Source organism: Hypanus sabinus, chromosome 17 (genome assembly GCF_030144855.1).
Source record: "Hypanus sabinus isolate sHypSab1 chromosome 17, sHypSab1.hap1, whole genome shotgun sequence".
NCBI lineage: Eukaryota > Metazoa > Chordata > Chondrichthyes > Myliobatiformes > Dasyatidae > Hypanus > Hypanus sabinus.
The window spans coordinates 17,632,085-17,704,173 of NC_082722.1; positions in this window are offsets into that span (position 1 = coordinate 17,632,085).

Here is a 72,089-nt window from a genome sequence, read left to right on the forward strand (position 1 = left end):
AATTGGAACATGAAGCCTGGAAATGGAACACGAAGCCTGGAATTGGAACACGAAGCCTGGAAATGGAACACGAAGCCTGGAATTGGAAAACAAAGCCTGGAACTGGAAAACGAAGCCTGGAATTGGAACACTGAGCCTGGAACTGGAACACGAAGCCTGGAATTGGAAAACAAAGCCTGGAACTGGAGCACAAAGACTGGAACTGGGACACGAAGCCTGGAATTGGAAAACGAAGCCTGGAATTAGAAAATGGAGCCTGGAACTGGAAAACGTAGCCTGGAACTGGAAAACAAAGCCTGGAACTGGAAAAAGAAGCCTGGAACTGGAAAACAAAGCCTGGAACTGGAAAACAAAGCCTGGAACTGGAAAATGAAGCCTGAAATTGGAACACGAAGCCTGGAATTGGAAACGAAGCCTAGAACGGGAAAACGAAGCCTGGAATTGGAAAATGAAGCCTGGAACTGGAAAATGTTGTCTGGAACTGGAACATGGAGCCTGGAACTGTAAAACAAAGCCTGGAACTGGAACGCATAGCCTGGAACTGGAAAACGAAGACTGGAACTGGAAAACGAAGCCTGGAATTGGAACACGAAGCCTGGAATTGGAACACGTAGCCTGGAATTGGAACACGTAGCCTAGAACTGGAAAATGAAGCCTGGAATTGGAACACATAGCCTGGAATTGGAACACGTAGCCTGAAAATGGAAAATGAAGCCTGGAATTGGAAAATGAAGCCTGGAATTGGAACACGAAGCCCGGAATTGGAAAACAAAGCCTGGAACTGGAAAACGAAGCCTGGAATTGGAACACAAAGCCTGGAATTGGAACACGTAGCCTGGAATTGGAACATGTAGCCTGGAACTGGAAAATGAAGCCTGGAACTGGAACACATAGCCTGGAATTGGAACACGTAGCCTGGAAATGGAACACGAAGCCTGGAAATGGAACACGAAGCCTGGAATTGGAAAACAAAGCCTGGAACTGGAAAACGAAGCCTGGAATTGGAACACTGAGCCTGGAACTGGAACACGAAGCCTGGAATTGGAAAACAAAGCCTGGAACTGGAGCACAAAGACTGGAACTGGGACACGAAGCCTGGAATTGGAAAACGAAGCCTGGAATTAGAAAATGGAGCCTGGAACTGGAAAACGTAGCCTGGAACTGGAAAACAAAGCCTGGAACTGGAAAAAGAAGCCTGGAACTGGAAAACAAAGCCTGGAACTGGAAAACAAAGCCTGGAACTGGAAAATGAAGCCTGAAATTGGAACACGAAGCCTGGAATTGGAAACGAAGCCTAGAACGGGAAAACGAAGCCTGGAATTGGAAAATGAAGCCTGGAATTGGAACACGTAGCCTGGAATTGGAACACGTAGCCTGGAACTGGAAAATGAAGCCTGGAACTGGAACACATAGCCTGGAATTGGAACACGTAGCCTGGAAATGGAACACGAAGCCTGGAAATGGAACACGAAGCCTGGAATTGGAAAACAAAGCCTGGAAATGGAACACGAAGCCTGGAATTGGAAAACAAAGCCTGGAACTGGAAAACGAAGCCTGGAATTGGAACACTGAGCCTGGAACTGGAACACGAAGCCTGGAATTCGAAAACAAAGCCTGGAACTGGAGCACAAAGACTGGAACTGGGACACGAAGCCTGGAATTGGAAAACGAAGCCTGGAATTAGAAAATGGAGCCTGGAACTGGAAAACGTAGCCTGGAACTGGAAAACAAAGCCTGGAACTGGAAAAAGAAGCCTGGAACTGGAAAACAAAGCCTGGAACTGGAAAACAAAGCCTGGAACTGGAAAATGAAGCCTGAAATTGGAACACGAAGCCTGGAATTGGAAACGAAGCCTAGAACGGGAAAACGAAGCCTGGAATTGGAAAATGAAGCCTGGAACTGGAAAATGTTGTCTGGAACTGGAACATGGAGCCTGGAACTGTAAAACAAAGCCTGGAACTGGAACGCATAGCCTGGAACTGGAACACGTAGCCTGGAACTGGAAAACAAAGCCTGGAACTGGAAAACAAAGCCTGGAACTGGAAAATGAAGCCTGAAATTGGAACACAAAGCCTGGAATTGGAAACAAAGCCTAGAACGGGAAAACGAAGCCTGGAATTGGAAAATGAAGCCTGGAACTGGAAAATGTTGTCTGGAACTGGAACATGGAGCCTGGAACTGTAAAACAAAGCCTGGAACTGGAACACGTAGCCTGGAACTGGAAAACGAAGACAGGAACTGGAAAACGAAGCCTGGAATTGGAAAACAAAGCCTGGAAATGGAACACGAAGCCTGGAACTGGAAAACGAAGACTGGAATTGGAAAATGAAGCCTGGAATTGGAACACGAAGCCTGGAATTGGAACACGTAGCCTGGAATTGGAACACGTAGCCTAGAACTGGAAAATGAAGCCTGGAATTGGAACACATAGCCTGGAATTGATACACGTAGCCTGGAAATGGAAAATGAAGCCTGGAATTGGAAAATGAAGCCTGGAATTGGAACACGAAGCCCGGAATTGGAAAACAAAGCCTGGAACTGGAAAACGAAGCCTGGAATTGGAACACAAAGCCTGTAATTGGAACACGCAGCCTGGAATTGGAACATGTAGCCTGGAACTGGAAAATGAAGCATGGAATTGGAACACATAGCCTGGAATTGGAACACGTAGCCTGGAAATGGAAAACAAAGCCTGGAACTGGAACACGTAGCCTGGAACTGGAAAACGAAGACTGGAACTGGAAAACGAAGCCTGGAATTGGAAAATGAAGCCTGGAAATGGAACACGAAGCCTGGAACTGGAAAACGAAGAGTGGAATTGGAAAATGAAGCCTGGAATTGGAACACGGAGCCTGGAATTGGAACACGTAGCCTGGAATTGGAACACGTAGCCTAGAACTGGAAAATGAAGCCTGGAATTGGAACACATAGCCTGGAATTGATACACGTAGCCTGGAAATGGAAAATGAAGCCTGGAATTGGAAAATGAAGCCTGGAATTGGAACACGAAGCCCGGAATTGGAAAACAAAGCCTGGAACTGGAAAACGAAGCCTGGAATTGGAACACAAAGCCTGTAATTGGAACACGTAGCCTGGAATTGGAACATGTAGCCTGGAACTGGAAAATGAAGCATGGAATTGGAACACATAGCCTGGAATTGGAACACGTAGCCTGGAAATGGAAAATGAAGCCTGGAATTGGAACACGTAGCCTGGAATTGGAACACGTAGCCTGGAACTGGAAAATGAAGCCTGGAACTGGAACACATAGCCTGGAATTGGAACACGTAGCCTGGAAATGGAAAATGAAGCCTGGAATTGGAACACGTAGCCTGGAACTGGAAAATGAAGCCTGGAATTGGAACATGAAGCCTGGAAATGGAACACGAAGCCTGGAATTGGAACACGAAGCCTGGAAATGGAACACGAAGCCTGGAATTGGAAAACAAAGCCTGGAACTGGAAAACGAAGCCTGGAATTGGAACACTGAGCCTGGAACTGGAACACGAAGCCTGGAATTGGAAAACAAAGCCTGGAACTGGAGCACAAAGACTGGAACTGGGACACGAAGCCTGGAATTGGAAAACGAAGCCTGGAATTAGAAAATGGAGCCTGGAACTGGAAAACGTAGCCTGGAACTGGAAAACAAAGCCTGGAACTGGAAAAAGAAGCCTGGAACTGGAAAACAAAGCCTGGAACTGGAAAACAAAGCCTGGAACTGGAAAATGAAGCCTGAAATTGGAACACGAAGCCTGGAATTGGAAACGAAGCCTAGAACGGGAAAACGAAGCCTGGAATTGGAAAATGAAGCCTGGAACTGGAAAATGTTGTCTGGAACTGGAACATGGAGCCTGGAACTGTAAAACAAAGCCTGGAACTGGAACGCATAGCCTGGAACTGGAAAACGAAGACTGGAACTGGAAAACGAAGCCTGGAATTGGAACACGAAGCCTGGAATTGGAACACGTAGCCTGGAATTGGAACACGTAGCCTAGAACTGGAAAATGAAGCCTGGAATTGGAACACATAGCCTGGAATTGGAACACGTAGCCTGAAAATGGAAAATGAAGCCTGGAATTGGAAAATGAAGCCTGGAATTGGAACACGAAGCCCGGAATTGGAAAACAAAGCCTGGAACTGGAAAACGAAGCCTGGAATTGGAACACAAAGCCTGGAATTGGAACACGTAGCCTGGAATTGGAACATGTAGCCTGGAACTGGAAAATGAAGCCTGGAATTGGAACACATAGCCTGGAACTGTAAAACAAAGCCTGGAACTGGAACGCGTAGCCTGGACCTGGAAAACGAAGACTGGAATTGGAAAACGAAGACTGGAACTGGAACACAAAGCCTAGAATTGGAACACGAAGCCTGGAATTGGAAAATGAAGCCTGGAATTGGAACACGAAGCCTGGAACTGGGACAAGTAGCCTGGAACTGGAAAATGAAGCCTGGAATTGGAACACGAAGCCTGGAATTGGAACACGTAGCCTGGAATTGGAACACGTAGCCTAGAACTGGAAAATGAAGCCTGGAATTAGAACACATAGCCTGGAATTGGAACACGTAACCTGGAAATGGAAAATGAAGCCTGGAATTCGAAAATGAAGCCTGGAATTGGAAAACGAAGACTGGAACTGGAACACAAAGCCTAGAATTGGAACACGAAGCCTGGAATTGGAAAATGAAGCCTGGAATTGGAACACGAAGCCTGGAAATGGAAAATGAAGCCTGGAATTGGAACACGTAGCCTGGAACTGGAAAATGAAGCCTGGAACTGGAACATGAAGCCTGGAAATGGAACACGAAGCCTGGAATTGGAAAACGAAGCCTGGAATTGGAAAACAAAGCCTGGAACTGGAGCACAAAGACTGGAACTGGGACACGAAGCCTGGAATTGGAAAACGAAGTCTGGAATTGGAAAACGTAGCCTGGAACTGGAAAACAAAGCCTGGAACTGGAAAACGAAGCCTGGAACTGGAAAACAAAGCCTGGAACTGGAAAACAAAGCCCGGAACTGGAAAATGAAGCCTGAAATTGGAACACGAAGCCTGGAATTGGAAACGAAGCCCAGAACGGGAAAACGAAGCCTGGAATTGGAAAATGAAGCCTGGAACTGGAAAATGTTGTCTGGAACTGGAACATTGGGCCTGAAACTGTAAAACAAAGCCTGGAACTGGAACGCATAGCCTGGAACTGGAAAACGAAGACTGGAACTGGAAAACGAAGCCTGGAATTGGAAAATGAAGCCTGGAATTGGAACACGAAGCCTGGAACTGGAAAACGAAGACTGGAACTGGAACACGAAGCCTAGAATTGGAACACGAAGCCTGGAATTGGAAAATGAAGCCTGGAACTGCAACACGAAGCCTGGAATTGAAACACAAAGCCTGGAACTGGAAAATGAAGCCAGGAATTGGAACACGAAGTCTGGAACTGGAAAACAAAGCCTGGAATTGGAACACAAAGCCTGGAATTGGAACACGAAGCCTGGAATTAGAAAATGGAGACTGGAACTGGAAAACGTAGCCTGGAACTGGAAAACAAAGCCTGGAACTGGAAAACAAAGCCTGGAACTGGAAAATGAAGCCTGAAATTGGAACACAAAGCCTGGAATTGGAAACAAAGCCTAGAACGGGAAAACGAAGCCTGGAATTGGAAAACGAAGCCTGGAATTAGAAAATGGAGCCTGGAACTGGAAAACGTAGCCTGGAACTGGAAAACAAAGCCTGGAACTGGAAAAAGAAGCCTGGAACTGGAAAACAAAGCCTGGAACTGGAAAACAAAGCCTGGAACTGGAAAATGAAGCCTGAAATTGGAACACGAAGCCTGGAATTGGAAACGAAGCCTAGAACGGGAAAACGAAGCCTGGAATTGGAAAATGAAGCCTGGAACTGGAAAATGTTGTCTGGAACTGGAACATGGAGCCTGGAACTGTAAAACAAAGCCTGGAACTGGAACGCATAGCCTGGAACTGGAAAACGAAGACTGGAACTGGAAAACGAAGCCTGGAATTGGAACACGAAGCCTGGAATTGGAACACGTAGCCTGGAATTGGAACACGTAGCCTAGAACTGGAAAATGAAGCCTGGAATTGGAACACATAGCCTGGAATTGGAACACGTAGCCTGGAAATGGAAAATGAAGCCTGGAATTGGAAAATGAAGCCTGGAATTGGAACACGAAGCCCGGAATTGGAAAACAAAGCCTGGAACTGGAAAACGAAGCCTGGAATTGGAACACAAAGCCTGGAATTGGAACACGTAGCCTGGAATTGGAACATGTAGCCTGGAACTGGAAAATGAAGCCTGGAATTGGAACACATAGCCTGGAACTGTAAAACAAAGCCTGGAACTGGAACGCGTAGCCTGGAACTGGAAAACGAAGACTGGAATTGGAAAACGAAGACTGGAACTGGAACACAAAGCCTTGAATTGGAACACGAAGCCTGGAATTGGAAAATGAAGCCTGGAATTGGAACACGAAGCCTGGAACTGGGACACGTAGCCTGGAACTGGAAAATGAAGCCTGGAATTGGAACACGAAGCCTGGAATTGGAACACGTAGCCTGGAATTGGAACACGTAGCCTAGAACTGGAAAATGTAGCCTGGAATTAGAACACATAGCCTGGAATTGGAACACGTAGCCTGGAAATGGAAAATGAAGCGTGGAATTCGAAAATGAAGCCTGGAATTGGAAAACGAAGACTGGAACTGGAACACAAAGCCTAGAATTGGAACACGAAGCCTGGAATTGGAAAATGAAGCCTGGAATTGGAACACGAAGCCTGGAAATGGAAAATGAAGCCTGGAATTGGAACACGTAGCCTGGAACTGGAAAATGAAGCCTGGAACTGGAACATGAAGCCTGGAAATGGAACACGAAGCCTGGAATTGGAAAACGAAGCCTGGAATTGGAAAACAAAGCCTGGAACTGGAGCACAAAGACTGGAACTGGGACACGAAGCCTGGAATTGGAAAACGAAGTCTGGAATTGGAAAACGTAGCCTGGAACTGGAAAACAAAGCCTGGAACTGGAAAACGAAGCCTGGAACTGGAAAACAAAGCCTGGAACTGGAAAACAAAGCCCGGAACTGGAAAATGAAGCCTGAAATTGGAACACGAAGCCTGGAATTGGAAACGAAGCCCAGAACGGGAAAACGAAGCCTGGAATTGGAAAATGAAGCCTGGAACTGGAAAATGTTGTCTGGAACTGGAACATTGGGCCTGAAACTGTAAAACAAAGCCTGGAACTGGAACGCATAGCCTGGAACTGGAAAACGAAGACTGGAACTGGAAAACGAAGCCTGGAATTGGAAAATGAAGCCTGGAATTGGAACACGAAGCCTGGAACTGGAAAACGAAGACAGGAACTGGAACACGAAGCCTAGAATTGGAACACGAAGCCTGGAATTGGAAAATGAAGCCTGGAACTGCAACACGAAGCCTGGAATTGAAACACAAAGCCTGGAACTGGAAAATGAAGCCAGGAATTGGAACACGAAGTCTGGAACTGGAAAACAAAGCCGGGAATTGGAACACGAAGCCTGGAATTGGAACACGAAGCCTGGAATTAGAAAATGGAGACTGGAACTGGAAAACGTAGCCTGGAACTGGAAAACAAAGCCTGGAACTGGAAAACAAAGCCTGGAACTGGAAAATGAAGCCTGAAATTGGAACACAAAGCCTGGAATTGGAAACAAAGCCTAGAACGGGAAAACGAAGCCTGGAATTGGAAAATGAAGCCTGGAACTGGAAAATGTTGTCTGGAACTGGAACATGGAGCCTGGAACTGTAAAGCAAAGCCTGGAACTGGAACACGTAGTCTGGAACTGGAAAACGAAGCCTGGAATTGGAAAATGAAGCCTGGAAATGGAACACGAAGCCTGGAACTGGAAAACGAAGACTGGAATTGGAAAATGAAGCCTGGAATTGGAACACGAAGCCTGGAATTGGAACACGTAGCCTGGAATTGGAACACGTAGCCTAGAACTGGAAAATGAAGCCTGGAATTGGAACACATAGCCTGGAATTGATACACGTAGCCTGGAAATGGAAAATGAAGCCTGGAATTGGAAAATGAAGCCTGGAATTGGAACACGAAGCCCGGAATTGGAAAACAAAGCCTGGAACTGGAAAACGAAGCCTGGAATTGGAACACAAAGCCTGTAATTGGAACACGTAGCCTGGAATTGGAACATGTAGCCTGGAACTGGAAAATGAAGCATGGAATTGGAACACATAGCCTGGAATTGGAACACGTAGCCTGGAAATGGAAAACAAAGCCTGGAACTGGAACACGTAGCCTGGAACTGGAAAACGAAGACTGGAACTGGAAAACGAAGCCTGGAATTGGAAAATGAAGCCTGGAAATGGAACACGAAGCCTGGAACTGGAAAACGAAGACTGGAATTGGAAAATGAAGCCTGGAATTGGAACACGAAGCCTGGAATTGGAACACGTAGCCTGGAATTGGAACATGTAGCCTAGAACTGGAAAATGAAGCCTGGAACTGGAAAATGAAGCATGGAATTGGAACACATAGCCTGGAATTGGAACACGTAGCCTGGAAATGGAAAACAAAGCCTGGAACTGGAACACGTAGCCTGGAACTGGAAAACGAAGACTGGAACTGGAAAACGAAGCCTGGAATTGGAAAATGAAGCCTGGAAATGGAACACGAAGCCTGGAACTGGAAAACGAAGACTGGAATTGGAAAATGAAGCCTGGAATTGGAACACGAAGCCTGGAATTGGAACACGTAGCCTGGAATTGGAACACGTAGCCTAGAACTGGAAAATGAAGCCTGGAATTGGAACACATAGCCTGGAATTGATACACGTAGCCTGGAAATGGAAAATGAAGCCTGGAAATGGAACACGAAGCCTGGAACTGGAACACGTAGCCTGGAACTGGAAAATGAAGCCTGGAATTGGAACACATAGCCTGGAATTGGAACACGTAGCCTGGAAATGGAAAATGAAGCCTGGAATTGGAACACATAGCCTGGAATTGGAACACGTAGCCTGGAACTGGAAAATGAAGCCTGGAACTGGAACACATAGCCTGGAATTGGAACACATAGCCTGGAAATGGAAAATGAAGCCTGGAATTGGAACACGTAGCCTGGAACTGGAAAATGAAGCCTGGAATTGGAAAATGATGCCTGGAAATGGAACACGAAGCCTGGAACTGGAAAACGAAGACTGGAACTGGAACACAAAGCCTAGAATTGGAACACGAAGCCTGGAATTGGAAACTGAAGCCTGGAATTGGAACACGAAGCCTGGAACTGGGACACGTAGCCTGGAACTGGAAAATGAAGCCTGGAATTGGAACACGAAGCCTGGAATTGGAACACGTAGCCTGGCTTTGGAACACGTAGCCTAGAACTGGAAAATGAAGCCTGGAATTAGAACACATAGCCTGGAATTGGAACACGTAGCCTGGAAATGGAAAATGAAGCCTGGAATTCGAAAATGAAGCCTGGAAATGGAAAACGAAGACTGGAACTGGAACACAAAGCCTATAATTGGAACACGAAGCCTGGAATTGGAACACGAAGCCTGGAACTGGGACACGTAGCCTGGAACTGGAAAATGAAGCCTGGAATTGGAACACGAAGCCTGGAATTGGAACACGTAGCCTGGAATTGGAACATGTAGCCTAGAACTGGAATATGAAGCCTTGAATTGGAACACATAGCCTGGAATTGGAACATGTAGCCTGGAAATGGAACACGAAGCCTGGAACTGGAAAACGAAGACTGGAACTGGAACACAAAGCCTAGAATTGGAACACGAAGCCTGGAATTGGAAAATGAAGCCTGGAATTGGAACACGAAGCCTGGAACTGGGACACGTAGCCTGGAACTGGAAAATGAAGCCTGGAATTGGAACACGAAGCCTGGAATTGGAACATGTAGCCTAGAACTGGAAAATGAAGCCTGGAATTGGAACACATAGCCTGGAATTGGAACACGTAGCCTGGAAATGGAAAATGAAGCCTGGAATTGGAAAATGAAGCCTGGAATTGGAACACGAAGCCCGGAATTGGAAAACAAAGCCTGGAACTGGAAAACGAAGCCTGGAATTGGAACACAAAGCCTGGAATTGGAACACGTAGCCTGGAATTGGAACATGTAGCCTGGAACTGGAAAATGAAGCCTGGAATTGGAACACATAGACTGGAATTGGAACACGTAGCCTGGAAATGGAAAATGAAGCCTGGAATTGGAACACGTACCCTGGAACTGGAACACGAAGCCTGGAATTGGAAAATGAAGCCTGGAATTGGAACACATAGCCTGGAATTGGAACACATAGCCTGGAACTGGAAAATGAAGCCTGGAACTGGAACACATAGCCTGGAATTGGAACACGTAGCCTGGAAATGGAAAATGAAGCCTGGAATTGGAACACGTAGCCTGGAACTGGAAAATGAAGCCTGGAACTGGAACACGTAGACTAGAATTGGAACATGTAGCCTGGAACTGGAAAATGAAGCCTGGAATTGGAACACATAGCCTGGAATTGGAACACGTAGCCTGGAAATGGAACACGAAGCCTGGAACTGGAACACATAGCCTGGAATTGGAACACGTAGCCTGGAAATGGAACACGAAGCCTGGAAATGGAACACGAAGCCTGGAATTGGAAAACAAAGCCTGGAACTGGAAAACGAAGCCTGGAATTGGAACACTGATCCTGGAACTGGAACACGAAGCCTGGAATTGGAAAACAAAGCCTGGAACTGGAGCACAAAGACTGGAACTGGGACACGAAGCCTGGAATTGGAAAACGAAGTCTGGAATTGGAACACGAAGCCTGGAATTAGAAAATGGAGCCTGGAACTGGAAAACGTAGCCTGGAACTGGAAAACAAAGCCTGGAACTGGAAAACGAAGCATGGAACTGGAAAACAAAGCCTGGAACTGGAAAACAAAGCCCGGAACTGGAAAATGAAGCCTGAAATTGGAACACGAAGCCTGGAATTGGAAACGAAGCCCAGAACGGGAAAACGAAGCCTGGAATTGGAAAATGAAGCCTGGAGCTGGAAAATGTTGTCTGGAACTGGAACATTGGGCCTGAAACTGTAAAACAAAGCCTGGAACTGGAACGCATAGCCTGGAACTGGAAAACGAAGACTGGAACTGGAAAACGAAGCCTGGAATTGGAAAATGAAGCCTGGAATTGGAACACGAAGCCTGGAACTGGAAAACGAAGACTGGAACTGGAACACGAAGCCTAGAATTGGAACACGAAGCCTGGAATTGGAAAATGAAGCCTGGAACTGCAACACGAAGCCTGGAATTGAAACACAGAGCCTGGAACTGGAAAATGAAGCCTGGAATTGGAACACGAAGTCTGGAACTGGAAAACGAAGCCTGGAATTGGAACACGAAGCCTGGAATTGGAACACGAAGCCTGGAATTAGAAAATGGAGACTGGAACTGGAAAACGTAGCCTGGAACTGGAAAACAAAGCCTGGAACTGGAAAACAAAGCCTGGAACTGGAAAATGAAGCCTGAAATTGGAACACAAAGCCTGGAATTGGAAACAAAGCCTAGAACGGGAAAACGAAGCCTGGAATTGGAAAATGAAGCCTGGAACTGGAAAATGTTGTCTGGAACTGGAACATGGAGCCTGGAACTGTAAAACAAAGCCTGGAACTGGAACGCATAGCCTGGAACTGGAAAACGAAGACTGGAACTGGAAAACGAAGCCTGGAATTGGAAAATTAAGCCTGGAATTGGAACACGAAGCCTGGAACTGGAAAACGAAGACTGGAACTGGAACACGAAGCCTAGAATTGGAACACGAAGCCTGGAATTGGAAAATGAAGCCTGGAACTGCAACACGAAGCCTGGAATTGAAACACAAAGCCTGGAACTGGAAAATGAAGCCTGGAATTGGAACACGAAGTCTGGAACTGGAAAACAAAGCCTGGAATTGGAACACGAAGCCTGGAATTGGAACACGAAGCCTGGAATTAGAAAATGGAGACTGGAACTGGAAAACGTAGCCTGGAACTGGAAAACAAAGCCTGGAACTGGAAAACAAAGCCTGGAACTGGAGAATGAAGCCTGAAATTGGAACACAAAGCCTGGAATTGGAAACAAAGCCTAGAACGGGAAAACGAAGCCTGGAATTGGAAAATGAAGCCTGGAACTGGAAAATGTTGTCTGGAACTGGAACATGGAGCCTGGAACTGTAAAACAAAGCCTGGAACTGGAACACGTAGCCTGGAACTGGAAAACGAAGACTGGAACTGGAAAACGAAGCCTGGAATTGGAAAATGAAGCCTGGAAATGGAACACGAAGCCTGGAACTGGAAAACGAAGACTGGAATTGGAAAATGAAGCCTGGAATTGGAACACGAAGCCTGGAATTGGAACACGTAGCCTGGAATTGGAACACGTAGCCTAGAACTGGAAAATGAAGCCTGGAATTGGAACACATAGCCTGGAATTGATACACGTAGCCTGGAAATGGAAAATGAAGCCTGGAATTGGAAAATGAAGCCTGGAATTGGAACACGAAGCCTGGAATTGGAACACGTAGCCTGGAATTGGAACACGTAGCCTAGAACTGGAAAATGAAGCCTGGAATTGGAACACATTGCCTGGAATTGATACACGTAGCCTGGAAATGGAAAATGAAGCCTGGAATTGGAAAATGAAGCCTGGAATTGGAACACGAAGCCTGGAATTGGAAAACAAAGCCTGGAACTGGAAAACGAAGCCTGGAATTGGAACACAAAGCCTGTAATTGGAACACGTAGCCTGGAATTGGAACATGTAGCCTGGAACTGGAAAATGAAGCCTGGAATTGGAACACATAGCCTGGAATTGGAACACGTAGCCTGGAAATGGAAAATGAAGCCTGGAATTGGAACACGTAGCCTGGAACTGGAACACGTAGCCTGGAACTGGAAAATGAAGCCTGGAATTGGAACACATAGCCTGGAATTGGAACACGTAGCCTGGAAATGGAAAATGAAGCCTGGAATTGGAACACATAGCCTGGAATTGGAACACGTAGCCTGGAACTGGAAAATGAAGCCTGGAACTGGAACACATAGCCTGGAATTGGAACACGGAGCCTGGAAATGGAAAATGAAGCCTGGAATTGGAACACGTAGCCTGGAACTGGAAAATGAAACCTGGAACTGGAACATGAAGCCTGGAAATGGAACACGAAGCCTGGAATTGGAACACGAAGCCTGGAAATGGAACACGAAGCCTGGAATTGGAACACGAAGCCTGGAAATGGAACACGAAGCCTGGAATTGGAAAACAAAGCCTGGAACTGGAAAACGAAGCCTGGAATTGGAACACTGAGCCTGGAACTGGAACACGAAGCCTGGAATTGGAAAACAAAGCCTGGAACTGGAGCACAAAGACTGGAACTGGGACACGAAGCCTGGAATTGGAAAACGAAGTCTGGAATTGGAACACGAAACCTGGAATTAGAAAATGGAGCCTGGAACTGGAAAACGTAGCCTGGAACTGGAAAACAAAGCCTGGAACTGGAAAAAGAAGCCTGGAACTGGAAAACAAAGCCTGGAACTGGAAAACAAAGCCTGGAACTGGAAAATGAAGCCTGAAATTGGAACATGAAGCCTGGAATTGGAAACGAAGCCTAGAACGGGAAAACGAAGCCTGGAATTGGAAAATGAAGCCTGGAACTGGAAAATGTTATCTGGAACTGGAACATGGAGCCTGGAACTGTAAAACAAAGCCTGGAACTGGAACGCATAGCCTGGAACTGGAAAACGAAGACTGGAACTGGAAAACGAAGCCTGGAATTGGAACACGAAGCCTGGAACTGGGACACGTAGCCTGGAACTGGAAAATGAAGCCTGGAATTGGAACACGAAGCCTGGAATTGGAACACGTAGCCTGGAATTGGAACACGTAGCCTAGAACTGGAAAATGAAGCCTGGAATTGGAACACATAGCCTGGAATTGGAACACGTAGCCTGGAAATGGAAAATGAAGCCTGGAATTGGAAAATGAAGCCTGGAATTGGAACACGAAGCCCGGAATTGGAAAACAAAGCCTGGAACTGGAAAACGAAGCCTGGAATTGGAACACAAAGCCTGGAATTGGAACACGTAGCCTGGAATTGGAACATGTAGCCTGGAACTGGAAAATGAAGCCTGGAATTGGAACACATAGCCTGGAACTGTAAAACAAAGCCTGGAACTGGAACGCGTAGCCTGGAACTGGAAAACGAAGACTGGAACTGGAATTCAAAGCCTGGAATTGGAAAATGAAGCCTGGAAATGGAACACGAAGCCTGGAACTGGAAAACGAAGACTGGAACTGGAACACAAAGCCTAGAATTGGAACACGAAGCCTAGAACTGGAAAATGAAGCCTGGAATTGGAACACGAAGCCTGGAACTGGGACACGTAGCCTGGAACTGGAAAATGAAGCCTGGAATTGGAACACGAAGCCTGGAATTGGAACACGAAGCCTGGAACTGGGACACGTAGCCTGGAACTGGAAAATGAAGCCTGGAATTGGAACACTAAGCCTGGAATTGGAACACGTAGCCTGGAATTGGAACATGTAGCCTAGAACTGGAATATGAAGCCTTGAATTGGAACACATAGCCTGGAATTGGAACATGTAGCCTGGAAATGGAACACGAAGCCTGGAACTGGAAAACGAAGACTGGAACTGGAACACAAAGCCTAGAATTGGAACACGAAGCCTGGAATTGGAAAATGAAGCCTGGAATTGGAACACGAAGCCTGGAACTGGGACACGTAGCCTGGAACTGGAAAATGAAGCCTGGAATTGGAACACGAAGCCTGGAATTGGAACATGTAGCCTAGAACTGGAAAATGAAGCCTGGAATTGGAACACATAGCCTGGAATTGGAACACGTAGCCTGGAAATGGAAAATGAAGCCTGGAATTGGAAAATGAAGCCTGGAATTGGAACACGAAGCCCGGAATTGGAAAACAAAGCCTGGAACTGGAAAATGAAGCCTGGAATTGGAACACAAAGCCTGGAATTGGAACACGTAGCCTGGAATTGGAACATGTAGCCTGGAACTGGAAAATGAAGCCTGGAATTGGAACACATAGACTGGAATTGGAACACGTAGCCTGGAAATGGAAAATGAAGCCTGGAATTGGAACACGTACCCTGGAACTGGAACACGAAGCCTGGAATTGGAAAATGAAGCCTGGAATTGGAACACATAGCCTGGAATTGGAACACATAGCCTGGAACTGGAAAATGAAGCCTGGAACTGGAACACATAGCCTGGAATTGGAACACGTAGCCTGGAAATGGAAAATGAAGCCTGGAATTGGAACACGTAGCCTGGAACTGGAAAATGAAGCCTGGAACTGGAACACGTAGACTAGAATTGGAACATGTAGCCTGGAACTGGAAAATGAAGCCTGGAATTGGAACACATAGCCTGGAATTTGAACACGTAGCCTGGAAATGGAAAATGAAGCCTGGAATTGGAACACGTACCCTGGAACTGGAACACGAAGCCTGGAATTGGAAAATGAAGCCTGGAATTGGAACACATAGCCTGGAATTGGAACACATAGCCTGGAACTGGAAAATGAAGCCTGGAACTGGAACACATAGCCTGGAATTGGAACACGTAGCCTGGAAATGGAACACGAAGCCTGGAAATGGAACACGAAGCCTGGAATTGGAAAACAAAGCCTGGAACTGGAAAACGAAGCCTGGAATTGGAACACTGATCCTGGAACTGGAACACGAAGCCTGGAATTGGAAAACAAAGCCTGGAACTGGAGCACAAAGACTGGAACTGGGACACGAAGCCTGGAATTGGAAAACGAAGTCTGGAATTGGAACACGAAGCCTGGAATTAGAAAATGGAGCCTGGAACTGGAAAACGTAGCCTGGAACTGGAAAACAAAGCCTGGAACTGGAAAACGAAGCATGGAACTGGAAAACAAAGCCTGGAACTGGAAAACAAAGCCCGGAACTGGAAAATGAAGCCTGAAATTGGAACACGAAGCCTGGAATTGGAAACGAAGCCCAGAACGGGAAAACGAAGCCTGGAATTGGAAAATGAAGCCTGGAGCTGGAAAATGTTGTCTGGAACTGGAACATTGGGCCTGAAACTGTAAAACAAAGCCTGGAACTGGAACGCATAGCCTGGAACTGGAAAACGAAGACTGGAACTGGAAAACGAAGCCTGGAATTGGAAAATGAAGCCTGGAATTGGAACACGAAGCCTGGAACTGGAAAACGAAGACTGGAACTGGAACACGAAGCCTAGAATTGGAACACGAAGCCTGGAATTGGAAAATGAAGCCTGGAACTGCAACACGAAGCCTGGAATTGAAACACAGAGCCTGGAACTGGAAAATGAAGCCTGGAATTGGAACACGAAGTCTGGAACTGGAAAACGAAGCCTGGAATTGGAACACGAAGCCTGGAATTGGAACACGAAGCCTGGAATTAGAAAATGGAGACTGGAACTGGAAAACGTAGCCTGGAACTGGAAAACAAAGCCTGGAACTGGAAAACAAAGCCTGGAACTGGAAAATGAAGCCTGAAATTGGAACACAAAGCCTGGAATTGGAAACAAAGCCTAGAACGGGAAAACGAAGCCTGGAATTGGAAAATGAAGCCTGGAACTGGAAAATGTTGTCTGGAACTGGAACATGGAGCCTGGAACTGTAAAACAAAGCCTGGAACTGGAACGCATAGCCTGGAACTGGAAAACGAAGACTGGAACTGGAAAACGAAGCCTGGAATTGGAAAATGAAGCCTGGAATTGGAACACGAAGCCTGGAACTTGAAAACGAAGACTGGAACTGGAACACGAAGCCTAGAATTGGAACACGAAGCCTGGAATTGGAAAATGAAGCCTGGAACTGCAACACGAAGCCTGGAATTGAAACACAGAGCCTGGAACTGGAAAATGAAGCCTGGAATTGGAACACGAAGTCTGGAACTGGAAAACGAAGCCTGGAATTGGAACACGAAGCCTGGAATTGGAACACGAAGCCTGGAATTAGAAAATGGAGACTGGAACTGGAAAACGTAGCCTGGAACTGGAAAACAAAGCCTGGAACTGGAAAACAAAGCCTGGAACTGGAAAATGAAGCCTGAAATTGGAACACAAAGCCTGGAATTGGAAACAAAGCCTAGAACGGGAAAACGAAGCCTGGAATTGGAAAATGAAGCCTGGAACTGGAAAATGTTGTCTGGAACTGGAACATGGAGCCTGGAACTGTAAAACAAAGCCTGGAACTGGAACACGTAGCCTGGAACTGGAAAACGAAGACTGGAACTGGAAAACGAAGCCTGGAATTGGAAAATGAAGCCTGGAAATGGAACACGAAGCCTGGAACTGGAAAACGAAGACTGGAATTGGAAAATGAAGCCTGGAATTGGAACACGAAGCCTGGAATTGGAACACGTAGCCTGGAATTGGAACACGTAGCCTAGAACTGGAAAATGAAGCCTGGAATTGGAACACATAGCCTGGAATTGATACACGTAGCCTGGAAATGGAAAATGAAGCCTGGAATTGGAAAATGAAGCCTGGAATTGGAACACGAAGCCTGGAATTGGAACACGTAGCCTGGAATTGGAACACGTAGCCTAGAACTGGAAAATGAAGCCTGGAATTGGAACACATTGCCTGGAATTGATACACGTAGCCTGGAAATGGAAAATGAAGCCTGGAATTGGAAAATGAAGCCTGGAATTGGAACACGAAGCCTGGAATTGGAAAACAAAGCCTGGAACTGGAAAACGAAGCCTGGAATTGGAACACAAAGCCTGTAATTGGAACACGTAGCCTGGAATTGGAACATGTAGCCTGGAACTGGAAAATGAAGCCTGGAATTGGAACACATAGCCTGGAATTGGAACACGTAGCCTGGAAATGGAAAATGAAGACTGGAATTGGAACACGTAGCCTGGAACTGGAACACGTAGCCTGGAACTGGAAAATGAAGCCTGGAATTGGAACACATAGCCTGGAATTGGAACACGTAGCCTGGAAATGGAAAATGAAGCCTGGAATTGGAACACATAGCCTGGAATTGGAACACGTAGCCTGGAACTGGAAAATGAAGCCTGGAACTGGAACACATAGCCTGGAATTGGAACACGGAGCCTGGAAATGGAAAATGAAGCCTGGAATTGGAACACGTAGCCTGGAACTGGAAAATGAAACCTGGAACTGGAACATGAAGCCTGGAAATGGAACACGAAGCCTGGAATTGGAACACGAAGCCTGGAAATGGAACACGAAGCCTGGAATTGGAACACGAAGCCTGGAAATGGAACACGAAGCCTGGAATTGGAAAACAAAGCCTGGAACTGGAAAACGAAGCCTGGAATTGGAACACTGAGCCTGGAACTGGAACACGAAGCCTGGAATTGGAAAACAAAGCCTGGAACTGGAGCACAAAGACTGGAACTGGGACACGAAGCCTGGAATTGGAAAACGAAGTCTGGAATTGGAACACGAAACCTGGAATTAGAAAATGGAGCCTGGAACTGGAAAACGTAGCCTGGAACTGGAAAACAAAGCCTGGAACTGGAAAAAGAAGCCTGGAACTGGAAAACAAAGCCTGGAACTGGAAAACAAAGCCTGGAACTGGAAAATGAAGCCTGAAATTGGAACATGAAGCCTGGAATTGGAAACGAAGCCTAGAACGGGAAAACGAAGCCTGGAATTGGAAAATGAAGCCTGGAACTGGAAAATGTTATCTGGAACTGGAACATGGAGCCTGGAACTGTAAAACAAAGCCTGGAACTGGAACGCATAGCCTGGAACTGGAAAACGAAGACTGGAACTGGAAAACGAAGCCTGGAATTGGAACACGAAGCCTGGAACTGGGACACGTAGCCTGGAACTGGAAAATGAAGCCTGGAATTGGAACACGAAGCCTGGAATTGGAACACGTAGCCTGGAATTGGAACACGTAGCCTAGAACTGGAAAATGAAGCCTGGAATTGGAACACATAGCCTGGAATTGGAACACGTAGCCTGGAAATGGAAAATGAAGCCTGGAATTGGAAAATGAAGCCTGGAATTGGAACACGAAGCCCGGAATTGGAAAACAAAGCCTGGAACTGGAAAACGAAGCCTGGAATTGGAACACAAAGCCTGGAATTGGAACACGTAGCCTGGAATTGGAACATGTAGCCTGGAACTGGAAAATGAAGCCTGGAATTGGAACACATAGCCTGGAACTGTAAAACAAAGCCTGGAACTGGAACGCGTAGCCTGGAACTGGAAAACGAAGACTGGAACTGGAATTCAAAGCCTGTAATTGGAAAATGAAGCCTGGAAATGGAACACGAAGCCTGGAACTGGAAAACGAAGACTGGAACTGGAACACAAAGCCTAGAATTGGAACACGAAGCCTGGAATTGGAAAATGAAGCCTGGAATTGGAACACGAAGCCTGGAACTGGGACACGTAGCCTGGAACTGGAAAATGAAGCCTGGAATTGGAACACGAAGCCTGGAATTGGAACACGTAGCCTGGAATTGGAACACGTAGCCTAGAACTGGAAAATGAAGCCTGGAATTAGAACACATAGCCTGGAATTGGAACACGTAGCCTGGAAATGGAAAATGAAGCCTGGAATTCGAAAATGAAGCCTGGAATTGGAAAACGAAGACTGGAACTGGAACACAAAGCCTAGAATTGGAACACGAAGCCTGGAATTGGAAAATGAAGCCTGGAATTGGAACACGAAGCCTGGAACTGGGACACGTAGCCTGGAACTGGAAAATGAAGCCTGGAATTGGAACACGAAGCCTGGAATTGGAACACGTAGCCTGGAATTGGAACATGTAGCCTAGAACTGGAATATGAAGCCTGGAATTGGAACACATAGCCTGGAATTGGAAAACGAAGTCTGGAATGGGAACACGAAGCCTGGAATTAGAAAATGGAGCCTGGAACTGGAAAACGTAGCCTGGAACTGGAAAACAAAGCCTGGAACTGGAAAAAGAAGCCTGGAACTGGAAAACAAAGCCTGGAACTGGAAAACAAAGCCTGGAACTGGAAAATGAAGCCTGAAATTGGAACACGAAGCCTGGAATTGGAAACGAAGCCTAGAACGGGAAAACGAAGCCTGGAATTGGAAAATGAAGCCTGGAACTGGAAAATGTTGTCTGGAACTGGAACATGGAGCCTGGAACTGTAAAACAAAGCCTGGAACTGGAACGCATAGCCTGGAACTGGAAAACGAAGACTGGAACTGGAAAACGAAGCCTGGAATTGGAACACGAAGCCTGGAATTGGAACACGTAGCCTGGAATTGGAACACGTAGCCTAGAACTGGAAAATGAAGCCTGGAATTGGAACACATAGCCTGGAATTGGAACACGTAGCCTGGAAATGGAAAATGAAGCCTGGAATTGGAAAATGAAGCCTGGAATTGGAACACGAAGCCCGGAATTGGAAAACAAAGCCTGGAACTGGAAAACGAAGCCTGGAATTGGAACACAAAGCCTGGAATTGGAACACGTAGCCTGGAATTGGAACATGTAGCCTGGAACTGGAAAATGAAGCCTGGAATTGGAACACATAGCCTGGAACTGTAAAACAAAGCCTGGAACTGGAACGCGTAGCCTGGAACTGGAAAACGAAGACTGGAACTGGAATTCAAAGCCTGGAATTGGAAAATGAAGCCTGGAAATGGAACACGAAGCCTGGAACTGGAAAACGAAGACTGGAACTGGAACACAAAGCCTAGAATTGGAACACGAAGCCTGGAATTGGAAAATGAAGCCTGGAATTGGAACACGAAGCCTGGAACTGGGACACGTAGCCTGGAACTGGAAAATAAAGCCTGGAATTGGAACACGAAGCCTGGAATTGGAACACGTAGCCTGGAATTGGAACACGTAGCCTAGAACTGGAAAATGAAGCCTGGAATTAGAACACATAGCCTGGAATTGGAACACGTAGCCTGGAATTGGAAAATGAAGCCTGGAACTGCAACACGAAGCCTGGAATTGAAACACAGAGCCTGGAACTGGAAAATGAAGCCTGGAATTGGAACACGAAGTCTGGAACTGGAAAACGAAGCCTGGAATTGGAACACGAAGCCTGGAATTGGAACACGAAGCCTGGAATTAGAAAATGGAGACTGGAACTGGAAAACGTAGCCTGGAACTGGAAAACAAAGCCTGGAACTGGAAAACAAAGCCTGGAACTGGAAAATGAAGCCTGAAATTGGAACACAAAGCCTGGAATTGGAAACAAAGCCTAGAACGGGAAAACGAAGCCTGGAATTGGAAAATGAAGCCTGGAACTGGAAAATGTTGTCTGGAACTGGAACATGGAGCCTGGAACTGTAAAACAAAGCCTGGAACTGGAACGCATAGCCTGGAACTGGAAAACGAAGACTGGAACTGGAAAACGAAGCCTGGAATTGGAAAATTAAGCCTAGAATTGGAACACGAAGCCTGGAACTGGAAAACGAAGACTGGAACTGGAACACGAAGCCTAGAATTGGAACACAAAGCCTGGAATTGGAAAATGAAGCCTGGAACTGCAACACGAAGCCTGGAATTGAAACACAAAGCCTGGAACTGGAAAATGAAGCCTGGAATTGGAACACGAAGTCTGGAACTGGAAAACAAAGCCTGGAATTGGAACACGAAGCCTGGAATTGGAACACGAAGCCTGGAATTAGAAAATGGAGACTGGAACTGGAAAACGTAGCCTGGAACTGGAAAACAAAGCCTGGAACTGGAAAACAAAGCCTGGAACTGGAAAATGAAGCCTGAAATTGGAACACAAAGCCTGGAATTGGAAACAAAGCCTAGAACGGGAAAACGAAGCCTGGAATTGGAAAATGAAGCCTGGAACTGGAAAATGTTGTCTGGAACTGGAACATGGAGCCTGGAACTGTAAAACAAAGCCTGGAACTGGAACACGTAGCCTGGAACTGGAAAACGAAGACTGGAACTGGAAAACGAAGCCTGGAATTGGAAAATGAAGCCTGGAAATGGAACACGAAGCCTGGAACTGGAAAACGAAGACTGGAATTGGAAAATGAAGCCTGGAATTGGAACACGAAGCCTGGAATTGGAACACGTAGCCTGGAATTGGAACACGTAGCCTAGAACTGGAAAATGAAGCCTGGAATTGGAACACATAGCCTGGAATTGATACACGTAGCCTGGAAATGGAAAATGAAGCCTGGAATTGGAAAATGAAGCCTGGAATTGGAACACGAAGCCTGGAATTGGAACACGTAGCCTGGAATTGGAACACGTAGCCTAGAACTGGAAAATGAAGCCTGGAATTGGAACACATTGCCTGGAATTGATACACGTAGCCTGGAAATGGAAAATGAAGCCTGGAATTGGAAAATGAAGCCTGGAATTGGAACACGAAGCCTGGAATTGGAAAACAAAGCCTGGAACTGGAAAACGAAGCCTGGAATTGGAACACAAAGCCTGTAATTGGAACACGTAGCCTGGAATTGGAACATGTAGCCTGGAACTGGAAAATGAAGCCTGGAATTGGAACACATAGCCTGGAATTGGAACACGTAGCCTGGAACTGGAAAATGAAGCCTGGAATTGGAACACATAGCCTGGAATTGGAACACGTAGCCTGGAAATGGAAAATGAAGCCTGGAATTGGAACACATAGCCTGGAATTGGAACACGTAGCCTGGAACTGGAAAATGAAGCCTGGAACTGGAACACATAGCCTGGAATTGGAACACGGAGCCTGGAAATGGAAAATGAAGCCTGGAATTGGAACACGTAGCCTGGAACTGGAAAATGAAACCTGGAACTGGAACATGAAGCCTGGAAATGGAACACGAAGCCTGGAATTGGAACACGAAGCCTGGAAATGGAACACGAAGCCTGGAATTGGAACACGAAGCCTGGAAATGGAACACGAAGCCTGGAATTGGAAAACAAAGCCTGGAACTGGAAAACGAAGCCTGGAATTGGAACACTGAGCCTGGAACTGGAACACGAAGCCTGGAATTGGAAAACAAAGCCTGGAACTGGAGCACAAAGACTGGAACTGGGACACGAAGCCTGGAATTGGAAAACGAAGTCTGGAATTGGAACACGAAACCTGGAATTAGAAAATGGAGCCTGGAACTGGAAAACGTAGCCTGGAACTGGAAAACAAAGCCTGGAACTGGAAAAAGAAGCCTGGAACTGGAAAACAAAGCCTGGAACTGGAAAACAAAGCCTGGAACTGGAAAATGAAGCCTGAAATTGGAACATGAAGCCTGGAATTGGAAACGAAGCCTAGAACGGGAAAACGAAGCCTGGAATTGGAAAATGAAGCCTGGAACTGGAAAATGTTATCTGGAACTGGAACATGGAGCCTGGAACTGTAAAACAAAGCCTGGAACTGGAACGCATAGCCTGGAACTGGAAAACGAAGACTGGAACTGGAAAACGAAGCCTGGAATTGGAACACGAAGCCTGGAACTGGGACACGTAGCCTGGAACTGGAAAATGAAGCCTGGAATTGGAACACGAAGCCTGGAATTGGAACACGTAGCCTGGAATTGGAACACGTAGCCTAGAACTGGAAAATGAAGCCTGGAATTGGAACACATAGCCTGGAATTGGAACACGTAGCCTGGAAATGGAAAATGAAGCCTGGAATTGGAAAATGAAGCCTGGAATTGGAACACGAAGCCCGGAATTGGAAAACAAAGCCTGGAACTGGAAAACGAAGCCTGGAATTGGAACACAAAGCCTGGAATTGGAACACGTAGCCTGGAATTGGAACATGTAGCCTGGAACTGGAAAATGAAGCCTGGAATTGGAACACATAGCCTGGAACTGTAAAACAAAGCCTGGAACTGGAACGCGTAGCCTGGAACTGGAAAACGAAGACTGGAACTGGAATTCAAAGCCTGTAATTGGAAAATGAAGCCTGGAAATGGAACACGAAGCCTGGAACTGGAAAACGAAGACTGGAACTGGAACACAAAGCCTAGAATTGGAACACGAAGCCTGGAATTGGAAAATGAAGCCTGGAATTGGAACACGAAGCCTGGAACTGGGACACGTAGCCTGGAACTGGAAAATGAAGCCTGGAATTGGAACACGAAGCCTGGAATTGGAACACGTAGCCTGGAATTGGAACACGTAGCCTAGAACTGGAAAATGAAGCCTGGAATTAGAACACATAGCCTGGAATTGGAACACGTAGCCTGGAAATGGAAAATGAAGCCTGGAATTCGAAAATGAAGCCTGGAATTGGAAAACGAAGACTGGAACTGGAACACAAAGCCTAGAATTGGAACACGAAGCCTGGAATTGGAAAATGAAGCCTGGAATTGGAACACGAAGCCTGGAACTGGGACACGTAGCCTGGAACTGGAAAATGAAGCCTGGAATTGGAACACGAAGCCTGGAATTGGAACACGTAGCCTGGAATTGGAACATGTAGCCTAGAACTGGAATATGAAGCCTGGAATTGGAACACATAGCCTGGAATTGGAAAACGAAGTCTGGAATGGGAACACGAAGCCTGGAATTAGAAAATGGAGCCTGGAACTGGAAAACGTAGCCTGGAACTGGAAAACAAAGCCTGGAACTGGAAAAAGAAGCCTGGAACTGGAAAACAAAGCCTGGAACTGGAAAACAAAGCCTGGAACTGGAAAATGAAGCCTGAAATTGGAACACGAAGCCTGGAATTGGAAACGAAGCCTAGAACGGGAAAACGAAGCCTGGAATTGGAAAATGAAGCCTGGAACTGGAAAATGTTGTCTGGAACTGGAACATGGAGCCTGGAACTGTAAAACAAAGCCTGGAACTGGAACGCATAGCCTGGAACTGGAAAACGAAGACTGGAACTGGAAAACGAAGCCTGGAATTGGAACACGAAGCCTGGAATTGGAACACGTAGCCTGGAATTGGAACACGTAGCCTAGAACTGGAAAATGAAGCCTGGAATTGGAACACATAGCCTGGAATTGGAACACGTAGCCTGGAAATGGAAAATGAAGCCTGGAATTGGAAAATGAAGCCTGGAATTGGAACACGAAGCCCGGAATTGGAAAACAAAGCCTGGAACTGGAAAACGAAGCCTGGAATTGGAACACAAAGCCTGGAATTGGAACACGTAGCCTGGAATTGGAACATGTAGCCTGGAACTGGAAAATGAAGCCTGGAATTGGAACACATAGCCTGGAACTGTAAAACAAAGCCTGGAACTGGAACGCGTAGCCTGGAACTGGAAAACGAAGACTGGAACTGGAATTCAAAGCCTGGAATTGGAAAATGAAGCCTGGAAATGGAACACGAAGCCTGGAACTGGAAAACGAAGACTGGAACTGGAACACAAAGCCTAGAATTGGAACACGAAGCCTGGAATTGGAAAATGAAGCCTGGAATTGGAACACGAAGCATGGAACTGGGACACGTAGCCTGGAACTGGAAAATAAAGCCTGGAATTGGAACACGAAGCCTGGAATTGGAACACGTAGCCTGGAATTGGAACACGTAGCCTAGAACTGGAAAATGAAGCCTGGAATTAGAACACATAGCCTGGAATTGGAACACGTAGCCTGGAAATGGAAAATGAAGCCTGGAATTCGAAAATGAAGCCTGGAATTGGAAAACGAAGACTGGAACTGGAACACAAAGCCTAGAATTGGAACACGAAGCCTGGAATTGGAAAATGAAGCCTGGAATTGGAACACGAAGCCTGGAACTGGGACACGTAGCCTGGAACTGGAAAATGAAGCGTGGAATTGGAACACGAAGCCTGGAATTGGAACACGTAGCCTGGAATTGGAACATGTAGCCTAGAACTGGAATATGAAGCCTGGAATTGGAACACATAGCCTGGAATTGGAACACGTAGCCTGGAAATGGAACACGAAGCTTGGAACTGGAAAACGAAGACTGGAACTGGAACACAAAGCCTAGAATTGGAACATGAAGCCTGGAATTGGAAAATGAAGCCTGGAATTGCAACACGAAGCCTGGAACTGGGACACGTAGCCTGGAACCGGAAAATGAAGCCTGGAATTGGAACACGAAGCCTGGAATTGGAACACGTAGCCTGGAATTGGAACATGTAGCCTAGAACTGGAAAATGAAGCCTGGAATTGGAACACATAGCCTGGAATTGGAACACGTAGCCTGGAAATGGAAAATGAAGCCTGGAATTGGAAAATGAAGCCTGGAATTGGAACACGAAGCCCGGAATTGGAAAACAAAGCCTGGAACTGGAAAACGAAGCCTGGAATTGGAACACAAAGCCTGGAATTGGAACACGTAGCCTGGAATTGGAACATGTAGCCTGGAACTGGAAAATGAAGCCTGGAATTGGAACACATAGCCTGGAATTGGAACACGTAGCCTGGAAATGGAAAATGAAGCCTGGAATTCGAAAAATAAGCCTGGAAATGGAACACGAAGCCTGGAATTGGAAAACAAAGCCTGGAACTGGAAAACGAAGCCTGGAATTGGAACACATAGCCTGGAACTGGAACACAAAGCCTGGAATTGGAAAACAAAGCCTGGAACTGGAGCACAAAGACTGGAACTGGTACACGAAGCCTGGAATTGGAAAACGAAGTCTGGAATTGGAACACGAAGCCTGGAATTAGAAAATGGAGCCTGGAACTGGAAAACGTAGCCTGGAACTGGAAAACAAAGCCTGGAACTGGAAAACGAAGCCTGGAACTGGAAAACAACGCCTGGAACTGGAAAACAAAGCCTGGAACTGGAAAATGAAGCCTGAAATTGGAACACGAAGCTTGGAATTGGAAACGAAGGCTAGAACGGGAAAACGAAGCCTGGAATTGGAAAATGAAGCCTGGAACTGGAAAATGTTTTCTAGAACTGGAACATGGAGCCTGGAACTGTAAAACAAAGCCTGGAACTGGAACGCATAGCCTGGAACTGGAAAACGAAGCCTGGAACTGGAACGCGTAGCCTGGAACTGGAAAACGAAGACTGGAACTGGAATTCAAAGCCTGGAATTGGAAAATGAAGCCTGGAAATGGAACACGAAGCCTGGAACTGGAAAACGAAGACTGGAACTGGAACACAAAGCCTAGAATTGGAACACGAAGCCTGGAATTGGAAAATGAAGCCTGGAATTGGAACACGAAGCCTGGAACTGGGACACGTAGCCTGGAACTGGAAAATGAAGCGTGGAATTGGAACACGAAGCCTGGAATTGGAACACGTAGCCTGGAATTGGAACACGTAGCCTAGAACTGGAAAATGAAGCCTGGAATTAGAACACATAGCCTGGAATTGGAACACGTAGCCTGGAAATGGAAAATGAAGCCTGGAATTCGAAAATGAAGCCTGGAATTGGAAAACGAAGACTGGAACTGGAACACAAAGCCTAGAATTGGAACACGAAGCCTGGAATTGGAAAATGAAGCCTGGAATTGTAACACGAAGCCTGGAACTGGGACACGTAGCCTGGAACTGGAAAATGAAGCCTGGAATTGGAACACGAAGCCTGGAATTGGAACACGTAGCCTGGAATTGGAACACGTAGCCTAGAACTGGAATATGAAGCCTGGAATTGGAACACATAGCCTGGAATTGGAACACGTAGCCTGGAAATGGAAAATGAAGCCTGGAATTCGAAAATGAAGCCTGGAAATGGAACACGAAGCCTGGAATTGGAAAACAAAGCCTGGTACTGGAAAACGAAGCCTGGAATTGGAACACTGAGCCTGGAACTGGAACACAAAGCCTGGAATTGGAAAACAAAGCCTGGAACTGGAGCACAAAGACTGGAACTGGTACACGAAGCCTGGAATTGGAAAACGAAGTCTGGAATTGGAACACGAAGCCTGGAATTAGAAAATGGAGCCTGGAACTGGAAAACGTAGCCTGGAACTGGAAAACAAAGCCTGGAACTGGAAAACGAAGCCTGGAACTGGAAAACAAAGCCTGGAACTGGAAAACAAAGCCTGGAACTGGAATTCAAAGCCTGGAATTGGAAAATGAAGCCTGGAAATGGAACACGAAGCCTGGAACTGGAAAACGAAGACTGGAACTGGAAAATGAAGCCTGAAATTGGAACACGAAGCTTGGAATTGGAAACGAAGCCTAGAACGGGAAAGCGAAGCCTGGAATTGGAAAATGAAGCCTGGAACTGGAAAATGTTGTCTAGAACTGGAGCATGGAGCCTGGAACTGTAAAACAAAGCCTGGAACTGGAACGCATAGCTTGGAACTGGAAAACGAAGACTGGAACTGGAATTCAAAGCCTGGAATTGGAAAATGAAGCCTGGAAATGGAACACGAAGCCTGGAACTGGAAAACGAAGACTGGAACTGGAACACAAAGCCTAGAATTGGAACACGAAGCCTGGAATTGGAAAATGAAGCCTGGAATTGGAACACGAAGCCTGGAACTGGGACACGTAGCCTGGAACTGGAAAATGAAGCCTGGAATTGGAACACGAAGCCTGGAATTGGAACACGTAGCCTGGAATTGGAACACGTAGCCTAGAACTGGAAAATGAAGCCTGGAATTAGAACACATAGCCTGGAATTGGAACACGTAGCCTGGAAATGGAAAATGAAGCCTGGAATTCGAAAATGAAGCCTGGAATTGGAAAACGAAGACTGGAACTGGAACACAAAGCCTAGAATTGGAACACGAAGCCTGGAATTGGAAAATGAAGCCTGGAATTGGAACACGAAGCCTGGAACTGGGACACGTAGCCTGGAACTGGAAAATGAAGCCTGGAATTGGAACACGAAGCCTGGAATTGGAACACGTAGTCTGGAATTGGAACATGTAGCCTAGAACTGGAATATGAAGCCTGGAATTGGAACACATAGCCTGGAATTGGAACACGTAGCCAGGAAATGGAACACGAAGCTTGGAACTGGAAAACGAAGACTGGAGCTGGAACACAAAGCCTAGAATTGGAACACGAAGCCTGGAATTGGAAAATGAAGCCTGGAATTGGAAAATGAAGCCTGGAATTGGAACACGAAGCCCGGAATTGGAAAACAAAGCCTGGAACTGGAAAACGAAGCCTGGAATTGGAACACAAAGCCTGGAATTGGAACACGTAGCCTGGAATTGGAACATGTAGCCTGGAACTGGAAAATGAAGCCTGGAATTGGAACACATAGCCTGGAATTGGAACACGTAGCCTGGAAATGGAAAATGAAGCCTGGAATTGGAACACGTACCCTGGAACTGGAACACGAAGACTGGAATTGGAAAATGAAGCCTGGAATTGGAACACAAAGCCTGGAATTGGAACACATAGCCTGGAACTGGAAAATGAAGCCAGGAACTGGAACACATAGCCTGGAATTGGAACACGTAGCCTGGAAATGGAAAATGAAGCCTGGAATTGGAACACTGAGCCTGGAACTGGAACACAAAGCCTGGAATTGGAAAACAAAGCCTGGAACTGGAGCACAAAGACTGGAACTGGTACACGAAGCCTGGAATTGGAAAACGAAGTCTGGAATTGGAACACGAAGCCTGGAATTAGAAAATGGAGCCTGGAACTGGAAAGCGTAGCCTGGAACTGGAAAACAAAGCCTGGAACTGGAAAACGAAGCCTGGAACTGGAAAACAAAGCCTGGAACTGGAAAACAAAGCCTGGAACTGGAAAATGAAGCCTGAAATTGGAACACGAAGCTTGGAATTGGAAACGAAGCCTAGAACGGGAAAACGAAGCCTGGAATTGGAAAATGAAGCCTGGAACTGGAAAATGTTGTCTAGAACTGGAACATGGAGCCTGGAACTGTAAAACAAAGCCTGGAACTGGAACGCATAGCCTGGAACTGGAAAACGAAGCCTGGAACTGGAACGCGTAGCCTGGAACTGGAAAACGAAGACTGGAACTGGAATTCAAAGCCTGGAATTGGAAAATGAAGCCTGGAAATGGAACACGAAGCCTGGAACTGGAAAACGAAGACTGGAACTGGAACACAAAGCCTAGAATTGGAACACGAAGCCTGGAATAGGAAAATGAAGCCTGGAATTGGAACACGAAGCCTGGAACTGGGACACGTAGCCTGGAACTGGAAAACAAAGCCTGGAACTGGAAAAAGAAGCCTGGAACTGGAAAACAAAGCCTGGAACTGGAAAACAAAGCCTGGAACTGGAAAATGAAGCCTGAAATTGGAACACGAAGCCTGGAATTGGAAACGAAGCCTAGAACGGGAAAACGAAGCCTGGAATTGGAAAATGAAGCCTGGAACTGGAAAATGTTGTCTGGAACTGGAACATGGAGCCTGGAACTGTAAAACAAAGCCTGGAACTGGAACGCATAGCCTGGAACTGGAAAACGAAGACTGGAACTGGAAAACGAAGCCTGGAATTGGAACATGAAGCCTGGAATTGGAACACGTAGCCTGGAATTGGAACACGTAGCCTAGAACTGGAAAATGAAGCCTGGAATTGGAACACATAGCCTGGAATTGGAACACGTAGCCTAGAAATGGAAAATGAAGCCTGGAATTGGAAAATGAAGCCTGGAATTGGAACACGAAGCCCGGAATTGGAAAACAAAGCCTGGAACTGGAAAACGAAGCCTGGAATTGGAACACAAAGCCTGGAATTGTAACACGTAGCCTGGAATTGGAACATGTAGCCTGGAACTGGAAAATGAAGCCTGGAATTGGAACACATAGCCTGGAACTGTAAAACAAAGCCTGGAACTGGAACGCGTAGCCTGGAACTGGAAAACGAAGACTGGAACTGGAATTCAAAGCCTGGAATTGGAAAATGAAGCCTGGAAATGGAACACGAAGCCTGGAACTGGAAAACGAAGACTGGAACTGGAACACAAAGCCTAGAATTGGAACACGAAGCCTGGAATTGGAAAATGAAGCCTGGAATTGGAACACGAAGCCTGGAACTGGGACACGTAGCCTAGAACTGGAAAATGAAGCCTGGAATTGGAACACGAAACCTGGAATTGGAACACGTAGCCTGGAATTGGAACATGTAGCCTAGAACTGGAATATGAAGCCTGGAATTGGAACACATAGCCTGGAATTGGAACACGTAGACTGGAAATGGAACACGAAGCTTGGAACTGGAAAACGAAGACTGGAACTGAAACACAAAGCCTAGAATTGGAACACGAAGCCTGGAATTGGAAAATGAAGCCTGGAATTGGAACACGAAGCCTGGAACTGGGACACGTAGCCTGGAACTGGAAAATGAAGCCTGGAATTGGAACACGAAGCCTGGAATTGGAATACGTAGCCTGGAATTGGAACATGTAGCCTAGAACTGGAAAATGAAGCCTGGAATTGGAACACATAGCCTGGAATTGGAACACGTAGCCTGGAAATGGAAAATGAAGCCTGGAATTGGAAAATGAAGCCTGGAATTGGAACACGAAGCCCGGAATTGGAAAACAAAGCCTGGAACTGGAAAACGAAGCCTGGAATTGGAACACAAAGCCTGGAATTGGAACACGTAGCCTGGAATTGGAACATGTAGCCTGGAACTGGAAAATGAAGCCTGGAATTGGAACACATAGCCTGGAATTGGAACACGTAGCCTGGAAATGTAAAATGAAGCCTGGAATTCGAAAATGAAGCCTGGAAATGGAACACGAAGCCTGGAATTGGAAAACAAAGCCTGGAACTGGAAAACGAAGCCTGGAATTGGAACACTGAGCCTGGAACTGGAACACAAAGCCTGGAATTGGAAAACAAAGCCTGGAACTGGAGCACAAAGACTGGAACTGGTACACGAAGCCTGGAATTGGAAAACGAAGTCTGGAATTGGAAAATGAAGCCTGGAATTGGAAAATGAAGCCTGGAACTGGAAAACGAAGACTGGAACTGGAACACAAAGCCTAGAATTGGAACACGAAGCCTGGAATTGGAAAATGAAGCCTGGAATTGGAACACGAAGCCTGGAACTGGGACACGTAGCCTAGAACTGGAAAATGAAGCCTGGAATTGGAACACGAAACCTGGAATTGGAACACGTAGCCTGGAATTGGAACATGTAGCCTAGAACTGGAATATGAAGCCTGGAATTGGAACACATAGCCTGGAATTGGAACACGTAGCCTGGAAATGGAACACGAAGCTTGGAACTGGAAAACGAAGACTGGAACTGGAACACAAAGCCTAGAATTGGAACACGAAGCCTGGAATTGGAAAATGAAGCCTGGAATTGGAACACGAAGCCTGGAACTGGGACACGTAGCCTGGAACTGGAAAATGAAGCCTGGAATTGGAACACGAAGCCTGGAATTGGAACACGTAGCCTGGAATTCGAACATGTAGCCTAGAACTGGAAAATGAAGCCTGGAATTGGAACACATAGCCTGGAATTGGAACACGTAGCCTGGAAATGGAAAATGAAGCCTGGAATTGGAAAATGAAGCCTGGAATTGGAACACGAAGCCCGGAATTGGAAAACAAAGCCTGGAACTGGAAAACGAAGCCTGGAATTGGAACACAAAGCCTGGAATTGGAACACGTAGCCTGGAATTGGAACATGTAGCCTGGAACTGGAAAATGAAGCCTGGAATTGGAACACATAGCCTGGAATTGGAACACGTAGCCTGGAAATGGAAAATGAAGCCTGGAATTCGAAAATGAAGCCTGGAAATGGAACACGAAGCCTGGAATTGGAAAACAAAGCCTGGAACTGGAAAACGAAGCCTGGAATTGGAACACTGAGCCTGGAACTGGAACACAAAGCCTGGAATTGGAAAACAAAGCCTGGAACTGGAGCACAAAGACTGGAACTGGTACACGAAGCCTGGAATTGGAAAACGAAGTCTGGAATTGGAACACGAAGCCTGGAATTAGAAAATGGAGCCTGGAACTGGAAAACGTAGCCTGGAACTGGAAAACAAAGCCTGGAACTGGAAAACGAAGACTGGAACTGGAACACAAAGCCTAGAATTGGAACACGAAGCCTGGAATTGGAAAATGAAGCCTGGAATTGGAACACGAAGCCTGGAACTGGGACACGTAGCCTGGAACTGGAAAATGAAGCCTGGAATTGGAACACGAAGCCTGGAATTGGAACACGTAGCCTGGAATTGGAACATGTAGCCTAGAACTGGAAAATGAAGCCTGGAATTGGAACACATAGCCTGGAATTGGAACACGTAGCCTGGAAATGGAAAATGAAGCCTGGAATTGGAAAATGAAGCCTGGAATTGGAACACGAAGCCCGGAATTGGAAAACAAAGCCTGGAACTGGAAAACGAAGCCTGGAATTGGAACACAAAGCCTGGAATTGGAACACGTAGCCTGGAATTGGAACATGTAGCCTGGAACTGGAAAATGAAGCCTGGAATTGGAACACATAGCCTGGAATTGGAACACGTAGCCTGGAAATGGAAAATGAAGCCTGGAATTCGAAAATGAAGCCTGGAAATGGAACACGAAGCCTGGAATTGGAAAACAAAGCCTGGAACTGGAAAACGAAGCCTGGAATTGGAACACTGAGCCTGGAACTGGAACACAAAGCCTGGAATTGGAAAACAAAGCCTGGAACTGGAGCACAAAGACTGGAACTGGTACACGAAGCCTGGAATTGGAAAACGAAGTCTGGAATTGGAACACGAAGCCTGGAATTAGAAAATGGAGCCTGGAACTGGAAAACGTAGCCTGGAACTGGAAAACAAAGCCTGGAACTGGAAAACGAAGCCTGGAACTGGAAAACAAAGCCTGGAACTGGAAAACAAAGCCTGGAACTGGAAAATGAAGCCTGAAATTGGAACACGAAGCTTGGAATTGGAAACGAAGCCTAGAACGGGAAAATGTTGTCTAGAACTGGAACATGGAGCCTGGAACTGTAAAACAAAGCCTGGAACTGGAACGCATAGCCTGGAACTGGAAAACGAAGCCTGGAACTGGAACGCGTAGCCTGGAACTGGAAAACGAAGACTGGAACTGGAATTCAAAGCCTGGAATTGGAAAATGAAGCCTGGAAATGGAACACGAAGCCTGGAACTGGAAAACGAAGACTGGAACTGGAACACAAAGCCTAGAATTGGAACACGAAGCCTGGAATTGGAAAATGAAGCCTGGAATTGGAACACGAAGCCTGGAACTGGGACACGTAGCCTGGAACTGGAAAATGAAGCCTGGAATTGGAACACGAAGCCTGGAATTGGAACACGTAGCCTGGAATTGGAACACGTAGCCTAGAACTGGAAAATGAAGCCTGGAATTAGAACACATAGCCTGGAATTGGAACACGTAGCCTGGAAATGGAAAATGAAGCCTGGAATTCGAAAATGAAGCCTGGAAATGGAACACGAAGCCTGGAATTGGAAAACAAAGCCTGGAACTGGAAAACGAAGCCTGGAATTGGAACACTGAGCCTGGAACTGGAACACAAAGCCTGGAATTGGAAAACAAAGCCTGGAACTGGAGCACAAAGACTGGAACTGGTACACGAAGCCTGGAATTGGAAAACGAAGTCTGGAATTGGAACACGAAGCCTGGAATTAGAAAATGGAGTCTGGAACTGGAAAACGTAGCCTGGAACTGGAAAACAAAGCCTGGAACTGGAACGCGTAGCCTGGAACTGGAAAACGAAGACTGGAACTGGAATTCAAAGCCTGGAATTGGAAAATGAAGCCTGGAAATGGAACACGAAGCCTGGAACTGGAAAACGAAGACTGGAACTGGAACACAAAGCCTAGAATTGGAACACGAAGCCTGGAATTGGAAAATGAAGCCTGGAATTGGAACACGAAACCTGGAATTGGAACACGTAGCCTGGAATTGGAACATGTAGCCTAGAACTGGAATATGAAGCCTGGAATTGGAACACATAGCCTGGAATTGGAACACGTAGCCTGGAAATGGAACACGAAGCTTGGAACTGGAAAACGAAGACTGGAACTGGAACACAAAGCCTAGAATTGGAACACGAAGCCTGGAATTGGAAAATGAAGCCTGGAACTGGAAAACAAAGCCTGGAACTGGAAAACAAAGCCTGGAACTGGAAAATGAAGCCTGAAATTGGAACACGAAGCCTGGAATTGGAAACGAAGCCCAGAACGGGAAAACGAAGCCTGGAATTGGAAAATGAAGCCTGGAACTGGAAAATGTTGTCTGGAACTGGAACATTGGGCCTGAAACTGTAAAACAAAGCCTGGAACTGGAACGCATAGCCTGGAACTGGAAAACGAAGACTGGAACTGGAAAACGAAGCCTGGAATTGGAAAATGAAGCCTGGAATTGGAACACGAAGCCTGGAACTGGAAAACGAAGACAGGAACTGGAACACGAAGCCTAGAATTGGAACACGAAGCCTGGAATTGGAAAATGAAGCCTGGAACTGCAACACGAAGCCTGGAATTGAAACACAAAGCCTGGAACTGGAAAATGAAGCCAGGAATTGGAACACGAAGTCTGGAACTGGAAAACAAAGCCGGGAATTGGAACACGAAGCCTGGAATTGGAACACGAAGCCTGGAATTAGAAAATGGAGACTGGAACTGGAAAACGTAGCCTGGAACTGGAAAACAAAGCCTGGAACTGGAAAACAAAGCCTGGAACTGGAAAACGAAGCCTGGAATTGGAAAATGAAGCCTGGAAATGGAACACGAAGCCTGGAACTGGAAAACGAAGACTGGAATTGGAAAATGAAGCCTGGAATTGGAACACGAAGCCTGGAATTGGAACACGTAGCCTGGAATTGGAACACGTAGCCTAGAACTGGAAAATGAAGCCTGGAATTGGAACACATAGCCTGGAATTGATACACGTAGCCTGGAAATGGAAAATGAAGCCTGGAATTGGAAAATGAAGCCTGGAATTGGAACACGAAGCCCGGAATTGGAAAACAAAGCCTGGAACTGGAAAACGAAGCCTGGAATTGGAACACAAAGCCTGTAATTGGAACACGTAGCCTGGAATTGGAACATGTAGCCTGGAACTGGAAAATGAAGCATGGAATTGGAACACATAGCCTGGAATTGGAACACGTAGCCTGGAAATGGAAAACAAAGCCTGGAACTGGAACACGTAGCCTGGAACTGGAAAACGAAGACTGGAACTGGAAAACGAAGCCTGGAATTGGAAAATGAAGCCTGGAAATGGAACACGAAGCCTGGAACTGGAAAACGAAGACTGGAATTGGAAAATGAAGCCTGGAATTGGAACACGAAGCCTGGAATTGGAACACGTAGCCTGGAATTGGAACATGTAGCCTAGAACTGGAAAATGAAGCCTGGAACTGGAAAATGAAGCATGGAATTGGAACACATAGCCTGGAATTGGAACACGTAGCCTGGAAATGGAAAACAAAGCCTGGAACTGGAACACGTAGCCTGGAACTGGAAAACGAAGACTGGAACTGGAAAACGAAGCCTGGAATTGGAAAATGAAGCCTGGAAATGGAACACGAAGCCTGGAACTGGAAAATGAAGCCAGGAATTGGAACACGAAGTCTGGAACTGGAAAACAAAGCCGGGAATTGGAACACGAAGCCTGGAATTGGAACACGAAGCCTGGAATTAGAAAATGGAGACTGGAACTGGAAAACGTAGCCTGGAACTGGAAAACAAAGCCTGGAACTGGAAAACAAAGCCTGGAACTGGAAAACGAAGCCTGGAATTGGAAAATGAAGCCTGGAAATGGAACACGAAGCCTGGAACTGGAAAACGAAGACTGGAATTGGAAAATGAAGCCTGGAATTGGAACACGAAGCCTGGAATTGGAACACGTAGCCTGGAAATGGAACACGTAGCCTAGAACTGGAAAATGAAGCCTGGAATTGGAACACATAGCCTGGAATTGATACACGTAGCCTGGAAATGGAAAATGAAGCCTGGAATTGGAAAATGAAGCCTGGAATTGGAACACGAAGCCCGGAATTGGAAAACAAAGCCTGGAACTGGAAAACGAAGCCTGGAATTGGAACACAAAGCCTGTAATTGGAACACGTAGCCTGGAATTGGAACATGTAGCCTGGAACTGGAAAATGAAGCATGGAATTGGAACACATAGCCTGGAATTGGAACACGTAGCCTGGAAATGGAAAACAAAGCCTGGAACTGGAACACGTAGCCTGGAACTGGAAAACGAAGACTGGAACTGGAAAACGAAGCCTGGAATTGGAAAATGAAGCCTGGAAATGGAACACGAAGCCTGGAACTGGAAAACGAAGACTGGAATTGGAAAATGAAGCCTGGAATTGGAACACGAAGCCTGGAATTGGAACACGTAGCCTGGAATTGGAACATGTAGCCTAGAACTGGAAAATGAAGCCTGGAACTGGAAAATGAAGCATGGAATTGGAACACATAGCCTGGAATTGGAACACGTAGCCTGGAAATGGAAAACAAAGCCTGGAACTGGAACACGTAGCCTGGAACTGGAAAACGAAGACTGGAACTGGAAAACGAAGCCTGGAATTGGAAAATGAAGCCTGGAAATGGAACACGAAGCCTGGAACTGGAAAACGAAGACTGGAATTGGAAAATGAAGCCTGGAATTGGAACACGAAGCCTGGAATTGGAACACGTAGCCTGGAATTGGAACACGTAGCCTAGAACTGGAAAATGAAGCCTGGAATTGGAACACATAGCCTGGAATTGATACACGTAGCCTGGAAATGGAAAATGAAGCCTGGAAATGGAACACGAAGCCTGGAACTGGAACACGTAGCCTGGAACTGGAAAATGAAGCCTGGAATTGGAACACATAGCCTGGAATTGGAACACGTAGCCTGGAAATGGAAAATGAAGCCTGGAATTGGAACACATAGCCTGGAATTGGAACACGTAGCCTGGAACTGGAAAATGAAGCCTGGAACTGGAACACATAGCCTGGAATTGGAACACATAGCCTGGAAATGGAAAATGAAGCCTGGAATTGGAACACGTAGCCTGGAACTGGAAAATGAAGCCTGGAATTGGAAAATGATGCCTGGAAATGGAACACGAAGCCTGGAACTGGAAAACGAAGACTGGAACTGGAACACAAAGCCTAGAATTGGAACACGAAGCCTGGAATTGGAAACTGAAGCCTGGAATTGGAACACGAAGCCTGGAACTGGGACACGTAGCCTGGAACTGGAAAATGAAGCCTGGAATTGGAACACGAAGCCTGGAATTGGAACACGTAGCCTGGAACTGGAACACGTAGCCTGGAACTGGAAAAGGAAGCCTGGAATTGGAACACATAGCCTGGAATTGGAACACGTAGCCTGGAAATGGAAAATGAAGCCTGGAATTGGAACACATAGCCTGGAATTGGAACACGTAGCCTGGAACTGGAAAATGAAGCCTGGAACTGGAACACATAGCCTGGAATTGGAACACATAGCCTGGAAATGGAAAATGAAGCCTGGAATTGGAACACGTAGCCTGGAACTGGAAAATGAAGCCTGGAATTGGAAAATGATGCCTGGAAATGGAACACGAAGCCTGGAACTGGAAAACGAAGACTGGAACTGGAACACAAAGCCTAGAATTGGAACACGAAGCCTGGAATTGGAAACTGAAGCCTGGAATTGGAACACGAAGCCTGGAACTGGGACACGTAGCCTGGAACTGGAAAATGAAGCCTGGAATTGGAACACGAAGCCTGGAATTGGAACACGTAGCCTGGCATTGGAACACGTAGCCTAGAACTGGAAAATGAAGCCTGGAATTAGAACACATAGCCTGGAATTGGAACACGTAGCCTGGAAATGGAAAATGAAGCCTGGAATTCGAAAATGAAGCCTGGAATTGGAAAACGAAGACTGGAACTGGAACACAATGCCTAGAATTGGAACACGAAGCCTGGAATTGGAACACGAAGCCTGGAACTGGGACACGTAGCCTGGAACTGGAAAATGAAGCCTGGAATTGGAACACGAAGCCTGGAATTGGAACACGTAGCATGGAATTGGAACATGTAGCCTAGAACTGGAATATGAAGCCTTGAATTGGAACACATAGCCTGGAATTGGAACATGTAGCCTGGAAATGGAACACGAAGCCTGGAACTGGAAAACGAAGACTGGAACTGGAACACAAAGCCTAGAATTGGAACACGAAGCCTGGAATTGGAAAATGAAGCCTGGAATTGGAACACGAAGCCTGGAACTGGGACACGTAGCCTGGAACTGGAAAATGAAGCCTGGAATTGGAACACGAAGCCTGGAATTGGAACATGTAGCCTAGAACTGGAAAATGAAGCCTGGAATTGGAACACATAGCCTGGAATTGGAACACGTAGCCTGGAAATGGAAAATGAAGCCTGGAATTGGAAAATGAAGCCTGGAATTGGAACACGAAGCCCGGAATTGGAAAACAAAGCCTGGAACTGGAAAACGAAGCCTGGAATTGGAACACAAAGCCTGGAATTGGAACACGTAGCCTGGAATTGGAACATGTAGCCTGGAACTGGAAAATGAAGCCTGGAATTGGAACACATAGACTGGAATTGGAACACGTAGCCTGGAAATGGAAAATGAAGCCTGGAATTGGAACACGTACCCTGGAACTGGAACACGAAGCCTGGAATTGGAAAATGAAGCCTGGAATTGGAACACATAGCCTGGAATTGGAACACATAGCCTGGAACTGGAAAATGAAGCCTGGAACTGGAACACATAGCCTGGAATTGGAACACGTAGCCTGGAAATGGAAAATGAAGCCTGGAATTGGAACACGTAGCCTGGAACTGGAAAATGAAGCCTGGAACTGGAACACGTAGACTAGAATTGGAACATGTAGCCTGGAACTGGAAAATGAAGCCTGGAATTGGAACACATAGCCTGGAATTGGAACACGTAGCCTGGAAATGGAAAATGAAGCCTGGAATTGGAACACGTACCCTGGAACTGGAACACGAAGCCTGGAATTGGAAAATGAAGCCTGGAATTGGAACACATAGCCTGGAATTGGAACACATAGCCTGGAACTGGAAAATGAAGCCTGGAACTGGAACACATAGCCTGGAATTGGAACACGTAGCCTGGAAATGGAACACGAAGCCTGGAAATGGAACACGAAGCCTGGAATTGGAAAACAAAGCCTGGAACTGGAAAACGAAGCCTGGAATTGGAACACTGATCCTGGAACTGGAACACGAAGCCTGGAATTGGAAAACAAAGCCTGGAACTGGAGCACAAAGACTGGAACTGGGACACGAAGCCTGGAATTGGAAAACGAAGTCTGGAATTGGAACATGAAGCCTGGAATTAGAAAATGGAGCCTGGAACTGGAAAACGTAGCCTGGAACTGGAAAACAAAGCCTGGAACTGGAAAACGAAGCATGGAACTGGAAAACAAAGCCTGGAACTGGAAAACAAAGCCCGGAACTGGAAAATGAAGCCTGAAATTGGAACACGAAGCCTGGAATTGGAAACGAAGCCCAGAACGGGAAAACGAAGCCTGGAATTGGAAAATGAAGCCTGGAACTGGAAAATGTTGTCTGGAACTGGAACATTGGGCCTGAAACTGTAAAACAAAGCCTGGAACTGGAACGCATAGCCTGGAACTGGAAAACGAAGACTGGAACTGGAAAACGAAGCCTGGAATTGGAAAATGAAGCCTGGAATTGGAACACGAAGCCTGGAACTGGAAAACGAAGACTGGAACTGGAACACGAAGCCTAGAATTGGAACACGAAGCCTGGAATTGGAAAATGAAGCCTGGAACTGCAACACGAAGCCTGGAATTGAAACACAGAGCCTGGAACTGGAAAATGAAGCCTGGAATTGGAACACGAAGTCTGGAACTGGAAAACGAAGCCTGGAATTGGAACACGAAGCCTGGAATTGGAACACGAAGCCTGGAATTAGAAAATGGAGACTGGAACTGGAAAACGTAGCCTGGAACTGGAAAACAAAGCCTGGAACTGGAAAACAAAGCCTGGAACTGGAAAATGAAGCCTGAAATTGGAACACAAAGCCTGGAATTGGAAACAAAGCCTAGAACGGGAAAACGAAGCCTGGAATTGGAAAATGAAGCCTGGAACTGGAAAATGTTGTCTGGAACTGGAACATGGAGCCTGGAACTGTAAAACAAAGCCTGGAACTGGAACGCATTGCCTGGAACTGGAAAACGAAGACTGGAACTGGAAAACGAAGCCTGGAATTGGAAAATTAAGCCTGGAATTGGAACACGAAGCCTGGAACTGGAAAACGAAGACTGGAACTGGAACACGAAGCCTAGAATTGGAACACGAAGCCTGGAATTGGAAAATGAAGCCTGGAACTGCAACACGAAGCCTGGAATTGAAACACAAAGCCTGGAACTGGAAAATGAAGCCTGGAATTGGAACACGAAGTCTGGAACTGGAAAACAAAGCCTGGAATTGGAACACGAAGCCTGGAATTGGAACACGAAGCCTGGAATTAGAAAATGGAGACTGGAACTGGAAAACGTAGCCTGGAACTGGAAAACAAAGCCTGGAACTGGAAAACAAAGCCTGGAACTGGAAAATGAAGCCTGAAATTGGAACACAAAGCCTGGAATTGGAAACAAAGCCTAGAACGGGAAAACGAAGCCTGGAATTGGAAAATGAAGCCTGGAAATGGAAAATGTTGTCTGGAACTGGAACATGGAGCCTGGAACTGTAAAACAAAGCCTGGAACTGGAACACGTAGCCTGGAACTGGAAAACGAAGACTGGAACTGGAAAACGAAGCCTGGAATTGGAAAATGAAGCCTGGAAATGGAACACGAAGCCTGGAACTGGAAAACGAAGACTGGAATTGGAAAATGAAGCCTGGAATTGGAACACGAAGCCTGGAATTGGAATACGTAGCCTGGAATTGGAACACGTAGCCTAGAACTGGAAAATGAAGCCTGGAATTGGAACACATAGCCTGGAATTGATACACGTAGCCTGGAAATGGAAAATGAAGCCTGGAATTGGAAAATGAAGCCTGGAATTGGAACACGAAGCCTGGAATTGGAACACGTAGCCTGGAATTGGAACACGTAGCCTAGAACTGGAAAATGAAGCCTGGAATTGGAACACATTGCCTGGAATTGATACACGTAGCCTGGAAATGGAAAATGAAGCCTGGAATTGGAAAATGAAGCCTGGAATTGGAACACGAAGCCTGGAATTGGAAAACAAAGCCTGGAACTGGAAAACGAAGCCTGGAATTGGAACACAAAGCCTGTAATTGGAACACGTAGCCTGGAATTGGAACATGTAGCCTGGAACTGGAAAATGAAGCCTGGAATTGGAACACATAGCCTGGAATTGGAACACGTAGCCTGGAAATGGAAAATGAAGCCTGGAATTGGAACACGTAGCCTGGAACTGGAACACGTAGCCTGGAACTGGAAAATGAAGCCTGGAATTGGAACACATAGCCTGGAATTGGAACACGTAGCCTGGAAATGGAAAATGAAGCCTGGAATTGGAACACATAGCCTGGAATTGGAACACGTAGCCTGGAACTGGAAAATGAAGCCTGGAACTGGAACACATAGCCTGGAATTGGAACACGGAGCCTGGAAATGGAAAATGAAGCCTGGAATTGGAACACGTAGCCTGGAACTGGAAAATGAAACCTGGAACTGGAACATGAAGCCTGGAAATGGAACACGAAGCCTGGAATTGGAACACGAAGCCTGGAAATGGAACACGAAGCCTGGAATTGGAACACGAAGCCTGGAAATGGAACACGAAGCCTGGAATTGGAAAACAAAGCCTGGAACTGGAAAACGAAGCCTGGAATTGGAACACTGAGCCTGGAACTGGAACACGAAGCCTGGAATTGGAAAACAAAGCCTGGAACTGGAGCACAAAGACTGGAACTGGGACACGAAGCCTGGAATTGGAAAACGAAGTCTGGAATTGGAACACGAAACCTGGAATTAGAAAATGGAGCCTGGAACTGGAAAACGTAGCCTGGAACTGGAAAACAAAGCCTGGAACTGGAAAAAGAAGCCTGGAACTGGAAAACAAAGCCTGGAACTGGAAAACAAAGCCTGGAACTGGAAAATGAAGCCTGAAATTGGAACATGAAGCCTGGAATTGGAAACGAAGCCTAGAACGGGAAAACGAAGCCTGGAATTGGAAAATGAAGCCTGGAACTGGAAAATGTTGTCTGGAACTGGAACATGGAGCCTGGAACTGTAAAACAAAGCCTGGAACTGGAACGCATAGCCTGGAACTGGAAAACGAAGACTGGAACTGGAAAACGAAGCCTGGAATTGGAACACGAAGCCTGGAACTGGGACACGTAGCCTGGAACTGGAAAATGAAGCCTGGAATTGGAACACGAAGCCTGGAATTGGAACACGTAGCCTGGAATTGGAACACGTAGCCTAGAACTGGAAAATGAAGCCTGGAATTGGAACACATAGCCTGGAATTGGAACACGTAGCCTGGAAATGGAAAATGAAGCCTGGAATTGGAAAATGAAGCCTGGAATTGGAACACGAAGCCCGGAATTGGAAAACAAAGCCTGGAACTGGAAAACGAAGCCTGGAATTGGAACACAAAGCCTGGAATTGGAACACGTAGCCTGGAATTGGAACATGTAGCCTGGAACTGGAAAATGAAGCCTGGAATTGGAACACATAGCCTGGAACTGTAAAACAAAGCCTGGAACTGGAACGCGTAGCCTGGAACTGGAAAACGAAGACTGGAACTGGAATTCAAAGCCTGGAATTGGAAAATGAAGCCTGGAAATGGAACACGAAGCCTGGAACTGGAAAACGAAGACTGGAACTGGAACACAAAGCCTAGAATTGGAACACGAAGCCTAGAACTGGAAAATGAAGCCTGGAATTGGAACACGAAGCCTGGAACTGGGACACGTAGCCTGGAACTGGAAAATGAAGCCTGGAATTGGAACACGAAGCCTGGAATTGGAACACGTAGCCTGGAATTGGAACACGTAGCCTAGAACTGGAAAATGAAGCCTGGAATTAGAACACATAGCCTGGAATTGGAACACGTAGCCTGGAATTGGAACATGTAGCCTGGAACTGGAAAATGAAGCCTGGAATTGGAACACATAGACTGGAATTGGAACACGTAGCCTGGAAATGGAAAATGAAGCCTGGAATTGGAACACGTAGCCTGGAACTGGAACACGTAGCCTGGAACTGGAAAATGAAGCCTGGAATTGGAACACATAGCCTGGAATTGGAACACGTAGCCTGGAAATGGAAAATGAAGCCTGGAATTGGAACACATAGCCTGGAATTGGAACACGTAGCCTGGAACTGGAAAATGAAGCCTGGAACTGGAACACATAGCCTGGAATTGGAACACGGAGCCTGGAAATGGAAAATGAAGCCTGGAATTGGAACACGTAGCCTGGAACTGGAAAATGAAGCCTGGAACTGGAACATGAAGCCTGGAAATGGAACACGAAGCCTGGAATTGGAACACGAAGCCTGGAAATGGAACACGAAGCCTGGAATTGGAACAAGAAGCCTGGAAATGGAACACGAAGCCTGGAATTGGAAAACAAAGCCTGGAACTGGAAAACGAAGCCTGGAATTGGAACACTGAGCCTGGAACTGGAACACGAAGCCTGGAATTGGAAAACAAAGCCTGGAACTGGAGCACAAAGACTGGAACTGGGACACGAAGCCTGGAATTGGAAAACGAAGTCTGGAATTGGAACACGAAGCCTGGAATTAGAAAATGGAGCCTGGAACTGGAAAACGTAGCCTGGAACTGGAAAACAAAGCCTGGAACTGGAAAAAGAAGCCTGGAACTGGAAAACAAAGCCTGGAACTGGAAAACAAAGCCTGGAACTGGAAAATGAAGCCTGGAACTGGAAAATGTTGTCTGGAACTGGAACATGGAGCCTGGAACTGTAAAACAAAGCCTGGAACTGGAACGCATAGCCTGGAACTGGAAAACGAAGACTGGAACTGGAAAACGAAGCCTGGAATTGGAACACGAAGCCTGGAACTGGGACACGTAGCCTGGAACTGGAAAATGAAGCCTGGAATTGGAACACGAAGCCTGGAATTGGAACACGTAGCCTGGAATTGGAACACTTAGCCTAGAACTGGAAAATGAAGCCTGGAATTGGAACACATAGCCTGGAATTGGAACACGTAGCCTGGAAATGGAAAATGAAGCCTGGAATTGGAAAATGAAGCCTGGAATTGGAACACGAAGCCCGGAATTGGAAAACAAAGCCTGGAACTGGAAAACGAAGCCTGGAATTGGAACACAAAGCCTGGAATTGGAACACGTAGCCTGGAATTGGAACATGTAGCCTGGAACTGGAAAATGAAGCCTGGAATTGGAACACATAGCCTGGAACTGTAAAACAAAGCCTGGAACTGGAACGCGTAGCCTGGAACTGGAAAACGAAGACTGGAACTGGAATTCAAAGCCTGTAATTGGAAAATGAAGCCTGGAAATGGAACACGAAGCCTGGAACTGGAAAACGAAGACTGGAACTGGAACACAAAGCCTAGAATTGGAACACGAAGCCTGGAATTGGAAAATGAAGCCTGGAATTGGAACACGAAGCCTGGAACTGGGACACGTAGCCTGGAACTGGAAAATGAAGCCTGGAATTGGAACACGAAGCCTGGAATTGGAACACGTAGCCTGGAATTGGAACACGTAGCCTAGAACTGGAAAATGAAGCCTGGAATTAGAACACATAGCCTGGAATTGGAACACGTAGCCTGGAAATGGAAAATGAAGCCTGGAATTCGAAAATGAAGCCTGGAATTGGAAAACGAAGACTGGAACTGGAACACAAAGCCTAGAATTGGAACACGAAGCCTGGAATTGGAAAATGAAGCCTGGAATTGGAACACGAAGCCTGGAACTGGGACACGTAGCCTGGAACTGGAAAATGAAGCCTGGAATTGGAACACGAAGCCTGGAATTGGAACACGTAGCCTGGAATTGGAACATGTAGCCTAGAACTGGAATATGAAGCCTGGAATTGGAACACATAGCCTGGAATTGGAAAACGAAGCCTGGAATTGGAACACGAAGCCTGGAATTAGAAAATGGAGCCTGGAACTGGAAAAAGTAGCCTGGAACTGGAAAACAAAGCCTGGAACTGGAAAAAGAAGCCTGGAACTGGAAAACAAAGCCTGGAACTGGAAAACAAAGCCTGGAACTGGAAAATGAAGCCTGAAATTGGAACACGAAGCCTGGAATTGGAAACGAAGCCTAGAACGGGAAAACGAAGCCTGGAATTGGAAAATGAAGCCTGGAACTGGAAAATGTTGTCTGGAACTGGAACATGGAGCCTGGAACTGTAAAACAAAGCCTGGAACTGGAACGCATAGCCTGGAACTGGAAAACGAAGACTGGAACTGGAAAACGAAGCCTGGAATTGGAACACGAAGCCTGGAATTGGAACATGTAGCCTGGAATTGGAACACGTAGCCTAGAACTGGAAAATGAAGCCTGGAATTGGAACACATAGCCTGGAATTGGAACACGTAGCCTGGAAATGGAAAATGAAGCCTGGAATTGGAAAATGAAGCCTGGAATTGGAACACGAAGCCCGGAATTGGAAAACAAAGCCTGGAACTGGAAAACGAAGCCTGGAATTGGAACACAAAGCCTGGAATTGGAACACGTAGCCTGGAATTGGAACATGTAGCCTGGAACTGGAAAATGAAGCCTGGAATTGGAACACATAGCCTGGAACTGTAAAACAAAGCCTGGAACTGGAACGCGTAGCCTGGAACTGGAAAACGAAGACTGGAACTGGAATTCAAAGCCTGGAATTGGAAAATGAAGCCTGGAAATGGAACACGAAGCCTGGAACTGGAAAACGAAGACTGGAACTGGAACACAAAGCCTAGAATTGGAACACGAAGCCTGGAATTGGAAAATGAAGCCTGGAATTGGAACACGAAGCCTGGAACTGGGACACGTAGCCTGGAACTGGAAAATAAAGCCTGGAATTGGAACACGAAGCCTGGAATTGGAACACGTAGCCTGGAATTGGAACACGTAGCCTAGAACTGGAAAATGAAGCCTGGAATTAGAACACATAGCCTGGAATTGGAACACGTAGCCTGGAAATGGAAAATGAAGCCTGGAATTCGAAAATGAAGCCTGGAATTGGAAAACGAAGACTGGAACTGGAACACAAAGCCTAGAATTGGAACACGAAGCCTGGAATTGGAAAATGAAGCCTGGAATTGGAACACGAAGCCTGGAACTGGGACACGTAGCCTGGAACTGGAAAATGAAGCGTGGAATTGGAACACGAAGCCTGGAATTGGAACACGTAGCCTGGAATTGGAACATGTAGCCTAGAACTGGAATATGAAGCCTGGAATTGGAACACATAGCCTGGAATTGGAACACGTAGCCTGGAAATGGAACACGAAGCTTGGAACTGGAAAACGAAGACTGGAACTGGAACACAAAGCCTAGAATTGGAACACGAAGCCTGGAATTGGAAAATGAAGCCTGGAATTGGAACACGTACCCTGGAACTGGAACACGAAGCCTGGAATTGGAAAATGAAGCCTGGAATTGGAACACATAGCCTGGAATTGGAACACATAGCCTGGAACTGGAAAATGAAGCCTGGAACTGGAACACATAGCCTGGAATTGGAACACGTAGCCTGGAAATGGAAAATGAAGCCTGGAATTGGAACACGTAGCCTGGAACTGGAAAATGAAGCCTGGAACTGGAACACGTAGACTAGAATTGGAACATGTAGCCTGGAACTGGAAAATGAAGCCTGGAATTGGAACACATAGCCTGGAATTGGAACACGTAGCCTGGAAATGGAACACGAAGCCTGGAACTGGAACACATAGCCTGGAATTGGAACACGTAGCCTGGAAATGGAACACGAAGCCTGGAAATGGAACACGAAGCCTGGAATTGGAAAACAAAGCCTGGAACTGGAAAACGAAGCCTGGAATTGGAACACTGATCCTGGAACTGGAACACGAAGCCTGGAATTGGAAAACAAAGCCTGGAACTGGAGCACAAAGACTGGAACTGGGACACGAAGCCTGGAATTGGAAAACGAAGTCTGGAATTGGAACATGAAGCCTGGAATTAGAAAATGGAGCCTGGAACTGGAAAACGTAGCCTGGAACTGGAAAACAAAGCCTGGAACTGGAAAACGAAGCATGGAACTGGAAAACAAAGCCTGGAACTGGAAAACAAAGCCCGGAACTGGAAAATGAAGCCTGAAATTGGAACACGAAGCCTGGAATTGGAAACGAAGCCCAGAACGGGAAAACGAAGCCTGGAATTGGAAAATGAAGCCTGGAACTGGAAAATGTTGTCTGGAACTGGAACATTGGGCCTGAAACTGTAAAACAAAGCCTGGAACTGGAACGCATAGCCTGGAACTGGAAAACGAAGACTGGAACTGGAAAACGAAGCCTGGAATTGGAAAATGAAGCCTGGAATTGGAACACGAAGCCTGGAACTGGAAAACGAAGACTGGAACTGGAACACGAAGCCTAGAATTGGAACACGAAGCCTGGAATTGGAAAATGAAGCCTGGAACTGCAACACGAAGCCTGGAATTGAAACACAGAGCCTGGAACTGGAAAATGAAGCCTGGAATTGGAACACGAAGTCTGGAACTGGAAAACGAAGCCTGGAATTGGAACACGAAGCCTGGAATTGGAACACGAAGCCTGGAATTAGAAAATGCAGACTGGAACTGGAAAACGTAGCCTGGAACTGGAAAACAAAGCCTGGAACTGGAAAACAAAGCCTGGAACTGGAAAATGAAGCCTGAAATTGGAACACAAAGCCTGGAATTGGAAACAAAGCCTAGAACGGGAAAACGAAGCCTGGAATTGGAAAATGAAGCCTGGAACTGGAAAATGTTGTCTGGAACTGGAACATGGAGCCTGGAACTGTAAAACAAAGCCTGGAACTGGAACGCATAGCCTGGAACTGGAAAACGAAGACTGGAACTGGAAAACGAAGCCTGGAATTGGAAAATTAAGCCTGGAATTGGAACACGAAGCCTGGAACTGGAAAACGAAGACTGGAACTGGAACACGAAGCCTAGAATTGGAACACGAAGCCTGGAATTGGAAAATGAAGCCTGGAACTGCAACACGAAGCCTGGAATTGAAACACAAAGCCTGGAACTGGAAAATGAAGCCTGGAATTGGAACACGAAGTCTGGAACTGGAAAACAAAGCCTGGAATTGGAACACGAAGCCTGGAATTGGAACACGAAGCCTGGAATTAGAAAATGGAGACTGGAACTGGAAAACGTAGCCTGGAACTGGAAAACAAAGCCTGGAACTGGAAAACAAAGCCTGGAACTGGAAAATGAAGCCTGAAATTGGAACACAAAGCCTGGAATTGGAAACAAAGCCTAGAACGGGAAAACGAAGCCTGGAATTGGAAAATGAAGCCTGGAAATGGAAAATGTTGTCTGGAACTGGAACATGGAGCCTGGAACTGTAAAACAAAGCCTGGAACTGGAACACGTAGCCTGGAACTGGAAAACGAAGACTGGAACTGGAAAACGAAGCCTGGAATTGGAAAATGAAGCCTGGAAATGGAACACGAAGCCTGGAACTGGAAAACGAAGACTGGAATTGGAAAATGAAGCCTGGAATTGGAACACGAAGCCTGGAATTGGAACACGTAGCCTGGAATTGGAACACGTAGCCTAGAACTGGAAAATGAAGCCTGGAATTGGAACACATAGCCTGGAATTGATACACGTAGCCTGGAAATGGAAAATGAAGCCTGGAATTGGAAAATGAAGCCTGGAATTGGAACACGAAGCCTGGAATTGGAACACGTAGCCTGGAATTGGAACACGTAGCCTAGAACTGGAAAATAAAGCCTGGAATTGGAACACATTGCCTGGAATTGATACACGTAGCCTGGAAATGGAAAATGAAGCCTGGAATTGGAAAATGAAGCCTGGAATTGGAACACGAAGCCTGGAATTGGAAAACAAAGCCTGGAACTGGAAAACGAAGCCTGGAATTGGAACACAAAGCCTGTAATTGGAACACGTAGCCTGGAATTGGAACATGTAGCCTGGAACTGGAAAATGAAGCCTGGAATTGGAACACATAGCCTGGAATTGGAACACGTAGCCTGGAAATGGAAAATGAAGCCTGGAATTGGAACACGTAGCCTGGAACTGGAACACGTAGCCTGGAACTGGAAAATGAAGCCTGGAATTGGAACACATAGCCTGGAATTGGAACACGTAGCCTGGAAATGGAAAATGAAGCCTGGAATTGGAACACATAGCCTGGAATTGGAACACGTAGCCTGGAACTGGAAAATGAAGCCTGGAACTGGAACACATAGCCTGGAATTGGAACACGGAGCCTGGAAATGGAAAATGAAGCCTGGAATTGGAACACGTAGCCTGGAACTGGAAAATGAAACCTGGAACTGGAACATGAAGCCTGGAAATGGAACACGAAGCCTGGAATTGGAACACGAAGCCTGGAAATGGAACACGAAGCCTGGAATTGGAACACGAAGCCTGGAAATGGAACACGAAGCCTGGAATTGGAAAACAAAGCCTGGAACTGGAAAACGAAGCCTGGAATTGGAACACTGAGCCTGGAACTGGAACACGAAGCCTGGAATTGGAAAACAAAGCCTGGAACTGGAGCACAAAGACTGGAACTGGGACACGAAGCCTGGAATTGGAAAACGAAGTCTGGAATTGGAACACGAAACCTGGAATTAGAAAATGGAGCCTGGAACTGGAAAACGTAGCCTGGAACTGGAAAACAAAGCCTGGAACTGGAAAAAGAAGCCTGGAACTGGAAAACAAAGCCTGGAACTGGAAAACAAAGCCTGGAACTGGAAAATGAAGCCTGAAATTGGAACATGAAGCCTGGAATTGGAAACGAAGCCTAGAACGGGAAAACGAAGCCTGGAATTGGAAAATGAAGCCTGGAACTGGAAAATGTTGTCTGGAACTGGAACATGGAGCCTGGAACTGTAAAACAAAGCCTGGAACTGGAACGCATAGCCTGGAACTGGAAAACGAAGACTGGAACTGGAAAACGAAGCCTGGAATTGGAACACGAAGCCTGGAACTGGGACACGTAGCCTGGAACTGGAAAATGAAGCCTGGAATTGGAACACGAAGCCTGGAATTGGAACACGTAGCCTGGAATTGGAACACGTAGCCTAGAACTGGAAAATGAAGCCTGGAATTGGAACACATAGCCTGGAATTGGAACACGTAGCCTGGAAATGGAAAATGAAGCCTGGAATTGGAAAATGAAGCCTGGAATTGGAACACGAAGCCCGGAATTGGAAAACAAAGCCTGGAACTGGAAAACGAAGCCTGGAATTGGAACACAAAGCCTGGAATTGGAACACGTAGCCTGGAATTGGAACATGTAGCCTGGAACTGGAAAATGAAGCCTGGAATTGGAACACATAGCCTGGAACTGTAAAACAAAGCCTGGAACTGGAACGCATAGCCTGGAACTGGAAAACGAAGACTGGAACTGGAATTCAAAGCCTGGAATTGGAAAATGAAGCCTGGAAATGGAACACGAAGCCTGGAACTGGAAAACGAAGACTGGAACTGGAACACAAAGCCTAGAATTGGAACACGAAGCCTAGAACTGGAAAATGAAGCCTGGAATTGGAACACGAAGCCTGGAATTGGAACACGTAGCCTGGAATTGGAACACGTAGCCTAGAACTGGAAAAGGAAGCCTGGAATTAGAACACATAGCCTGGAATTGGAACACGTAGCCTGGAATTGGAACATGTAGCCTGGAACTGGAAAATGAAGCCTGGAATTGGAACACATAGACTGGAATTGGAACACGTAGCCTGGAAATGGAAAATGAAGCCTGGAATTGGAACACGTAGCCTGGAACTGGAACACGTAGCCTGGAACTGGAAAATGAAGCCTGGAATTGGAACACATAGCCTGGAATTGGAACACGTAGCCTGGAAATGGAAAATGAAGCCTGGAATTGGAACACATAGCCTGGAATTGGAACACGTAGCCTGGAACTGGAAAATGAAGCCTGGAACTGGAACACATAGCCTGGAATTGGAACACGGAGCCTGGAAATGGAAAATGAAGCCTGGAATTGGAACACGTAGCCTGGAACTGGAAAATGAAGCCTGGAACTGGAACATGAAGCCTGGAATTGGAACACAAAGCCTGGAATTGGAACACGTAGCCTGGAATTGGAACATGTAGCCTGGAACTGGAAAATGAAGCCTGGAATTGGAACACATAGCCTGGAACTGTAAAACAAAGCCTGGAACTGGAACGCGTAGCCTGGAACTGGAAAACGAAGACTGGAACTGGAATTCAAAGCCTGTAATTGGAAAATGAAGCCTGGAAATGGAACACGAAGCCTGGAACTGGAAAACGAAGACTGGAACTGGAACACAAAGCCTAGAATTGGAACACGAAGCCTGGAATTGGAAAATGAAGCCTGGAATTGGAACACGAAGCCTGGAACTGGGACACGTAGCCTGGAACTGGAAAATGAAGCCTGGAATTGGAACACGAAGCCTGGAATTGGAACACGTAGCCTGGAATTGGAACACGTAGCCTAGAACTGGAAAATGAAGCCTGGAATTAGAACACTTAGCCTGGAATTGGAACACGTAGCCTGGAAATGGAAAATGAAGCCTGGAATTCGAAAATGAAGCCTGGAATTGGAAAACGAAGACTGGAACTGGAACACAAAGCCTAGAATTGGAACACGAAGCCTGGAATTGGAAAATGAAGCCTGGAATTGGAACACGAAGCCTGGAACTGGGACACGTAGCCTGGAACTGGAAAATGAAGCCTGGAATTGGAACACGAAGCCTGGAATTGGAACACGTAGCCTGGAATTGGAACATGTAGCCTAGAACTGGAATATGAAGCCTGGAATTGGAACACATAGCCTGGAATTGGAAAACGAAGTCTGGAATTGGAACACGAAGCCTGGAATTAGAAAATGGAGCCTGGAACTGGAAAAAGTAGCCTGGAACTGGAAAACAAAGCCTGGAAATGGAAAAAGAAGCCTGGAACTGGAAAACAAAGCCTGGAACTGGAAAACAAAGCCTGGAACTGGAAAATGAAGCCTGAAATTGGAACACGAAGCCTGGAATTGGAAACGAAGCCTAGAACGGGAAAACGAAGCCTGGAATTGGAAAATGAAGCCTGGAACTGGAAAATGTTGTCTGGAACTGGAACATGGAGCCTGGAACTGTAAAACAAAGCCTGGAACTGGAACGCATAGCCTGGAACTGGAAAACGAAGACTGGAACTGGAAAACGAAGCCTGGAATTGGAACACGAAGCCTGGAATTGGAACATGTAGCCTGGAATTGGAACACGTAGCCTAGAACTGGAAAATGAAGCCTGGAATTGGAACACATAGCCTGGAATTGGAACACGTAGCCTGGAAATGGAAAATGAAGCCTGGAATTGGAAAATGAAGCCTGGAATTGGAACACGAAGCCCGGAATTGGAAAACAAAGCCTGGAACTGGAAAACGAAGCCTGGAATTGGAACACAAAGCCTGGAATTGGAACACGTAGCCTGGAATTGGAACATGTAGCCTGGAACTGGAAAATGAAGCCTGGAATTGGAACACATAGCCTGGAACTGTAAAACAAAGCCTGGAACTGGAACGCGTAGCCTGGAACTGGAAAACGAAGACTGGAACTGGAATTCAAAGCCTGGAATTGGAAAATGAAGCCTGGAAATGGAACACGAAGCCTGGAACTGGAAAACGAAGACTGGAACTGGAACACAAAGCCTAGAATTGGAACACGAAGCCTGGAATTGGAAAATGAAGCCTGGAATTGGAACACGAAGCCTGGAACTGGGACACGTAGCCTGGAACTGGAAAATGAAGCCTGGAATTGGAACACGAAGCCTGGAATTGGAACACGTAGCCTGGAATTGGAACACGTAGCCTAGAACTGGAAAATGAAGCCTGGAATTAGAACACATAGCCTGGAATTGGAACACGTAGCCTGGAAATGGAAAATGAAGCCTGGAATTCGAAAATGAAGCCTGGAATTGGAAAACGAAGACTGGAACTGGAACACAAAGCCTAGAATTGGAACACGAAGCCTGGAATTGGAAAATGAAGCCTGGAATTGGAACACGAAGCCTGGAACTGGGACACGTAGCCTGGAACTGGAAAATGAAGCGTGGAATTGGAACACGAAGCCTGGAATTGGAACACGTAGCCTGGAATTGGAACATGTAGCCTAGAACTGGAATATGAAGCCTGGAATTGGAACACATAGCCTGGAATTGGAACACGTAGCCTGGAAATGGAACACGAAGCTTGGAACTGGAAAACGAAGACTGGAACTGGAACACAAAGCCTAGAATTGGAACACGAAGCCTGGAATTGGAAAATGAAGCCTGGAATTGGAACACGTACCCTGGAACTGGAACACGAAGCCTGGAATTGGAAAATGAAGCCTGGAATTGGAACACATAGCCTGGAATTGGAACACATAGCCTGGAACTGGAAAATGAAGCCTGGAACTGGAACACATAGCCTGGAATTGGAACACGTAGCCTGGAAATGGAAAATGAAGCCTGGAATTGGAACACGTAGCCTGGAACTGGAAAATGAAGCCTGGAACTGGAACACGTAGACTAGAATTGGAACATGTAGCCTGGAACTGGAAAATGAAGCCTGGAATTGGAACACATAACCTGGAATTGGAACACGTAGCCTGGAAATGGAACACGAAGCCTGGAACTGGAACACATAGCCTGGAATTGGAACACGTAGCCTGGAAATGGAACACGAAGCCTGGAAATGGAACACGAAGCCTGGAATTGGAAAACAAAGCCTGGAACTGGAGCACAAAGACTGGAACTGGGACACGAAGCCTGGAATTGGAAAACGAAGTCTGGAATTGGAACATGAAGCCTGGAATTAGAAAATGGAGCCTGGAACTGGAAAACGTAGCCTGGAACTGGAAAACAAAGCCTGGAACTGGAAAACGAAGCATGGAACTGGAAAACAAAGCCTGGAACTGGAAAACAAAGCCCGGAACTGGAAAATGAAGCCTGAAATTGGAACACGAAGCCTGGAATTGGAAAATGAAGCCTGGAACTGCAACACGAAGCCTGGAATTGAAACACAGAGCCTGGAACTGGAAAATGAAGCCTGGAATTGGAACACGAAGTCTGGAACTGGAAAACGAAGCCTGGAATTGGAACACGAAGCCTGGAATTGGAACACGAAGCCTGGAATTAGAAAATGGAGACTGGAACTGGAAAACGTAGCCTGGAACTGGAAAACAAAGCCTGGAACTGGAAAACAAAGCCTGGAACTGGAAAATGAAGCCTGAAATTGGAACACAAAGCCTGGAATTGGAAACAAAGCCTAGAACGGGAAAACGAAGCCTGGAATTGGAAAATGAAGCCTGGAACTGGAAAATGTTGTCTGGAACTGGAACATGGAGCCTGGAACTGTAAAACAAAGCCTGGAACTGGAACGCATAGCCTGGAACTGGAAAACGAAGACTGGAACTGGAACACGAAGCCTAGAATTGGAACACGAAGCCTGGAATTGGAAAATGAAGCCTGGAACTGCAACACGAAGCCTGGAATTGAAACACAAAGCCTGGAACTGGAAAATGAAGCCTGGAATTGGAACACGAAGTCTGGAACTGGAAAACAAAGCCTGGAATTGGAACACGAAGCCTGGAATTGGAACACGAAGCCTGGAATTAGAAAATGGAGACTGGAACTGGAAAACGTAGCCTGGAACTGGAAAACAAAGCCTGGAACTGGAAAACAAAGCCTGGAACTGGAAAATGAAGCCTGAAATTGGAACACAAAGCCTGGAATTGGAAACAAAGCCTAGAACGGGAAAACGAAGCCTGGAATTGGAAAATGAAGCCTGGAAATGGAAAATGTTGTCTGGAACTGGAACATGGAGCCTGGAACTGTAAAACAAAGCCTGGAACTGGAACACGTAGCCTGGAACTGGAAAACGAAGACTGGAACTGGAAAACGAAGCCTGGAATTGGAAAATGAAGCCTGGAAATGGAACACGAAGCCTGGAACTGGAAAACGAAGACTGGAATTGGAAAATGAAGCCTGGAATTGGAACACGAAGCCTGGAATTGGAACACGTAGCCTGGAATTGGAACACGTAGCCTAGAACTGGAAAATGAAGCCTGGAATTGGAACACATAGCCTGGAATTGATACACGTAGCCTGGAAATGGAAAATGAAGCCTGGAATTGGAAAATGAAGCCTGGAATTGGAACACGAAGCCTGGAATTGGAACACGTAGCCTGGAATTGGAACACGTAGCCTAGAACTGGAAAATGAAGCCTGGAATTGGAACACATTGCCTGGAATTGATACACGTAGCCTGGAAATGGAAAATGAAGCCTGGAATTGGAAAATGAAGCCTGGAATTGGAACACGAAGCCTGGAATTGGAAAACAAAGCCTGGAACTGGAAAACGAAGCCTGGAATTGGAACACAAAGCCTGTAATTGGAACACGTAGCCTGGAATTGGAACATGTAGCCTGGAACTGGAAAATGAAGCCTGGAATTGGAACACATAGCCTGGAATTGGAACACGTAGCCTGGAAATGGAAAATGAAGCCTGGAATTGGAACACGTAGCCTGGAACTGGAACACGTAGCCTGGAACTGGAAAATGAAGCCTGGAATTGGAACACATAGCCTGGAATTGGAACACGTAGCCTGGAAATGGAAAATGAAGCCTGGAATTGGAACACATAGCCTGGAATTGGAACACGTAGCCTGGAACTGGAAAATGAAGCCTGGAACTGGAACACATAGCCTGGAATTGGAACACGGAGCCTGGAAATGGAAAATGAAGCCTGGAATTGGAACACGTAGCCTGGAACTGGAAAATGAAACCTGGAACTGGAACATGAAGCCTGGAAATGGAACACGAAGCCTGGAATTGGAACACGAAGCCTGGAAATGGAACACGAAGCCTGGAATTGGAACACGAAGCCTGGAAATGGAACACGAAGCCTGGAATTGGAAAACAAAGCCTGGAACTGGAAAACGAAGCCTGGAATTGGAACACTGAGCCTGGAACTGGAACACGAAGCCTGGAATTGGAAAACAAAGCCTGGAACTGGAGCACAAAGACTGGAACTGGGACACGAAGCCTGGAATTGGAAAACGAAGTCTGGAATTGGAACACGAAACCTGGAATTAGAAAATGGAGCCTGGAACTGGAAAACGTAGCCTGGAACTGGAAAACAAAGCCTGGAACTGGAAAAAGAAGCCTGGAACTGGAAAACAAAGCCTGGAACTGGAAAACAAAGCCTGGAACTGGAAAATGAAGCCTGAAATTGGAACATGAAGCCTGGAATTGGAAACGAAGCCTAGAACGGGAAAACGAAGCCTGGAATTGGAAAATGAAGCCTGGTACTGGAAAATGTTGTCTGGAACTGGAACATGGAGCCTGGAACTGTAAAACAAAGCCTGGAACTGGAACGCATAGCCTGGAACTGGAAAACGAAGACTGGAACTGGAAAACGAAGCCTGGAATTGGAACACGAAGCCTGGAACTGGGACACGTAGCCTGGAACTGGAAAATGAAGCCTGGAATTGGAACACGAAGCCTGGAATTGGAACACGTAGCCTGGAATTGGAACACGTAGCCTAGAACTGGAAAATGAAGCCTGGAATTGGAACACATAGCCTGGAATTGGAACACGTAGCCTGGAAATGGAAAATGAAGCCTGGAATTGGAAAATGAAGCCTGGAATTGGAACACGAAGCCCGGAATTGGAAAACAAAGCCTGGAACTGGAAAACGAAGCCTGGAATTGGAACACAAAGCCTGGAATTGGAACACGTAGCCTGGAATTGGAACATGTAGCCTGGAACTGGAAAATGAAGCCTGGAATTGGAACACATAGCCTGGAACTGTAAAACAAAGCCTGGAACTGGAACGCGTAGCCTGGAACTGGAAAACGAAGACTGGAACTGGAATTCAAAGCCTGGAATTGGAAAATGAAGCCTGGAAATGGAACACGAAGCCTGGAACTGGAAAACGAAGACTGGAACTGGAACACAAAGCCTAGAATTGGAACACGAAGCCTAGAACTGGAAAATGAAGCCTGGAATTGGAACACGAAGCCTGGAATTGGAACACGTAGCCTGGAATTGGAACACGTAGCCTAGAACTGGAAAATGAAGCCTGGAATTAGAACACATAGCCTGGAATTGGAACACGTAGCCTGGAATTGGAACATGTAGCCTGGAACTGGAAAATGAAGCCTGGAATTGGAACACATAGACTGGAATTGGAACACGTAGCCTGGAAATGGAAAATGAAGCCTGGAATTGGAACACGTAGCCTGGAACTGGAACACGTAGCCTGGAACTGGAAAATGAAGCCTGGAATTGGAACACATAGCCTGGAATTGGAACACGTAGCCTGGAAATGGAAAATGAAGCCTGGAATTGGAACACATAGCCTGGAATTGGAACACGTAGCCTGGAACTGGAAAATGAAGCCTGGAACTGGAACACATAGCCTGGAATTGGAACACGGAGCCTGGAAATGGAAAATGAAGCCTGGAATTGGAACACGTAGCCTGGAACTGGAAAATGAAGCCTGGAACTGGAACATGAAGCCTGGAAATGGAACACGAAGCCTGGAATTGGAACACGAAGCCTGGAAATGGAACACGAAGCCTGGAATTGGAACACGAAGCCTGGAAATGGAACACGAAGCCTGGAATTGGAAAACAAAGCCTGGAACTGGAAAACGAAGCCTGGAATTGGAACACTGAGCCTGGAACTGGAACACGAAGCCTGGAATTGGAAAACAAAGCCTGGAACTGGAGCACAAAGACTGGAACTGGGACACGAAGCCTGGAATTGGAAAACGAAGTCTGGAATTGGAACACGAAGCCTGGAATTAGAAAATGGAGCCTGGAACTGGAAAACGTAGCCTGGAACTGGAAAACAAAGCCTGGAACTGGAAAAAGAAGCCTGGAACTGGAAAACAAAGCCTGGAACTGGAAAACAAAGCCTGGAACTGGAAAATGAAGCCTGGAACTGGAAAATGTTGTCTGGAACTGGAACATGGAGCCTGGAACTGTAAAACAAAGCCTGGAACTGGAACGCATAGCCTGGAACTGGAAAACGAAGACTGGAACTGGAAAACGAAGCCTGGAATTGGAACACGAAGCCTGGAACTGGGACACGTAGCCTGGAACTGGAAAATGAAGCCTGGAATTGGAACACGAAGCCTGGAATTGGAACACGTAGCCTGGAATTGGAACACTTAGCCTAGAACTGGAAAATGAAGCCTGGAATTGGAACACATAGCCTGGAATTGGAACACGTAGCCTGGAAATGGAAAATGAAGCCTGGAATTGGAAAATGAAGCCTGGAATTGGAACACGAAGCCCGGAATTGGAAAACAAAGCCTGGAACTGGAAAACGAAGCCTGGAATTGGAACACAAAGCCTGGAATTGGAACACGTAGCCTGGAATTGGAACATGTAGCCTGGAACTGGAAAATGAAGCCTGGAATTGGAACACATAGCCTGGAACTGTAAAACAAAGCCTGGAACTGGAACGCGTAGCCTGGAACTGGAAAACGAAGACTGGAACTGGAATTCAAAGCCTGTAATTGGAAAATGAAGCCTGGAAATGGAACACGAAGCCTGGAACTGGAAAACGAAGACTGGAACTGGAACACAAAGCCTAGAATTGGAACACGAAGCCTGGAATTGGAAAATGAAGCCTGGAATTGGAACACGAAGCCTGGAACTGGGACACGTAGCCTGGAACTGGAAAATGAAGCCTGGAATTGGAACACGAAGCCTGGAATTGGAACACGTAGCCTGGAATTGGAACACGTAGCCTAGAACTGGAAAATGAAGCCTGGAATTAGAACACATAGCCTGGAATTGGAACACGTAGCCTGGAAATGGAAAATGAAGCCTGGAATTCGAAAATGAAGCCTGGAATTGGAAAACGAAGACTGGAACTGGAACACAAAGCCTAGAATTGGAACACGAAGCCTGGAATTGGAAAATGAAGCCTGGAATTGGAACACGAAGCCTGGAACTGGGACACGTAGCCTGGAACTGGAAAATGAAGCCTGGAATTGGAACACGAAGCCTGGAATTGGAACACGTAGCCTGGAATTGGAACATGTAGCCTAGAACTGGAATATGAAGCCTGGAATTGGAACACATAGCCTGGAATTGGAAAACGAAGTCTGGAATTGGAACACGAAGCCTGGAATTAGAAAATGGAGCCTGGAACTGGAAAAAGTAGCCTGGAACTGGAAAACAAAGCCTGGAACTGGAAAAAGAAGCCTGGAACTGGAAAACAAAGCCTGGAACTGGAAAACAAAGCCTGGAACTGGAAAATGAAGCCTGAAATTGGAACACGAAGCCTGGAATTGGAAACGAAGCCTAGAACGGGAAAACGAAGCCTGGAATTGGAAAATGAAGCCTGGAACTGGAAAATGTTGTCTGGAACTGGAACATGGAGCCTGGAACTGTAAAACAAAGCCTGGAACTGGAACGCATAGCCTGGAACTGGAAAACGAAGCCTGGAACTGGAAAACGAAGACTGGAACTGGAAAACGAAGCCTGGAATTGGAACACGAAGCCTGGAATTGGAACATGTAGCCTGGAATTGGAACACGTAGCCTAGAACTGGAAAATGAAGCCTGGAATTGGAACACATAGCCTGGAATTGGAACACGTAGCCTGGAAATGGAAAATGAAGCCTGGAATTGGAAAATGAAGCCTGGAATTGGAACACGAAGCCCGGAATTGGAAAACAAAGCCTGGAACTGGAAAACGAAGCCTGGAATTGGAACACAAAGCCTGGAATTGGAACACGTAGCCTGGAATTGGAACATGTAGCCTGGAACTGGAAAATGAAGCCTGGAATTGGAACACATAGCCTGGAACTGTAAAACAAAGCCTGGAACTGGAACGCGTAGCCTGGAACTGGAAAACGAAGACTGGAACTGGAATTCAAAGCCTGGAATTGGAAAATGAAGCCTGGAAATGGAACACGAAGCCTGGAACTGGAAAACGAAGACTGGAACTGGAACACAAAGCCTAGAATTGGAACACGAAGCCTGGAATTGGAAAATGAAGCCTGGAATTGGAACACGAAGCCTGGAACTGGGACACGTAGCCTGGAACTGGAAAATAAAGCCTGGAATTGGAACACGAAGCCTGGAATTGGAACACGTAGCCTGGAATTGGAACACGTAGCCTAGAACTGGAAAATGAAGCCTGGAATTAGAACACATAGCCTGGAATTGGAACACGTAGCCTGGAAATGGAAAATGAAGCCTGGAATTCGAAAATGAAGCCTGGAATTGGAAAACGAAGACTGGAACTGGAACACAAAGCCTAGAATTGGAACACGAAGCCTGGAATTGGAAAATGAAGCCTGGAATTGGAACACGAAGCCTGGAACTGGGACACGTAGCCTGGAACTGGAAAATGAAGCCTGGAATTGGAACACGAAGCCTGGAATTGGAACACGTAGCCTGGAATTGGAACATGTAGCCTAGAACTGGAATATGAAGCCTGGAATTGGAACACATAGCCTGGAATTGGAACACGTAGCCTGGAAATGGAACACGAAGCTTGGAACTGGAAAACGAAGACTGGAACTGGAACACAAAGCCTAGAATTGGAACACGAAGCCTGGAATTGGAAAATGAAGCCTGGAATTGCAACACGAAGCCTGGAACTGGGACACGTAGCCTGGAACCGGAAAATGAAGCCTGGAATTGGAACACGAAGCCTGGAATTGGAACACGTAGCCTGGAATTGGAACATGTAGCCTAGAACTGGAAAATGAAGCCTGGAATTGGAACACATAGCCTGGAATTGGAACACGTAGCCTGGAAATGGAAAATGAAGCCTGGAATTGGAAAATGAAGCCTGGAATTGGAACACGAAGCCCGGAATTGGAAAACAAAGCCTGGAACTGGAAAACGAAGCCTGGAATTGGAACACAAAGCCTGGAATTGGAACACGTAGCCTGGAATTGGAACATGTAGCCTGGAACTGGAAAATGAAGCCTGGAATTGGAACACATAGCCTGGAATTGGAACACGTAGCCTGGAAATGGAAAATGAAGCCTGGAATTCGAAAAATAAGCCTGGAAATGGAACACGAAGCCTGGAATTGGAAAACAAAGCCTGGAACTGGAAAACGAAGCCTGGAATTGGAACACATAGCCTGGAACTGGAACACAAAGCCTGGAATTGGAAAACAAAGCCTGGAACTGGAGCACAAAGACTGGAACTGGTACACGAAGCCTGGAATTGGAAAACGAAGTCTGGAATAGGAACACGAAGCCTGGAATTAGAAAATGGAGCCTGGAACTGGAAAACGTAGCCTGGAACTGGAAAACAAAGCCTGGAACTGGAAAACGAAGCCTGGAACTGGAAAACAAAGCCTGGAACTGGAAAACAAAGCCTGGAACTGGAAAATGAAGCCTGAAATTGGAACACGAAGCTTGGAATTGGAAACGAAGGCTAGAACGGGAAAACGAAGCCTGGAATTGGAAAATGAAGCCTGGAACTGGAAAATGTTTTCTAGAACTGGAACATGGAGCCTGGAACTGTAAAACAAAGCCTGGAACTGGAACGCATAGCCTGGAACTGGAAAACGAAGCCTGGAACTGGAACGCGTAGCCTGGAACTGGAAAACGAAGACTGGAACTGGAATTCAAAGCCTGGAATTGGAAAATGAAGCCTGGAAATGGAACACGAAGCCTGGAATTGGAAAACAAAGCCTGGAACTGGAAAACGAAGCCTGGAATTGGAACACATAGCCTGGAACTGGAACACAAAGCCTGGAATTGGAAAACAAAGCCTGGAACTGGAGCACAAAGACTGGAACTGGTACACGAAGCCTGGAATTGGAAAACGAAGTCTGGAATAGGAACACGAAGCCTGGAATTAGAAAATGGAGCCTGGAACTGGAAAACGTAGCCTGGAACTGGAAAACAAAGCCTGGAACTGGAAAACGAAGCCTGGAACTGGAAAACAAAGCCTGGAACTGGAAAACAAAGCCTGGAACTGGAAAATGAAGCCTGAAATTGGAACACGAAGCTTGGAATTGGAAACGAAGGCTAGAACGGGAAAACGAAGCCTGGAATTGGAAAATGAAGCCTGGAACTGGAAAATGTTTTCTAGAACTGGAACATGGAGCCTGGAACTGTAAAACAAAGCCTGGAACTGGAACGCATAGCCTGGAACTGGAAAACGAAGCCTGGAACTGGAACGCGTAGCCTGGAACTGGAAAACGAAGACTGGAACTGGAATTCAAAGCCTGGAATTGGAAAATGAAGCCTGGAAATGGAACACGAAGCCTGGAACTGGAAAACGAAGACTGGAACTGGAACACAAAGCCTAGAATTGGAACACGAAGCCTGGAATTGGAAAATGAAGCCTGGAATTGGAACATGAAGCCTGGAACTGGGACACGTAGCCTGGAACTGGAAAATGAAGCGTGGAATTGGAACACGAAGCCTGGAATTGGAACACGTAGCCTGGAATTGGAACACGTAGCCTAGAACTGGAAAATGAAGCCTGGAATTAGAACACATAGCCTGGAATTGGAACACGTAGCCTGGAAATGGAAAATGAAGCCTGGAATTCGAAAATGAAGCCTGGAATTGGAAAACGAAGACTGGAACTGGAACACAAAGCCTAGAATTGGAACACGAAGCCTGGAATTGGAAAATGAAGCCTGGAATTGTAACACGAAGCCTGGAACTGGGACACGTAGCCTGGAACTGGAAAATGAAGCCTGGAATTGGAACACGAAGCCTGGAATTGGAACACGTAGCCTGGAATTGGAACACGTAGCCTAGAACTGGAATATGAAGCCTGGAATTGGAACACATAGCCTGGAATTGGAACAAGTAGCCTGGAAATGGAAAATGAAGCCTGGAATTCGAAAATGAAGCCTGGAAATGGAACACGAAGCCTGGAATTGGAAAACAAAGCCTGGTACTGGAAAACGAAGCCTGGAATTGGAACACTGAGCCTGGAACTGGAACACAAAGCCTGGAATTGGAAAACAAAGCCTGGAACTGGAGCACAAAGACTGGAACTGGTACACGAAGCCTGGAATTGGAAAACGAAGTCTGGAATTGGAACACGAAGCCTGGAATTAGAAAATGGAGCCTGGAACTGGAAAACGTAGCCTGGAACTGGAAAACAAAGCCTGGAACTGGAAAACGAAGCCTGGAACTGGAAAACAAAGCCTGGAACTGGAAAACAAAGCCTGGAACTGGAATTCAAAGCCTGGAATTGGAAAATGAAGCCTGGAAATGGAACACGAAGCCTGGAACTGGAAAACGAAGACTGGAACTGGAAAATGAAGCCTGAAATTGGAACACGAAGCTTGGAATTGGAAACGAAGCCTAGAACGGGAAAGCGAAGCCTGGAATTGGAAAATGAAGCCTGGAACTGGAAAATGTTGTCTAGAACTGGAGCATGGAGCCTGGAACTGTAAAACAAAGCCTGGAACTGGAAAATGAAGCCTGGAATTGGAACACGAAGCCTGGAATTGGAACACGTAGCCTGGAATTGGAACACGTAGCCTAGAACTGGAATATGAAGCCTGGAATTGGAACACATAGCCTGGAATTGGAACAAGTAGCCTGGAAATGGAAAATGAAGCCTGGAATTCGAAAATGAAGCCTGGAAATGGAACACGAAGCCTGGAATTGGAAAACAAAGCCTGGTACTGGAAAACGAAGCCTGGAATTGGAACACTGAGCCTGGAACTGGAACACAAAGCCTGGAATTGGAAAACAAAGCCTGGAACTGGAGCACAAAGACTGGAACTGGTACACGAAGCCTGGAATTGGAAAACGAAGTCTGGAATTGGAACACGAAGCCTGGAACTGGAAAACGAAGCCTGGAACTGGAAAACAAAGCCTGGAACTGGAAAACAAAGCCTGGAACTGGAATTCAAAGCCTGGAATTGGAAAATGAAGCCTGGAAATGGAACACGAAGCCTGGAACTGGAAAACGAAGACTGGAACTGGAAAATGAAGCCTGAAATTGGAACACGAAGCTTGGAATTGGAAACGAAGCCTAGAACGGGAAAGCGAAGCCTGGAATTGGAAAATGAAGCCTGGAACTGGAAAATGTTGTCTAGAACTGGAGCATGGAGCCTGGAACTGTAAAACAAAGCCTGGAACTGGAACGCATAGCTTGGAACTGGAAAACGAAGACTGGAACTGGAATTCAAAGCCTGGAATTGGAAAATGAAGCCTGGAAATGGAACACGAAGCCTGGAACTGGAAAACGAAGACTGGAACTGGAACACAAAGCCTAGAATTGGAACACGAAGCCTGGAATTGGAAAATGAAGCCTGGAATTGGAACACGAAGCCTGGAACTGGGACACGTAGCCTGGAACTGGAAAATGAAGCCTGGAATTGGAACACGAAGCCTGGAATTGGAACACGTAGCCTGGAATTGGAACACGTAGCCTAGAACTGGAAAATGAAGCCTGGAATTAGAACACATAGCCTGGAATTGGAACACGTAGCCTGGAAATGGAAAATGAAGCCTGGAATTCGAAAATGAAGCCTGGAATTGGAAAACGAAGACTGGAACTGGAACACAAAGCCTAGAATTGGAAAACGAAGCCTGTAACTGGAAAATGAAGCCTGGAATTGGAACACGAAGCCTGGAATTGGAACACGTAGTCTGGAATTGGAACATGTAGCCTAGAACTGGAATATGAAGCCTGGAATTGGAACACATAGCCTGGAATTGGAACACGTAGCCAGGAAATGGAACACGAAGCTTGGAACTGGAAAACGAAGACTGGAACTGGAACACAAAGCCTAGAATTGGAACACGAAGCCTGGAATTGGAAAATGAAGCCTGGAATTGGAAAATGAAGCCTGGAATTGGAACACGACGCCCGGAATTGGAAAACAAAGCCTGGAACTGGAAAACGAAGCCTGGAATTGGAACACAAAGCCTGGAATTGGAACACGTAGCCTGGAATTGGAACATGTAGCCTGGAACTGGAAAATGAAGCCTGGAATTGGAACACATAGCCTGGAATTGGAACACGTAGCCTGGAAATGGAAAATGAAGCCTGGAATTGGAACACGTACCCTGGAACTGGAACACGAAGACTGGAATTGGAAAATGAAGCCTGGAATCGGAACACAAAGCCTGGAATTGGAACACATAGCCTGGAACTGGAAAATGAAGCCAGGAACTGGAACACATAGCCTGGAATTGGAACACGTAGCCTGGAAATGGAAAATGAAGCCTGGAATTGGAACACTGAGCCTGGAACTGGAACACAAAGCCTGGAATTGGAAAACAAAGCCTGGAACTGGAGCACAAAGACTGGAACTGGTACACGAAGCCTGGAATTGGAAAACGAAGTCTGGAATTGGAACACGAAGCCTGGAACTGGAAAATGGAGCCTGGAACTGGAAAACGTAGCCTGGAACTGGAAAACAAAGCCTGGAACTGGAAAACGAAGCCTGGAACTGGAAAACAAAGCCTGGAACTGGAAAACAAAGCCTGGAACTGGAAAATGAAGCCTGAAATTGGAACACGAAGCTTGGAATTGGAAACGAAGCCTAGAACGGGAAAACGAAGCCTGGAATTGGAAAATGAAGCCTGGAACTGGAAAATGTTGTCTAGAACTGGGACATGGAGCCTGGAACTGTAAAACAAAGCCTGGAACTGGAACGCATAGCCTGGAACTGGAAAACGAAGCCTGGAACTGGAACGCGTAGCCTGGAACTGGAAAACGAAGACTGGAACTGGAATTCAAAGCCTGGAATTGGAAAATGAAGCCTGGAAATGGAACACGAAGCCTGGAATTGGAACATGAAGCCTGGAATTGGAACACGTAGCCTGGAATTGGAACACGTAGCCTAGAACTGGAAAATGAAGCCTGGAATTGGAACACATAGCCTGGAATTGGAACACGTAGCCTGGAAATGGAAAATGAAGCCTGGAATTGGAACACGAAGCCCGGAATTGGAAAACAAAGCCTGGAACTGGAAAACGAAGCCTGGAATTGGAACACAAAGCCTGGAATTGTAACACGTAGCCTGGAATTGGAACATGTACCCTGGAACTGTAAAACAAAGCCTGGAACTGGAACGCATAGCCTGGAACTGGAAAACGAAGCCTGGAACTGGAACGCGTAGCCTGGAACTGGAAAACGAAGACTGGAACTGGAATTCAAAGCCTGGAATTGGAAAATGAAGCCTGGAAATGGAACACGAAGCCTGGAACTGGAAAACGAAGACTGGAACTGGAACACAAAGCCTAGAATTGGAAAATGAAGCCTGGAAATGGAACACGAAGCCTGGAACTGGAAAACGAAGACTGGAACTGGAACACAAAGCCTAGAATTGGAACACGAAGCCTGGAATTGGAAAATGAAGCCTGGAATTGGAACACGAAGCCTGGAACTGGGACACGTAGCCTAGAACTGGAAAATGAAGCCTGGAATTGGAACACGAAACCTGGAATTGGAACACGTAGCCTGGAATTGGAACATGTAGCCTAGAACTGGAATATGAAGCCTGGAATTGGAACACATAGCCTGGAATTGGAACACGTAGACTGGAAATGGAACACGAAGCTTGGAACTGGAAAACGAAGACTGGAACTGAAACACAAAGCCTAGAATTGGAACACGAAGCCTGGAATTGGAAAATGAAGCCTGGAATTGGAACACGAAGCCTGGAACTGGGACACGTAGCCTGGAACTGGAAAATGAAGCCTGGAATTGGAACACGAAGCCTGGAATTGGAATACGTAGCCTGGAATTGGAACATGTAGCCTAGAACTGGAAAATGAAGCCTGGAATTGGAACACATAGCCTGGAATTGGAACACGTAGCCTGGAAATGGAAAATGAAGCCTGGAATTGGAAAATGAAGCCTGGAATTGGAACACGAAGCCCGGAATTGGAAAACAAAGCCTGGAACTGGAAAATGAAGCCTGGAATTGGAACACAAAGCCTGGAATTGGAACACGTAGCCTGGAATTGGAACATGTAGCCTGGAACTGGAAAATGAAGCCTGGAATTGGAACACATAGCCTGGAATTGGAACACGTAGCCTGGAAATGGAAAATGAAGCCTGGAATTCGAAAATGAAGCCTGGAAATGGAACACGAAGCCTGGAATTGGAAAACAAAGCCTGGAACTGGAAAACGAAGCCTGGAATTGGAACACTGAGCCTGGAACTGGAACACAAAGCCTGGAATTGGAAAACAAAGCCTGGAACTGGAGCACAAAGACTGGAACTGGTACACGAAGCCTGGAATTGGAAAACGAAGTCTGGAATTGGAAAATGAAGCCTGGAATTGGAAAATGAAGCCTGGAACTGGAAAACGAAGACTGGAACTGGAACACAAAGCCTAGAATTGGAACACGAAGCCTGGAATTGGAAAATGAAGCCTGGAATTGGAACACGAAGCCTGGAACTGGGACACGTAGCCTAGAACTGGAAAATGAAGCCTGGAATTGGAACACGAAACCTGGAATTGGAACACGTAGCCTGGAATTGGAACATGTAGCCTAGAACTGGAATATGAAGCCTGGAATTGGAACACATAGCCTGGAATTGGAACACGTAGCCTGGAAATGGAACACGAAGCTTGGAACTGGAAAACGAAGACTGGAACTGGAACACAAAGCCTAGAATTGGAACACGAAGCCTGGAATTGGAAAATGAAGCCTGGAATTGGAACACGAAGCCTGGAACTGGGACACGTAGCCTGGAACTGGAAAATGAAGCCTGGAATTGGAACACGAAGCCTGGAATTGGAACACGTAGCCTGGAATTGGAACATGTAGCCTAGAACTGGAAAATAAAGCCTGGAATTGGAACACATAGCCTGGAATTGGAACACGTAGCCTGGAAATGGAAAATGAAGCCTGGAATTGGAAAATGAAGCCTGGAATTGGAACACGAAGCCCGGAATTGGAAAACAAAGCCTGGAACTGGAAAACGAAGCCTGGAATTGGAACACAAAGCCTGGAATTGGAACACGTAGCCTGGAATTGGAACATGTAGCCTGGAACTGGAAAATGAAGCCTGGAATTGGAACACATAGCCTGGAATTGGAACACGTAGCCTGGAAATGGAAAATGAAGCCTGGAATTCGAAAATGAAGCCTGGAAATGGAACACGAAGCCTGGAATTGGAAAACAAAGCCTGGAACTGGAAAACGAAGCCTGGAATTGGAACACTGAGCCTGGAACTGGAACACAAAGCCTGGAATTGGAAAACAAAGCCTGGAACTGGAGCACAAAGACTGGAACTGGTACACGAAGCCTGGAATTGGAAAACGAAGTCTGGAATTGGAACACGAAGCCTGGAATTAGAAAATGGAGCCTGGAACTGGAAAACGTAGCCTGGAACTGGAAAACAAAGCCTGGAACTGGAAAACGAAGCCTGGAACTGGAAAACAAAGCCTGGAACTGGAAAACAAAGCCTGGAACTGGAAAATGAAGCCTGAAATTGGAACACGAAGCTTGGAATTGGAAACGAAGCCTAGAACGGGAAAATTTTGTCTAGAACTGGAACATGGAGCCTGGAACTGTAAAACAAAGCCTGGAACTGGAACGCATAGCCTGGAACTGGAAAACGAAGCCTGGAACTGGAACGCGTAGCCTGGAACTGGAAAACGAAGACTGGAACTGGAATTCAAAGCCTGGAATTGGAAAATGAAGCCTGGAAATGGAACACGAAGCCTGGAACTGGAAAACGAAGACTGGAACTGGAACACAAAGCCTAGAATTGGAACACGAAGCCTGGAATTGGAAAATGAAGCCTGGAATTGGAACACGAAGCCTGGAACTGGGACACGTAGCCTGGAACTGGAAAATGAAGCCTGGAATTGGAACACGAAGCCTGGAATTGGAACACGTAGCCTGGAATTGGAACACGTAGCCTAGAACTGGAAAATGAAGCCTGGAATTAGAACACATAGCCTGGAAATGGAAAATGAAGCCTGGAATTCGAAAATGAAGCCTGGAAATGGAACACGAAGCCTGGAATTGGAAAACAAAGCCTGGAACTGGAAAACGAAGCCTGGAATTGGAACACTGAGCCTGGAACTGGAACACAAAGCCTGGAATTGGAAAACAAAGCCTGGAACTGGAGCACAAAGACTGGAACTGGTACACGAAGCCTGGAATTGGAAAACGAAGTCTGGAATTGGAACACGAAGCCTGGAATTAGAAAATGGAGCCTGGAACTGGAAAACGTAGCCTGGAACTGGAAAACAAAGCCTGGAACTGGAACGCGTAGCCTGGAACTGGAAAACGAAGCCTGGAATTGGAACACATAGCCTGGAAATGGAACACGAAGCCTGGAACTGGAAAACGAAGACTGGAACTGGAACACAAATCCTAGAATTGGAACACGAAGCCTGGAATTGGAAAATGAAGCCTGGAATTGGAACACGAAGCCTGGAACTGGGACACGTAGCCTAGAACTGGAAAATGAAGCCTGGAATTGGAACACGAAACCTGGAATTGGAACACGTAGCCTGGAATTGGAACATGTAGCCTAGAACTGGAATATGAAGCCTGGAATTGGAACACATAGCCTGGAATTGGAACACGTAGCCTGGAAATGGAACACGAAGCTTGGAACTGGAAAACGAAGACTGGAACTGGAACACAAAGCCTAGAATTGGAACACGAAGCCTGGAATTGGAAAATGAAGCCTGGAATTGGAACACGAAGCCTGGAACTGGGACACGTAGCCTGGAACTGGAAAATGAAGCCTGGAATTGGAACACGAAGCTTGGAATTGGAACACGTAGCCTGGAATTGGAACATGTAGCCTAGAACTGGAAAATGAAGCCTGGAATTGGAACACATAGCCTGGAATTGGAACACGTAGCCTGGAAATGGAAAATGAAGCCTGGAATTGGAAAATGAAGCCTGGAATTGGAACACGAAGCCCGGAATTGGAAAACAAAGCCTGGAACTGGAAAACGAAGCCTGGAATTGGAACACAAAGCCTGGAATTGGAACACGTAGCCTGGAATTGGAACTTGTAGCCTGGAACTGGAAAATGAAGCCTGGAATTGGAACACATAGCCTGGAATTGGAACACGTAGCCTGGAAATGGAAAATGAAGCCTGGAATTCGAAAATGAAGCCTGGAAATGGAACACGAAGCCTGGAATTGGAAAACAAAGCCTGGAACTGGAAAACGAAGCCTGGAATTGGAACACTGAGCCTGGAACTGGAACACAAAGCCTGGAATTGGAAAACAAAGCCTGGAACTGGAGCACAAAGACTGGAACTGGTACACGAAGCCTGGAATTGGAAAACGAAGTCTGGAATTGGAACACGAAGCCTGGAATTAGAAAATGGAGCCTGGAACTGGAAAACGTAGCCTGGAACTGGAAAACAAAGCCTGGAACTGGAAAACGAAGCCTGGAACTGGAAAACAAAGCCTGGAACTGGAAAACAAAGCCTGGAACTGGAAAATGAAGCCTGAAATTGGAACACGAAGCTTGGAATTGGAAACGAAGCCTAGAACGGGAAAATGTTGTCTAGAACTGGAACATGGAGCCTGGAACTGTAAAACAAAGCCTGGAACTGGAACGCATAGCCTGAAACTGGAAAACGAAGCCTGGAACTGGAACGCGTAGCCTGGAACTGGAAAACGAAGACTGGAACTGGAATTCAAAGCCTGGAATTGGAAAATGAAGCCTGGAAATGGAACACGAAGCCTGGAACTGGAAAACGAAGACTGGAACTGGAACACAAAGCCTAGAATTGGAACACGAAGCCTGGAATTGGAAAATGAAGCCTGGAATTGGAACACGAAGCCTGGAACTGGGACACGTAGCCTGGAACTGGAAAATGAAGCCTGGAATTGGAACACGAAGCCTGGAATTGGAACACGTAGCCTGGAATTGGAACACGTAGCCTAGAACTGGAAAATGAAGCCTGGAATTAGAACACATAGCCTGGAAATGGAAAATGAAGCCTGGAATTCGAAAATGAAGCCTGGAAATGGAACACGAAGCCTGGAATTGGAAAACAAAGCCTGGAACTGGAAAACGAAGCCTGGAATTGGAACACTGAGCCTGGAACTGGAACACAAAGCCTGGAATTGGAAAAAAAAGCCTGGAACTGGAGCACAAAGACTGGAACTGGTACACGAAGCCTGGAATTGGAAAACGAAGTCTGGAATTGGAACACGAAGCCTG